This window comes from Schistocerca gregaria, chromosome 8, assembly GCF_023897955.1.
Source record: "Schistocerca gregaria isolate iqSchGreg1 chromosome 8, iqSchGreg1.2, whole genome shotgun sequence".
Classification (NCBI taxonomy): domain Eukaryota; kingdom Metazoa; phylum Arthropoda; class Insecta; order Orthoptera; family Acrididae; genus Schistocerca; species Schistocerca gregaria.
Window position 1 is genome coordinate 258,213,574 of NC_064927.1, and position 72,089 is coordinate 258,285,662.

A 72,089-nucleotide genomic window follows, 5' to 3' on the forward strand; every position below is an offset into this window, starting at 1 on the left:
CTAAATGTGACTGCCTCTGCAACACTGGAAAAGACAGTGCATGTCACTCACCGAGCAGTTGGTGTGCGCTGTGGTGTTCGTTATTACAGTACGGTCCGGGGACATGTGAATGACTACACGAAAAGACGAATATTCGGGAATCTGGAAGAAGGAGGAAGTGTGACGAGTAGAGCAGTTTTTTTATGCGCACAGCAATGTTTCACGTGCACGGGGAGAGTTCTGAACCACAAGCATTGCAACCGGAAAAAGTGGAGATGGTCGTCGACAATGGACAATTACAACGGCATATGACGGATACAATGCCCAACAGGCAACAAAGGGACTCACCCCAAACGTGGGGAGGGCGAGGAGGTGCAATTGCAACCACATTTAACTTGACTAAAAGGCTCGCAATCTTTCGCTCTCCATTGCGGTGATCTGTTTGTCCGACGACAAATGCCAAATACATTCTGTTCCGTTGACACCCGTCTATCGGTGCTAAGAGAGTAGCGAATCGACCAGAGAAAAATGGGGTCACGAACTCTTCTGACAGCAGATGCTGCCTGAGTGAAGGTTCTGGACGTACTCTCTTACGGCAAGAGGAGGAACACGTCATGCACCCAGAAACGTCGAACAAGACTGTTTCCTTGGTCCAGCTGTCATTATGTCGGAGCCATAATATTGCTTAGGCGTACTGGTGTTCAAAAGTTTGAACTCGATACATTAACCGGTCTACTTTATTGCGAAACTGTACTTCTTCCCCATGAGCATCTTCCCGGGCTTCCTTTCGGCTCAGATTTCATTTTTATGGATGACAATGCGCGACCAGATCGGACATCGCAGGCGGGGAAGCTCTTGGAACCTAATCCCTTTTGTGGTTTCGTTATGCATCACACAACAATGGATGGCGCAATGCTGCTAATACTTTTAGCGGCCCATGTTCGGAGTGCATTTGATAACACCATGTTCACTCCAGATGCTCTCGTGATTCCTGTAGTGACTCTACAGGGTTATTTAAAATGCTCTAGATGATTTCAGGTGATTGTAAAAGATTTTATTGCGGTAAGACGTTACGTGATTATACCGGGTGATCAAAAAGTCAGTTTAAATTTGAAAACTGAATAAATCACGGAATAATGTAGAAAGAGAGGTACAAATTGACACACATGCTTGGAATGAACAGGGGTTTTGTTAGAACCAAAAAAATACAAAAGTTCAAAAAATGTCCGACAGATGGCACTTCATCTGATCAGAATAGCAATAAATAGTGTAACATAATAGTACAAAGCGAAGATCATGTTCTTTACAGTAAATGCTCAATATTTCCACCATCATTCCTCAACAATAGCAATAGTCGAGGAATAATGTTATGAACAGCACTGTAAAGCATGTCCGAAGTTATGGTGAGGTACTGCGTCGGGTGTTATCTTTCAGCATCCCTTGAGATGTCGGTCGATCACGATACACTTGCGACTTCAGGTAACCCCAAAGCCAATAATCACAGGGAATGAGGTCTGGGGACCTTGGAGGCCAAGCATGACGAAAGTGGCGGCTGAGCACACGATCATCACCAAACTACGAGCTAAAGGCATCCTTCACGCGTCTAGCAACACTTTGTTTGTTTGTTTCTGTTTTAATAAAACTCCATGTCATTCCAATCATGTGTCAGTTTTATCTCTCTATCTACATTATTCCGTGGTTTATTAAGTTTTCAAATTTATACTGACTTTTTGATCACCCGGTATGTATGGAGACAGCAACTCGAAGTTTTTTGTGTCATGTTCACGAAAGTTCGATGTTTCAGTCGTTAGCACGGCACACGTCCGTTCTATAGTCCAATTCCAAATGTTTCCCTGATGTGCTTTGGCTGCTCCATAGATGCTGGTGGCAGCCCTCTGCTATTGCCTTTCTGCACTCACTCGTACATGGATTGTATAGTAGAAGGAACCTTGTTAAACCTGTATCTGAATTTCCGGCGCATTGCAGTTGTGGACTCGATTACATTAGATTAATTATATTAGATTAATACTTGTTCCATAGATCATGAATACGACACTTCGTAATGATGTGGAACGTGTCAGGTAATAAAAGATGTCTGTACAAGATATTACATTACACAAAATATTGCATAACACTAATGTTTAAGTTGGTTTTTTCCCCTTAATTTATATCTAAAAATTCAGCCAATGAGTAGAAGGAGTTTTCATCTAGAAATTCTTTTAATTTATTTTTAAATGTCACTTGGCTATCTGTCAGGTTTTTGATGCTGTTTGGTAGGTGACCAAAGACTTTTGTGGCAGCATGATTTACCCCTTTCTGTTCCAAAGTCAGATTTAACCCTGCATAGTGCAGATCATCCTTTCTCCTGGTGTTATAGCTATACACACTGCTATTACTTTTGAACTGGGTTGCTCTTGCAAAACTCCACCACGCGTCGTTAATTTACCAACAGTCTGGCAGACAAGTTGCTGAGGATCATTGTAACAAAAGAAACCTCTTGAGTTCCAGATGCACGCATCACAAACAATTTTATAGTCACTTTAAAGTGTCTATATCATTTTGAATAACCGTGTATTTCAAAACTGTACTGTGCCAACGGAACGATTCATCGTAATTGCTGCGAGAAGTGGGAGGCAACAGCATTGCACAATGTTGCCAGTCTCATTACTTTACTAACACACTGAGCCGTGCCAGGCTCGTGTTCGTGCCGTTTCTTGCTTCACAGCTTCTCTTTACTAAACTGTCGCTTCGTTTCTTATTCGGTTTACTGGCGTCACTAAGTTGCTGGCTTGTCTGCCCGCGAGTGGCGGCAGCAGCGTGTATCGATAAGAGCACAGTCGTATTATCTTTGAAGCGACCGCTAGTATTTCCGCCTCGTCGTGTGTCGGGGGTTGAGTCGGGACGCAGCGCCAGTGAGGTCCGGACAGCCAGTACTCGTCCGACCGCTGGCGACACACGTGCACTGTCCGACGGGAGGAGGCTGGAGCGGGAACGACCGTTGGTTGGTCGTGCAGCCTTCAGCGGTCTTAAGTTAAAACTTTGAAGATTGTTGTTTGCACAAGATTTTTTTAAAGAAAAAAAGGGGAATTTTGCTCTATTGCAGATCCTTGTTATCCCGGCCTTAAGCCGTGAGCTGTTTTATTTCCAATATGTGGCCTTCAGCCGAGCATTTATGTCAAATATTTTTAAGATAACGCCTTCAGCCGTCTTATATTAAAATTTGAAAATTGACTTATTTGAAAACCTTTTAAATGTACTTCTCTATTGGAAATTCTTGTTATCCAGGCCTTAAGCCTCAGTTCTTCTGTGTCTATTGTGTGGACTTCAGCCGCGTATTTACGTAAGATTTTCTTTTCCAAGTAAGGCCTTCAGCCGCGTATATTCCTTAAAGCAATTGTAATAACTTGTATTCGGGCGTTCAGCCGTATTGTTTTAAATACTTTTAAGGGCATGAGAGATTAAGTGATTTTAGGAACGTAAAGTTTGTGTGTTCTGTTTAACTGACAGTGAAACGTCCCCTTAGGAAAATTTATGAATGGTTCTGCTGGTAAACCCCTTACGTTATTTGATTTTCAAACAGCTGAGCAAAACTGAACGTACTCATACATTATCTCTCTTTACTTATTCTGATCATTACTAAAATGACACACAATATTTTTAGCGCAACGCAATCTGACTTTCAAAAATCCCTACAAAAGAATGGCCCTGACTAACCATAACCTATACCTTTCATCAATCACTTACCTCACAAAAATCTTCGTTCCTCTAACTACTGCAATACTGCGAGCGCCAATACTGTCTGCTAAATAAAAGATTCTAACTACTGAAGGCATTAACTACTGATAAGCATAGTTAGCAAATGAAAGATTTTGATAGGGAACAAACACTGTATTTTCCTTAATAGTGTTCAAAAGTCAATATATATATATCAGCTCATGACATCCAGTCTTACAAATTTACTCTTTCTGATGGACACACGTCCAGATCATCCGCTCTCAAAACTCCGCCATCTCTCTCCCCACATCCACCACTGCTGGCGGCTCACCTCCAACTGCGCAACGCTACAATTGCAAAAATTCCAACAATGCAAACCAGCCACAGACTGCGCACAGCACAGTGATTATCATATAGAGTGCTACATGGCGTTCCCAACATAAAAACCTAAACAGCCTACTTACAACAGTAGCTGATTTTCGCCCCTTTCCACGACCATAACCTAATCCACTCTGTCCTCCGAAACCAGATTCCACACACCTCGCATGGCATATGAAGAAATGGTTTCACTGTCGTAGTGGGTAGTGAGGTAGAACTGGTGGTGCAAGGGCGTGGACTGCGAAACGTGAAGAGGCGACGTAATGTTGGTCTCCACCCGGGGACGCACAACGTTGCGTTTGTTCCTGCTCCGTTATTTACTGGCGTCAGTTGCTTTAAGAGGCCAGGCAAACAGCGCGCTTCCAGGACGCTGTATCCAGCGTCGGCGCAGGTAAACAATTCCCCGAAGCCACGTGACTGGCAGCTGTGGCAGTCGCGAACGACTGGTGACCCAGAGGTCGCTGTTTCAGCACCGTCGCGAGACCTCGTGCGACACAAGTGAGCTGCGTTAACTTATGCTCATTTGTTCCTGCTTCAGCAGCGCGAACTTAAGACATTACCTCTCTCGTAAAAGAGGCAGTTTGCAAAGACCATTCCACGTCGTTCCCATCATCGATAGCTATATTTGCACACACCTAAGGACGAAGAAAATGAAGAACTTTGCACTTTCCGATTAAGGGGAAGATGAAGAGATTGATTCTAATACCATTTTGATACGGTGTTCATAAACACGGCAAATACGACAAAATTGCAAGAGTAAGAAAAGGAAATGTCATTAACTGAATTGGATATAGCCGCCAAAGTGAAGATTGGGTCAGCGGGTGTCACAGCGATATTTATCTACTGCACTTATGTTGGGCACACGTAAGTTTTGCGTAGCCAGTGGGATGATAGTTACACGTAATTAGTGAGAGGTGAGAAAAGAGACAAACGCACAAAACTGAAAGTATTTTCTTCTGAAGTAACCAAAGTAGACGTAAAAAAACTCTGTTATTTGGAATGGTACGAAGGGCATTCAATTTCGCTTGAAAAATGTGGAATCTGTTGTAGGACATTGTGTAATATTTCTGCTTCATCAACCATAGTTTCCTGAAGTTTCTAGAGGTGTCGGTGCTGTACGTAAGTCTTCAAAATGGCGTCTGTAACAGAGGTGCGTTCTAAGCAGAGGGCTGTCATTGAGTTTCCTTTAGCGGAAAACTAGAGAAACGCAAATATTCATAGGCACTCGTAGAATGTATACTGACACCTGGCAGTGAACAAAAGCTCGCTGAGTCGTTGGGTGAGAAATCTGTCATCATCGCAACAATGTCGTGCAAATCTGTGCGACCTCCTGCGTGCCGACCGGCCTCACACAGCCTTGCTACCATCAGGAAATTCAAGAAACGACTTTAGCGTGTTCGTAGCCACAAACATGCAAACGGGTTTCTTCTCCATAACAACGGAAGCCCTCACAAAAGTCTTCACATCCGAGAGGAGCTCACAAATCTTCATTTGACTGTTTTTCCTCATCCACCCTACAGGCCAGATCTCGCACTTCTGACTTCCACCTGTTTGGCACAAATAAGGATGACTCCGCGGGAAGCAGTACGTGAAGATTGCGGAGGCTATTGATCCTACAAGACTTTGGCTCCGACATCGACCAGTAGAGTGGTACCATACGGGCATACACGCGCTTCCTTGTAGCTGCGTAATTCTGTCGCATTGGTCGAGGATTGAGTTGAAAAGTAGGATTCTGTAGCCTAAAGAGTGGGGAATAACGTGGTGTTTTGTAGTCCTGGATAAAACCAACCTGCTTTCTGAAAATAAGGGTGAAAGACTGTTCTGTAATGTAGCCCCAGGTTTAGGTTAGGTTGCAAGATAATAGTTTAGTTGTGATTTCGTGACGCCAATGAATGTGATATTATGACATGAATTTGAGCAACATTTACCAAAATGTTGATGTAGGTATTCGGTCGACACTCATAGCAAATTACGTACGTCACACATTCCTAGATGGTATTATTTTGGCTCTATATTACATTTAATATAACTTTCTTAACTGCGACAAATATTTGTTTTGTGAATACCTCACCATTTTTTATTTCGAATAAAAATCGGATTTTGCATCTATATTGACATGAGAATGTGAATATATTCGTTCGTCTTTTGGTACGAAACACGTGGCGTGACAGATCTTGTTGCCTATGTAGCATGCCTATCGTAGCGCTAGAGAGAGCGCGTAAAATCAGCTGTGCCGAATCGTGCAGTTCTTTCAGTGCGGGTTGACACCAAGCCTGATTTCTTCCAGATCCTGAAGTGGTAAGTGAGGAGTTCATGGGTAGGTAACTCTATTCTAGTTTGGGTGGATGGGAAGCAAGTTCGAATTGCCGAGGTGATTAAGGCGACATGGTTCGTGCCCCGTCCCTGTTACCACTGATTCATTTCTATTTCCAGATGGGGCTAGTGTCAATGAAAACATTTTCTAACATTCTGCGTGGTGTCTGTTTGTTCTATATCGTATCTCCCTACCACTTTCGCGCAACGACGCCCTGAGCATGTTTTTTAGGGAACTGACTAGTTTGAACCTGGGACCTGTTGCTGATAAGGAGACGCCAGACCGCACATGACATGTAGAATTCAGAAGAGTTCAGTGAGACTACCGATGATATAACCAAATACTTAATGATTTCAGCGTCAGCTCCACTGCACTCCCTGTAAAAGAATCTTAATACTAACTGAAATTAGTGGAAGGGGTCCAAGGCTTTCCTATATTTAGTTAGCTGGTAAAATAACGTCGAAAAGAAGTTAAGTTTACCATTGGAAATTTTATTCTACTCACAGAACATTGTTTATAAATTGCTCTATTGATAAAAGGAAATGTTTTAATACAGGATGGTAAAAACCAACTGCGTTCAACAAAAATGTGAACGAATATTCCCTTAGTGGGCTTCAAAGTTCTACAATGGATCGAAGGATGATCTATGCCATATCACATCTATAATCTAGGTTTAAATTAAGTGGTACAAGAGAGAACACTATCAAAATGGTCTACAGTGACACTCAATTATCCTTAATTACTTATTTAACTTGTTGTAAATTACAGTGGCTGATGTGGCTTCTCAATAACTATATAACAGAAAAATCATCGCGTTTCAGATCTTTACTTCAGGTGGCAAATGTGAACACCATGAGCTTTAATAGACGATCGACACTAGGATTACCCAAAAAGGGGGTGTAACAGATGAGACTTCTGCAGTTCTGAGTGAAACTTTAGGCGCTGTTATACCGCATTGCGTGCGTTCATTACCTTGTCGGTGTTCGTCAGGGGGCGGCGAGCAGCACAGCTCCGCTCACCTCGCCGTCTCGCAAGCAACTCCCTGCTAAGATCTCCTTACTACAATTTACCGAATTTGATTAAAAAAAACGATCTGGCTGTGTTTTCATCTGACCAATCAGGGTCTCAATGTTAACATTAAGCTCCGCCTACAAAAATTCTGTATATCCAATGAGAAACGCTATACTTTTCGTGGTGGGGCAATGTTTTTAAAGTTTGCAACGTAACAGAGACGCGAAAAAGTCTCATGCTAAAACTTGCAGCTGGTGTGGTCCTTTTAGCGTTATCGTAAGATCTATACTGTTCTTCTGGAGGGCTCTATCTTTTAACATGGGCTGGGGGGTGGTCCTAATGTAACAGAGACCCGAAAAAGTCTCACGCTAAAACTCGCGACTGGAGTGCTCCTTTTTGTGTTATCGTAAGATCTATAATGTTCTTCTGGAGGGCTCTAGCTTTTAACATGGGCTGGGGGGTGGTCCGGACGTCACAGAGAGGCGAAAAAGTCCCACACAAAAACTTGCAGCTGGAGTTGTCCTAGTGGTTAGCTGGCAGCGTGGGTGTCCAGTCTGTCCCTTATCGTAGGGCCTTCCTGCTTAACACGGTTCTGCTCTCGGCTTCTGTTCAGGTTTCTCCTGTTGGAACTGTGTCTGTCTCACGGTGGGAAGGTATGACATGCATTTAGGCATTCTTGTGTTAGTCTGTGGTATACCATTTGCTCACTCGTTACTCGTATTACTTTGGTTAATTTAATGTCACGATTTATTCGGAGCTATGTGACATACTACTGGATTTGCTTATCATGTCAGGGTTTTCATGGAAGGTGTTGGATTTCCCTGACACCTTACAATTTCAGTAGTGTTATACGGAATGTCGTGGAACTGCAATGTTGTGAGACCTTGTACTGGCGGGCCGCATGGTCGACAAGCGCATGATGGATAGGACGTGCTCAGTAGCCTGGTGCGAGGCTTCCAGTAGGGAGCCGGTCGGTGGCTTGCGTCTCCCTAACCAGTCCCACTAATCCTACCACGGAAATGTGACCTACGGTTGACTTAGAATCTGAACAGCGTGGCGAATCTTCACATCACTGGTGATATGGAAGCTACTTAAGAGGCACACTGAAATATTTCGTGGTGTGACCTAGACTCGATTCCGTGATCTTTTGGCTCGTGCGCCCGTGCTTTACCACTACACTAATTACGCTAATGACACAAAAACATCGCTTTCTTAGGCTGGATGAAGTTCAGCCCACCATGTCTGAGGAAGAAACAAACACTTTTCCAGACGATGGAACACTATGTAACATACATGGTGTTGCAAGTAGGCACTCCTGCGCACGCGTAAATACTACGATGCGACTGCAGTGTACAATTGACATGCCAAGCCTTAGACGTTATCTTTCAGTGCTTTTATACTCTTTGTTACTGCGTATGGTGGTTAACAAAAACAATCGGTGAGAGGTGTGATCTCTCAGACTTCAAAGAAGGGCTCCTTGGTGGTGCGTGGTTAGCGGGAGAACCTGCTATGAAAACGGCTGAACTGTTTAACGTTTTTCAATCGATAGTATCCACGGTAATGACAGCATACACAAAACATTATAAAACATCGTCGGTGAGGAAAGAATAGTGAGCGAAAGCAGAATTTAAATGACTGAGATGTACGAGCATTAAAAAGGAATGTGGCCAGCCAACATAAAACTACTGCGGCAAAAGTGACTGAACACTTGCACATGTGAGGAAAGCCGTGTCGACAACAACAGCAAGGCAGTTGTTTCCCAAGGCTAGCAATTGCGAAACCCTTAGTAACTGAAGCCAACAGAAACCTGCATAATCAGTGGTGCGACTATAAAACCTGGGCACATGACGACTAGCAGAATGTTGAATGGTGCGATGAATCATCGTGTACATTGATTTCCTACAAACGGCCGGGTTTATGTATGGACAAACCGAAACTAAGCCTAAGATACGGCCTGCCTGCTTCCTGCTGTCAGACATGGGGCGGTTCTGTTGTGATTTGAGCTGCTATGTCACGGTACTCGGCTGTTACTATCACTACCCTCGCTGGCCGGATTACTGAGAATGAATATCTCGACAGTGAAGTGCTGACTGTGACTAGCACGCTGTTGCCAAACACTGCCGTATTCCAATATTACAACGTGCCCATACACTCAGCCAAAAAGGTTCAGGCGTGGTCTGTGGAGCATCGCAGTATCATCAAACGTCTCCCCTGGCCAACAATTACTAGACCTCAATACCAGTGAAGCGTTATGGCAAGTTTTAGACAAGAGATTGGGGGAAAGATTTCCAGATCCAACATCAATGAAGCAAATGGCGGTAAAGAATGAGAGAGCATTCGGTTGGAAACTATTCAGACACTCTAGAATCTATTCCGCGAAGAAATGCAGCTGTTCTCAAAGGCGATGTTGGCCCAACTCCATATTAATAAATGAATATTGTGTATACATCAGATGTTATATTATTTTGTCCACCCTCTGCGTAAGTTACACGAGACACTCAGCCGACACCGGCAACGTATGAGTGAGACCACCTGCCACACAGATGCGAGGAATACCCTCTTGGTGACTGAGCCTCCATAGTTTATCTGGGGTCGTAGCTAAGGGTCGTGAAAGACGCCACACAACCTCTGCTACACGTCTGGAGAGGGAAAATTCGAACGTGAATTCGACGCATGTTGTTGTGCAGGAAAAAAAGCAGGCACCTTCACGAACAAAGGTGTCTTTTGAAGATACGGAATATAACATCTCCACAAGACACCAGATATTTGCAGCTATCTCAGAATGAATGAATACCTTCGGAAATGACTTTCTTCGCGAATGTGTCAGGTACTTTTAGCCTGGAAAAAGGAGGAGATGAGGAAGAGTTATGCGAGCCTTCATGATGAAACGCGAAAGCTTGGAGGTCGCTCAGTGCTTTGGTTTAGAGTGCTACGAGCATCAGCAGGTAACAGCCAGTAGACGAAGGTAGACGACGCTTACCTCCAACAGACCAGCGACCAACAGATTGACACTGCTCGCTGCTGATCGTAAGTTCTGCCACCCGACTGTGGCGCTTGTGCAATCGGCCTGGTGACGACAGGCTCTAGCGTGCTATGTCGAAGGCTTCGTTTGTCTCTGAGTAACGTGGGTTAAAAACCCTGGTAACAACAACGAGTGTGGTCCCTTCGACCCCCACAAACCAACCGACTAGCAAAGAGGGACTTCCATTAACACGCTCTACGAAAGAAAAAAAATTTACACCCCAGGAAAGAATTATCTGGAAACTGGTAGATATGATGTATACAGACAAACCGATACAGTTTCAGAAAAATTGGATGATTATTCAAGAGAAAGAATTTAACTATTGAGCAAGTCAATAACCCTTTAGTCGACCTCTGGCCTTATACAAGCAGTTGTTCGGGTTGCTGGACGCCTTCCTGAGGGATATCGTGCCACATTCTGCCCAACTGACGCGTTAGATCGTCAAGATCCCCAGTTGGCTGGAGCGCCCTGCCCGTAATGTTCCAACCTTCTCAAGAGGGGAGAGATCTGGCTACCTTGCTGACCAAGATAGGGCTTGGTAAGCACAAGGACAACCAGTAGAAACTCTCGCCGTGCGCCGGCGAGCTTAATCGTGCTGAAATGTAAGCCCAGGCTGACTTGTTATGATGGGCGACAAAACGAGGAGTAGAATATCGTCGACATACGGCTCTGCTGAGAGAGTGGCGTGGATGACAAGAGGTTACCCTATGAAAGGGAATGGCACCCCAAGCGAACACTAACGGCTGTCGGGCCGTATGGCGGACAACTATCAGGTTGGTATGCCATAGACGTATGCGCCGGCTTCGGGGCTCAGTTTGGATGGGGCTCATCACTGAAGACAATTCTACTCCAGTCAATGAGAATCCAGGCGCATTCAGGTACGGCCTGGACAGCGATGGGATACCACCTGACCGTCGCCATATGGCCCGACAACCAATAATAATGGTCTGGGGTGCAATTTCCTTTCATAGGAAGACCCTTCATTTGGTTGCACCCTTACAGCGCATTGATACGTGGACTTCCACGCCCCGTTTTGCTGTCGTTCATGGCAAGCAATCCAGAGTTAACATTTCAGCAAAATAATTGACGACCACACACGTTGAGAGTTTCTACTACTTGTCTTCGTGTTTGACAAAGCATACCACTAGCAAGGTCGCCGCATCTCTCCCCAATTGATAAAGTTTGCACCGTTACGGACAGGGCTCTTCAACTAGCTGGGGACTTTGACGTTCCAGCGCACCAGTTACACATACACTACTGGCAATTAAAATTGTTACACCACGAAGATGACGTGCTACAGAGGCGAAATTTAACCGACAGGAAGAAGATGTTGTGATACGAAAATGATTAGCTTCTCAGAGCATTCACACAAGGTTGGCGCCGGTGGCGACACCTACAACGTGCTGACATGAGGAAAGTTTCCAACCGATTTCTCATACACAAACAGAAGTTGACCGGCGTTATCTGGTGAAACTCTGTTGTGATGCATCGTTTAAGGAGAAGAAATGCGTACCATCACGTTTCCGACTTTGATAAAGGTAGGATTGTAGCATGTCATGATTGCGGTTTATCGTATCGCGACACTGCTGCCCGCGTTGGTCGAGATGGTGGTGGTGGGGGTTAGTGTTTAACGTCCCGACAACCACGAGGTCATTAGAGACGGAGCGCAAGGATTGGGAAGGAAATCGGCCGTGCCCTGTCAAAGGAACCATCCTGGCATTTGCCTGAAACGATTTAGGGAAATGACGGAAAACCTAAATCAGGATGGATGGAGACGGGATTGAACCGTCGTCCTCCAGAATGCGAGTCCAGTGTGCTAACCACTGCGCCTCCTCGCTCGGTGGGTCTGCAACGGATCGTGCAGCCACGTCTCGATCCCTGAGTCAGCAGATGGGGACGTTTGCAAGACAACAACCATCTGCACGAACAGTTCGACGACGTATGCAGTAGCATGGACTGTCAGCTCGGAGACCATCGCTGCGGTTACCCTTAACGCTGCATCACAGACAGGAGCGCCTGCGGTGGTGTACTCAACGACGAACCTGGGTGCAGAAATGGCAAAACGTCATTTTTTCGGATGAATCCAGGTTCTGTTTACAGCATCATGATGGTCATATCCATGTTTGGCGACATCGCGGTGAACGCACATTGGAAGCGTGTATTCGTCATCGCCATACTGGCGTAACACGTGGCACGATGGTATGGGGTGCCATTGGTTACGCGTCTCGGTCACCTCCTGTTCGCATTGACGGCACTTTGAGCAGTGGACGTTATATTTCAGATGTGTTACGACCCGTGGCTCTACCCTTCATTCGATCCCTACGAAACCCTACATTTCAGCCGGATAATGCACGACCGCGTGTTGCAGGTCCTGCACGGGCCTTTCTGTATACAGAAAATGTTCGACTGCTGCCCTGGCCAGCACATTCTCCAGATCTCTATCCAATTGAAAACGTCTGATCAATGGTGGCCGAGCAATTGCCTCGTCACCGATACGCCAGTCACTACTCTTGATGAACCGTGGTATCGTGTTGAAGCTGCAAGGTCAGCTGTACCTGTACACGCCATCCAAGATCTGTCTGACTCAATGCCCAGGCGTATCAAGGCCGTTATTATGGTCAGTGGTGGTTTTTCTGGGTACTGATTTCTCAGAATCTATGCACCCAAATTGCGCAAAAATGTAATCACATGTTAGTCCTAGTATAATATATTTGCCCAATGAATACCCGTTTATCATCTGCATTTCTTCTTGGTGTAGCAATTTTAATGGCCAGTAGTGAAGGCTGGAACTTTGACGTTCCAGAGCACCAGTTAGACATATTTTGACACCACATCCTTCAGGAGGACATTCAACAACTCTGTCAATCAACGCCTATCGGAGTAACTGATTGCATAAAGGCCAGAGATGGACTAGCGCATTAGTGACTTGTTGAATCTGTGAAGCTCTGTGTCTTGAATAAATCGTCCTTTTTTTTTTTTTTGAAGCTATAATTTTTTTATTTTTTTATTTATTTATTTTATTTTTTATTTTTTTTATTTATTTATGTATTTATTTTTTTTGCCCGTACTTGGATATCACATCTACCGATTTCCGTCCCATTCCGATAATTCCTCCGTGGGGCGTCGTTTTCTGTCTTAGACTGTACAGCACCCACGTTATTGTTACATCATTTTAAATTCTGGTTATGGATAATCACGTACCGATGGACGGGGACCGTAGAGCTAAAGCCGTTATTACGAATGCAGGAAACTGGCGGAAGGAGTGTCTGTTGAGCTCTACAGTGCTACCAGCAGTCCAGCTAGCCCTATTATTGTGCGCATGAAGTTAAAAAGAATGAGGCACAATGTCGAGCATCTCGTCATCAACCACACATTTCCATAGTCAGTCCTAAGGAACGGTTGTGAGGATTTAAAGAGCGACACTGCTGGCCATTATTTAACTGGAAAAGAATGATTTGGAGCGATGCCTCACGCTCTGCCTTGTGTTAATCCGGTTGTAGGGTTTCGGTTTGCCGAATGTCTAAGAACGTTACCTCCCATCAAGTGTAGTGACAACAGTGAAATATGAAAGAGGTTGTGTTACGGTAAGAGAGTCTTTTCGTGGTCAGGGTGTCGTTCCCTTAATGCGCTTAAGAAAACGCTAAATGCCGAATTATATGAAGTGCATTAGGCACTGCAATCGCCAGAGAAGTAACTCGGAGGCGATCACAGTTTGTATCGGCTGTCATAAAGCAATATCCCGTGAGCCAATGATTTGTGGACAATAACAGTCGTGAAATGGACTGGCCTGTCCAGTCTCGAACTGAACCCAATAGCGTGAGTCAGTATGTCGATTTCGCTCCAACATCACCATCTTCTCTGCTTTCCGAAATTTAGGTACCTCACTGCAAGAGTCCCCAGAGTGGATCAATCCGTCACAAACGCAAAGGGTAGACATAGCACATATTAATTTCCAACAATAAATGTCCACATACCTTAGGTCGGATTCTGTATGTTCATTGTTTTGTAATAGTGATTCTAGAGGGTAACCAAATCCAATATCTGTGCTACAAAAACGTTTTGGAGAAAATGAATTATTGTAACGTTATTTATTCACACACCTGCAGCTGACGCACACAGTTCATTTAAGTGCACCTGAATTGTAATTAATAACCTACAATTATCTTAACCTCAACAAACGCCAGTCACATCATGCTACAGCCTATTCCATAGGAACAACTCGTCTACAATAAAAACTGGTGGGTAAACAGAAACTTAAAATCAGGTGATATCAGATGATGGGGAAGGTTGTGAGGATATGTTACCAACATGACAGCCATTTAGGAAGAAGACATCTTGAATGTAATTTGTAATTTTCAAATGAAAAGGGAGTCTGAAAAAAAATTCGAATGGGATGGAAATCAGTAGATGTGATATTAATGAGCAATCAAACAAATAATTACTCCATTAAATTTCTGGCATGCAGCCGCGCAAATAAAATTTCCTCCACTGACATTTCGACCGCGTATCGTCCAGCCATTCTCAGAGTGAGTCACAAAACTGACGACAAGATGCCAAGCGCGGCCTTAGGCCTCACATGCTCCACCGCGGCGGTACTGAGCATGCGGGTCACAGATGCTGGTCGGCGGCAAAGAAATACGCTTACACATGCGCCCCCTGTGGCGAAGGAGTACAGACATTCCATGGATAGAATTCAAATGCTCAACAAATCGATGTAATTGATCCATCCCGTGTGGCCATACCACAAATGTGTCTTCCAGGTACCTCCAGAAGACCGTTGGTTTAAAACTTGCTGAGTGCAGTGCCTTGTCCTCGAAGTCTTCCATGAATAAATTAGCTACCAGAGGGGAGAGGGAGCTTCCCCTAGCAACGCCAGCAATCTATTCATAAAAATCACCATTAAACTGAAAATAATATGATAAAAGCACATGTTGAAATAAGGCCGTAATGTTCTTATCAAAATGTTCGCCGATAAGAGATAAAGAGTCCTTTAAAGGTACCTTCGTGTATAATAATACCACGTCAAAACTAACAAGCGCATCCGTAATATTTGGCCTGACATTGCTACGTCTCTGAATAAAATCCATAGAATTACGAATATGGAGACTACCTTTTCCTACCAATGGTTTTAGTAAGGAAGCTAAATATTTGGCAGAAAAATGCCGTGGCGAACTAGTAGTGCTCGATATAGGTCTCATAGACAAGTCCTCTAGCGGTCCATCTTTATCCATCTTGTGAACTTTAGGAAGCCCATAAAATCTTGGTGGTACTGTATCTCGCACTTTTAATTTCTTATGACTTTCTTTGGTAGTAATGAAGCGTTCAGCAAGGCCGTAGTCCTTATTGTATGTGGTCTAGTGAGTTCTGGTGCTTACCGGAAGATTAACAAAGAACCTACTAACAAGGTGACAATAAGGACAGCGGCCTTTCTCAACGCTTCATCACTACCAAAGGAACTTATAAGAAATTAAAAGAAGCAAACCAGTAATGTTTATTTTCGCCTGGCTAACAGGTCAGGTGTTGAAGTATGGACGCATAGCGGCTGGTGTATACTGACAGGCGTAGCCCACTTCGCTGCGCAGTTACCACCATGCAGAAAATATCAAGTAGAAAATTATGTGAGGTCTTTGTGGAAACACTGTTAGACATAGACGAATAAATCTCACACATTGAAGAGGGTTCTTATTACGGTTCCAATTATCACAGCATCTGTACCTATCCTCTTAGCACCGTATATAAATACTATGAGTTTTCAATAAGTAATGCAACACATTTTTTTCTGAAAGCATGTTTCATTCATAATTCGAATGCACCATATTATTTCCCTATCTTATGGCTACAAAACCCTATTTTACAACATAATCTCAGTTCAACGTGATCGCCGTATGCCACCTTACTGGGAGTCCGCCCCCGGTAGCTGAGTGGTCAGCCGGCACGGCAGCTCAGCGTGTTCGGTCAGAGGGCTGTTCGTCCTCTGTAATAAAAAACTGAGTAAAGGAACCAACGGTCAGCTTAAACGGATGTCTTGTGACATCCGTCCAGACAAAAGGCAACGAACAATACCGAACAAAATGAAAAAAAGTGGTCAGCGATACAGACTGTCAATCCTAAGGGCCTGGGTTCGATTCCGGACTGGGTCGGAGATTTTCTCCGCTCAGGGACTGGATGTTGTGTTGTCCTAATCATCATCATTTCATCCCCATCGACGCGCAAGTCGCCGAAGTGGCGTCAAATCGAAAGACTTGCACACGGCGAACGGTGCACCCGACGGGAAGCCCTCGTCACACATTTATTTTACCTTATTGAGGGAGCCCGTATTCAGGGATGGTACTGCTTTACTGGTCAACGTCGGAGCCAACGTCTTGCTGCCGCAATAACCTCCTCACCACCCACGTACTGCTTCCCGCGGAGTGCATCCGTTGGGCCAAACAGATGGTCGTTTTAAGGTGCGAGATCCGGGTTGTGGGGTGGATGAAGAACAGTCCAATGAAGTTTTTTGAGCTCCTCTCAGTTGCGCTGACTTGGCGAGGCCTTGCGTTGTCATGGAGAAGGAGAAGTTCGTTTGCAGTGACACGATGAAGTCGCTTCTTCAATTTCCTGAAGGTAACAGAATGCGCTTCAGAGTTGATCGTTGCCCCATGAGAGAAGACATCAAACAGAACAACTCCTTCAGAGTTACAGAAGAGCGTCGCCATGACTTTACCGGTTGAGAGCGCAGCTTCTAATTTTTTCTTGGGAGTAGAGGTGGTGTGACACCACTCAATGCTTTGCCGGTTTGTTTCGCATTTGAAGTGATGAAATCATGTTTCATCGCCTGTGATAATTCTCCACAAAAAATTGTCACAATCAGCCTCGTAATGCGCAAGCAATTCCGCATAGATGGTCCTTCGTTGATCTTTATGATCTTCTGTTAGCCGGTGAGGAAGCCAGTGGGGACACAGCTTTGAGTACTCCAACTGGTGGACGAGCGTGTCAGCACTACCAACAGAGACGTCCAGTTAAGTATCGACGTGTTTATGAGCCGTCAGTCACGTCGAATGAGAGTGTCCTCACGTTCAGCATTGCAGGAGTCACAGCTGAGTGCGGCCTGCCGACACACGGGAGATCGAACAGGTTTGTTGCGATGACTACAGCAGTTTTGCCCAATGACTCACCGTGCTTTTGTTCAATGCAAGGTCTCCGTGGACATTCTGCAAGTGCCTGTGAATATCTGTGATGCTCTGGTGTTCCGCCGAAAGAGACTCAATGACAGCCCTCTGCTTGGAAGGCAACACCGTTACAGACGCCATTTTAAAAGCTACGTATAGCACCGCCTCGTACTGGTACTTTATGAAAAACCATACGTGCATAGGCACTGAATCGCGAATATTCAACAATGTCCGACAGCAAATTACATATTTTTTCAACCGAAATTGGTGAGAAAAAAAATTTGTTGCATTACTTACTGAACACCCTCGTGTATGTCGTTCATCTGACCATCCGACTTGCACGGAAGCCCACCGTCAGTGGTTCGTTCCCATACGTCGTCAACAACCTGAAAAGTTAAGGAAAGAAATGGCATTGTTACAGTGTGTACCTATAGACAGCTCAGACGTAAATAGTGAAACTATAGACGAAGGACCACATTACGTTACGGTTACAATTAGAAGGTGTTGTGAGTTTAGTAACGTTGTCTGGCACCGTTTAAGTACTCCAACATATTCTAAATGTTTTTTTTTTCTTGTACATTCTCTATTCTCTGCTACATAAAGCTCTTTGTCTTGTTGGGGCTTACTTCCGGAGGGCGTAACGTTTGAGGCCGATAGCAACGATCGCGGAATTGTCGTAGTTCACGTTACAACCCAGAAATGGCTCGTAGAGATATTCATATCTGCTTGAAAAATACAAATGTCACCGAATGGTATCCGTATTTTCAAATGAAAAATATTTTCCAGAGTTTGCGTATCCACATGTTTTACACTACACTGGCTAACTGAAGATTTTAATGGGAAGGGGCTCTATGCACTTGTCAGCATGTACGCGTTTCACTTCGTTCATGCACTGTTGATACACTATTTGTAATTTCCAGAGCTCTTAAAAACAAGAACATATCGGATCGTTTCCCCATCTAACAAACTATACTCTCCCTCATTCATACTTCCGTGCACATACGCGTCGTTACACACACACACACACACACACACACACACACACACAGGCACAAGCTCACGCCTGGTTTTCTGTTTCTTTTATAAGTGAGTCTAGAAACACTAGCGCTTGTCATATATCATTTTATCGCTAAGTATATCTGTATATTATGCAGACACGCAGAACATTGTTTATGCTACGTGCTGATGCAGCAATAAATTAGGAAGACAGAATTAACATTGGTGAAAATAAAGTGCGTGATTATTAATTACTCGCGATAACAAGGTAAGTGTTTGAAATTCTTAGCACGTTTCCTTCCTGCTCGTTAACTGGCGTCAGGTTCCCATTTATCACACCTGATATGTCAGACTGAAGGACGGATGCTTGGATGCTGTCCAGGTAACACAGGCGATATAACACGTGCAATGTGCGCTCTTCCCGCTAAAATGTCCAGAACTGATCAACAGAACGGTGCAGTCCATCAAAAGTGTCACAACTATTTCACAAATGCTTCTGACATTGGATTGTAAACGTCTCATAGCAGCAACAATTGGGAGGAAGCCACGTGACGAATTTTATCTTTTGCCAAAATAATTATCTGCGGAAACTGAACACCCTTACAGGCTAAAACTGGTTCCGAGTCTACAGAATTCTGGAATAGTTTCCTGTCAGCAGTGCTTTTATCAAACGAGCTTCCCAGTCACGTCTCTGTCGCAATCTGAAACTGCCTTTCTTTTCAGTTTCAAATCCATAAAATCTATCCCGTATGTGTTGTTGGACTAACGCTGAGAGGAGAAGAAATACGGTGGAGGGTATCTGAACCACAATCCAGTGCTCGTTGCCAGAGTAAGTAGTTCACGCTGCAGTCCTTTCGACTGGAAACTTCCGTGGTGTAATGATTAAGTCTGTTACACAAATGGATACTAAGCGCTGATTACTTACAACTTTTAAGCGTGGTTAATGATAGAAGCAATATGTATACAGGGTGGTCCATTGATAGTGACTGGGCCAAACATGTCACGAAATAAACATGAAACGGAAAAAACTACAAAGAAAGAAACTCGTCTAGCTTGAAGGCGGAAACCAGGTGTTGCTTTGGTTGGCCCGCTAGATGGCGCTGCCGTGCGTCAAACGGATATCAATTGCGTTTTTTAAAATAGGAACCCCATTTTTATTACATATTCGTGTTGTACGTAAATAAATATGAATGGTTTAGTTGGACCACTTTTTTCGTTTTGTAATAGATGGCCCTGTAATGGTCACAAAACGTATAAGTACGTGGTATCACGTAACATTCAGCCAATGCGGACGGTTTTTGCTTCGTGATACATTAACTGTATTAAAATGGACAGTACCTGCCCGCATTGTAGACCTCCAATCCCCTCCCTCCTGCAATACCTGCAATCTCCCCCATCCCACCTACTCCCAAAAGTGTAAAGCCCGACCTCAACATCCATAGTCGTTCCGCCGCCCATTTACGGAGGTGGCATTTGTTCCTCCCCTCCCTTCAAGGCGACCTCATTCCCATCCCCCAGCACACCCATCATGAATCCAATTCCACTCCTGATGTTATCCTTTCCTCCCCTAACGTCCTTGGCCGCATAACGGTGGATGTCCTGGAGTCCTGTCCTCCTCACCGTTTCAGACGGTCGTCGCCCCCGCCCCGAGCCTCGTAACGACCCTCCCACAAAGTATGTGTATGACTATTCCCGTGTCGACTGGAATGCCTACTGGGATACCCTCTCTACCGAGGTCGATAGCCACCACTTCACCTACCACCACCCTGATGATCTACATCTACATCTACATGACTACTCTGTAATCCACATTTAAGTGCTTGGCAGAGGGTTCATCGAACCACAATCATACTATCTCTCTACTATTCCACTCCCGAACAGCGAGCGGGAAAAACGAACACCTAAACCTTTCTGTTCGAGCTCTGATTTCTCTTATTTTATTTTGATGATCATTCCTACCTATGTAGGTTGGGCTCAACAAAATATTTTCGCATTCGGAAGAGAAAGTTGGTGACTGAAATTTCGTAAGAAGGTCTCGCCGCGACGAGAAACGTCTTTGCTGTAATGACTTCCATCCCAACTCGTGTATCATATCTGCCACACTCTCTCGCCTATAACGTGATAATACAAAACGAGCTGCCCTTTTTTGCACCCTTTCGATGTCCTCCGTCAATCCCACCTGGTAAGGATCCCACAACGCGCAGCAATATTCTAACAGAGGACGAACGAGTGTAGTGTAAGCTGTCTCTTTAGTAGACTTGTTGCATCTTCTAAGTGTCCTGCCAATGAAACGCAACCTTTGGCTCGCCTTCCCAACAATATTGTCTATGTGGTCCTTCTAACTGAAGTTATTCGTAATTTTAACACCCAGGTACTTAGTTGAATTGACAGCCTTGAGAATTGTACTATTTATCGAGTATTCGAATACCAACGGATTTCTTTCGGAACTCATGTGGATCATCTCACACTTTTCGTTATTTAGCGTCAACTGCCACCTGACACACCATACAGCAATCTTTTCTAAATCGCTTTGCAACTGATACTGGTCTTCGGATGACCTTACTAGACGGTAAATTACAGCATCATCTGCGAACAATCTAAGAGAACTGCTCAGATTGTCACCCAGATCATTTATATAGATCAGGAACAGCAGAGGCCCCAGGACGCTTCCCTGGGGAACACCTGATATCACTTCAGTTTTACTCGATGATTTGCCGTCTACGTAACCCATGCTGCCTCCTTTCTCCAGCAGACCTTGTCGGAGGCCGTAGAGGCCCATGTCCCTACTGTCGCCATCCACCCCCACAATCCTATCTTACCCCCACAGGCCTTCCTCCTCCTGCGTGAATCCCACCATCTCTACTGTGCCTTCCTCAACACGTATGACCTGGACACACTCCGACGCCACCGGCAACTACAGCGTAACATTCGAAATTCGCTCGAGGCTAAGAAACGCCGGGACTGGCGGCAGATATGCATCCATTTAAATGCTCCCTTGCCTATAAACTCGTCCAAGTTCTGGTCAACCTTCCGTCGCCTTACCGGAACTAAACCCTCCCCCTACTGTCCTCTTCTCCATGACGATCACGCCTTCCCTGACACCCTCAGTAAGGCAAATCACTTTGCTTCTTACCTCATCGATGTCTTTTCCATCCCTGATGATCCCCAGTTCGATTACTCTCTCTTCCCGGACGTCTGTGATCGAACTGACACCTCTGCCCCTCCACTCCCACCTGGTTTCCAGTACTTGGACAACATTGCACACACGGAACTCAATGCCCCTATCACTACACAGGATCTCATTGCTACACTCCGCATGAAACGCAACACTGCTCCTGGTCACGATCGTGTCTCCTAACATCACCTTCATGAAGCTCCTGTCCCTTTCCTCTCCACCCTGGCCAGACTCTACAATGTAGTCCTGTCCACCGGTTACTACCCCAACCTGTGGAAAACTTCCCATATCCGGATGTTCCTTAAACCTGGTTAACCGCCGTCCGCCGTCTCCTCCTACAGTCCCATCAACTTTACCTCGGTCTTCAGCAAGGTCCTGGAATCTATCCTCACCCGCCGCATCCACCAGCATCTCCGCCAGTACCGCCTCCTTCCCGTTAGCCAGTGTGGCTTTCGGCCATCCTTCTCTTCTGACGACCTTCTCCTTCACCTCACTCATCTCCTTACCAAACGGCTTAATTCCCGTCACTCCGCAATCTTCCTCTCCCTGGACTTCGAACGTGCTTATGACCGCGTATGGCATTCTGGTCTCCTCTTCAAGCTCCAAACCTTCGCCCTTCCCATTAGTTATGTCCGTCTGATTGGCTCCTTTCTCTCCCACCGTCCTTCCTACGTCAACATCCATAACACGGATTCCTACACCTTTTTTCCCTCTGCCGATGTGCCCCAAGGCTCTGTCCTCTCTCCCCTGCTGTACCTTTTATATACGGCGGACATGCCGCTGCCATCACCCCCTGTCCACCTTCTCCAGTTTGCCGATGACACTGCCTTCCTTGCCTTACCCCCACCCTGCAGCACTCCCAACACCTTCTCTTATCCCATCTTGACCGGTTCACCACTTGGTGCAACCAGTGGTTGCTCAAGGTCAATCCCTCCAAAACCCAGGCGATCGTTGTAGGCATAACTAGCCCTTCCTTCCTCCTCCTTGATTTCTATCTCACCGTCTATGGCCGTCCTATCGCCCTCACCCCCACCCTTAAGTACCTTGGCGTCACCCTCGACCGTCGACTCTCCTGGACCCCCCCATCTCTGGACAATCCAAGCCAAGGCACGCTCCCGACTCCATCTCTTCAAGCTCCTTTTGGGCCGTATGTGGGGTCTGGACCCCTCCACCAAACTCCACACCTATAAATCCCGCATCCGCCCTATCCTTTGTTACACCCATCCAGCCTGGATCTCCGCCCCCCCCCCCCCCTACCTTTTATAAATCCCTCCAATTCCTTGAACGCCATGCTCTCGGCCTCACCTAACACATCCGTCTCCCCTCCCCCACCCGGATCCTGTACGATCTCATACCATACCCCCACCTCCTCCTTTTCCTTGAGAGGATACGGATCCTGTACATCTCCCACAAACTCGATCCTCCTCACCCGCTTGTCTCGCCATCCTCTCCCGCCCCCGCCCACTGCCGCGCCTGTATTCCCACGTCCCACCCGGTCTCCATCTCTCCACCCTCCTTACCCTCTCCTAAGAAGGCTTCCGCCGGCTCCCGCTCGCTGATGATGTCCTCCTCCCATCCATATACCCCTCCTACCAACTTTGATCCTCCCTCCCTCTTCCTATGTCTGTTCCTTTGGCACCCTCCCTCCCTCCTCCCTTTCTCCCCACTCCTCCCCCGGGCTTCCCCTCCCCTGTCTCTCTACCCCTCCTCCCATCTCCTCAGCCATTGGCATCTTTGTACTCCCCTCTCGACCCTCTCTCCCCACTCACCTTTCTTCCCGTCTTGGCACACGCTACGTGGACTTTCGCGCGCCGGAGATCATCGCCATCTGTGTCTCGTGTGTGTGACGTCGTTTTGTGTGTTTAGTGTCCGCCGTCACGCTTCTACGTTGACTTGTGCCGTCGGATTCATCAGTGTCTGTGTGCCGTGTCAACATGTTTTCAGTGAAGTTATCGTCGAGTGTGAACGGCTCCGTGTTTGTTGTGTATCTGTGACCACTATTTTTTGCCCGTCACTATGTTCATTCTGATTCACCATTTCGTGTTCTGTTATTGTCAACACTATGGCTGAAAAGCGGCGTAGCATGCCGCTGACAGCCTACCTGATTGTTTAGGTATTAAAAAAAACAATAAAGGAAAAAAAGACCGTTTGCCAATTGCATAAAACGTCGATATCGTGTTGATGTATGGCTATTGTGATCAAAATGCCCAATGGGCGTGTGCTGTGTATGCTGCTCGGTGTCCGGACCGTTCGGCGGATAGTTACGTTATTTAAGGAAACAGGAAGTGTTCAGTCACATGTGAAACGTCAACCACGACCTGTAACAAATGATGATGCCCAAGTAGATATTTTAGCTACTGTCGCGGCTAATCGGTACATCAGTAGCAGAAAAATTGCGCGAGAATCGGGAATCTCAAAAACGTCGGTGATGAGAATGCTACAACAACATCGCTTGCACCCGTACCATACTTCTATGCACCAGGAATTGTATGGCGACGTCTTTGAACGTTTGTCCAGTTCTGCCACTGGGTACAGGAGAAATTACGGGAATATGACGGATTTTTTATACGTGTTCTGTTTAGCGATGAAGCGTCATTCACCAACAGCGGTAACGTAAACTGGCATAATATGCACTAGTGGGCAATCCACAATGGCTGCGACAAGTGGAACATCAGCGACCTTGGCGGGTTAATGTATGGTGCGGCATTGTGGAAGGAGGATAACTGGTCGACATTATATCGATGGCAATCTAAATGATGCAATGTATGCTGATTTCCTACGTAATGTTTTCCGATGTTACTATGTTTCACTGCATGACAGAATGGCGATGTACTTCCAACATGATGGATGTACGGCACATAGCTCGCGTGCGGATGAAGTGGTATTGAATAGCATATTTCATGACTGGTAGATTGGTCGTCGAAGCACCATACCACGGCCGGCACGTTCACCGGATCTGACGTCCCCGGATTTCTGTGGGGAAAGTTGAAGGATATTTGCTATCGTGATCCACCGACAACGCCTGACAACATGCGTCACTGCATTCTTAATGCATGGGCGAACATTACGTAAGGCAAACTACTCGCTGTTGAGAGGAATGTGGTCCAACTAAAACATTCATATTTCTTTACGTACTACACGAATATGTAATAAGAAATGGGGCTTCGTATATAAAAAAAGCGCAGTTGATATCTGTTTGACCTATGGCAGCGCCATCTAGCGGTCCAACCATAGCACCATCTGGTTTCCTCCTTCAAGCTAGACAAGTTGCGTTCTTTGTAGTTTTTTCGTTTGACCCTTATTTCATGAGATATTTGGCCCGGTCACGATCAATGGACCACCTTGTGTATTGCAGGCAGCAGCAAAACGCGTGGTAAATTCTGCGCTGCCACGCTCTTTCCACAATCCAAACAAATGCATATCAGTCGTTGCAAAGTCCGCAGCTCGTGGTCGTGCAGTAACGTTCTCGCTTCCCGCGCCCGGATTCCTGGGTTGGATTCCCCGCGGGGTCAGGGATTTTCTCTGTCTAGTGATGACTGGGTGTTGTGTGTCCTTAGGTTAGTTAGGTTTAAGTAGTTCTAAGTTCTAGGGGACTGATGACCATAGATGTCAGACCAAAGTGCTCAGAGCCAGCCACTCATTGCAAAGGAAAGGCGGATGAAATGAATGTACATGCTTCGAAAAAGGGGACTATATTTGAACATTACATTGCGAGACACTGCGTGCGCTCTGCTTGGCGGTCGCGGCCCGTCTCTCCTTGCCCCGGCCAGTTCGACCGTGCATTGTGTTCAAAAATGTTCAAATATGAAACTTCCTGGCAGATTAAAACTGTGCGCCGGACCGAGAATCGAATTCAGGGCATTTGCCTGTCGCGGGCAAGTGCTCTGAGGACGGGACGTGAGTCGTGGTTAGATAGCTCAGTTGGTAGAGCACTTGCCCGCGAAAGGCAAAGATCCCGAGTTCGAGTCTCGGTCAGGCACATAGTTTTAATCTGCCGGTAAGTTTCATATCAGCGCACACTCCCCTGCAGAGTGAAAATCTCATTCTGGAAACATCTCTCAGGCTGTGGCTAAGCCATGTCTCCGCAATATCCTTTCTTTCAGGAGTGCTAGTTTTGCAAGGTTCGCAGGAGAGCTTCTGTAAAGTTCGGAAGGTAGGAGACGAGGTACTGGCAGAAGTAAGGCTGTGAGCACGGGTGCTTGGGTAGCTCAGTTGGCTTGCCCGTGAAAGGCAAAGGTCCCGAGTTAGGGTCTCGGTCCGGCACACAGTTTTAATCTGCCAGGAAGTTTCATATCAGCGCACATTCCGCTGCAGAATGAAAATCTCATTATGTTAAAATATGTGTGAATTCCTGAGGGACCAAACTGCTAAGGTCATCGGTCCCTAGAATTACACTCACTTAAACTAAGACGCTAACAACAACACACATACCCATGCCCAAGGGAGGACTCGAACCTCCGACGGAAGGGGGTGCAACGGGTGAACTTGTGGGCAGAAAAACTTCTGACCTGCAGCAAGCCTCTGGTCGCTGCTGCGCACTTGTGGCACTGTACGCCAGTACAGAAAATACCGCCCACATAATTTATATAAATTACACAAATACTAATAATCACATGCAGCACAAGTTACTCCAGACAAACAAGAAATAAAATGACTGATGAAACTTCGTCCACTGTAAACAAAAGAAACACTTCAGTTAGTAATTTGATAGTTATGTGCAATAGAGTCTATATTTTCTGTGGAACAACGCAGTTCTTCGACAGTGGTCGTTTATATGGTTCAAATAGCTCTGAGGACTAGAGGGCGTAACTTCTGAGGTCATCAGTCCCCTAGAACTTAGAACTACATAAACCTAACTAAGGACATCACACACATCCATGCCCGAGGCAGGATTCGAACCTGCGACGGTAGCAGTCGCGCGGTTCCAGACTGTAGCGCCTAGAACCGCACGGCCACCCCGGCCGGCGGTCGTTTATAAGTTCCCGTTGCTGTGCACACTGAACACAACACGTACCATACCATCAGGACCAAGGTTTGTACCAACAATGACCCAAAACCGCCACACGAAGAGTGGCAAAATTGTCTTCCTTCAGTGGAACCAATGTACCTGGCTCTAGACTGTCCTTTGTTGATGACCACTTAGTTTTCTGTTGTAGTTGTGACAGGTAATCCCTTGACCACCGTTTCCAGATGTGCGGCTTGCTGTGCTGGATGAGCTGCCATCTTGACAACCTGGATGACAGCTCTGAAAGTAAATCTGACTCTCGGATAGTTGTTAAGGGTTCACCAATAATAAAATGGCCCGGAGTAAGGTATGTGAATTCATCTGGGTTGTCAGGAAGTTATGTAATGGGTCGGGAATTCAAACATGCTTCCATTGGTGTTAGAAGCTGGCATAATTCTTCAAACGTAAGAACTTGGTTTCCCACAACTCTCTTTAAATGTGTCTTGATGGATTTTATGCCTGCTTCCCACAGACTATCAAAATGTGGAGCATGAGGTGAGATAAAATTCCAGTGGATACTATTCTGCGATGCATAGTCCTGGATTTAGGTTGTGTGAAACTGACAGCTGAACAGTTTATGCAGTTCATTCAGCTCCTTCCTTCCCACAACAGTCTTCCCATTGTCACTGTAAACGTTTGCGCTAACTCCTAGTCCTGAAATGAACCTTCGAAGAGCAGCAATGAAAACTTGGGACGACAAATCAGTGACAAGCTCGATGTGTGCTACTTTTGTTGCCACGTAAACGAACAAGGAATTGTAGACCTTTGTCCTAGTTTTGTTCCTCTCTCCTACATTCCTTACGTGTAGTGGCACTTCTGTAGTCAACCCCACAATTAAGGAAAGGTCTGGCTTTGCTCTACATGCACTGACGGAAGATCTCCCATTAGCTGTTTTGCAGTGGCTGCATTTAAGCGGCAGCAAGGACGGCAGTTGTGGAGTATTTGTCTGATTACATACCCTCCATTGGATATCTAGTACCTTTGTCTTAGGCTTGCTAACAGTATTTGAGGTCCTGCATGCAACAAACGAAGATGTTCTCTCATGACTATTAATTTAGTGACATGGTGCTTAGGAGGACGAATCATGGGGTGCTTCTGACTTTAAGAAACTTTAGATCGTTCCAATCTGCCGCCCACCCTTAACGGCTGTTTCTCGTCCAGAAAGGGGTGAAGTAAGTTCAGCTTGGTTTTCTTGATCTTGTAGTTCTTCAATTTCCTCGTAATAACCTTGCTGTTGCACCATGCGAATGACTACCTTCGATGCTGTGTGAAGTCGTCCTGCTGTTGGGTTTCCATCATGCCACTCAGTGCGTTGTCACATAAGATTGTTTATATATCTCAGCGCATACGCCAAAACTCTTTGCAGTTTTGACCATGAAAAATAATGTTGGGCTACCTGATTCACAGTGCAAGTAGTTGCGAGTAAGCAAACATGTTGAATACGTTTCTCTTGTGTGATAGCTGATTCGTGTGCATACTTCATAATGTTAACAGGCCATGCTGAGGGTGGCTGATGGAACCAGCAAGGACCTGTCCACCATAGCTTACTGTCGCCTAGCTGTTATGGTGTAATTCCTCTCAAAATGATGTCAGCAGGATTACTCTTAGAGGATACGTGGTTCCAGTCTTCTACTGCAGAGAGTCGCTGAATATCACTGACATAATTTCCAAGAAACGTTTACATGGCATTGGTTCTTTCGCCAACCATGCTAAGACAACAGTAGAATCTGTCCTAAAGTAAGTGTTGGCGATCTTTAAGCGTAGCCCAGATTTGACCTTCTCTATTAATCTAGCCAGTAGTAGGGCTGCACACAACTCAAGTCTTGGCAGTGATATTTGCTTGATTGGTACTAATCTGGATTTCGAAGTTAAAAGCTTGATTGAGAAATTATTTTCTTCACAGACACTTCCAAGGTAAATGCAGGCTCCATATGCTTGCTCGGGGGTGTATGAAAATCCATGTAGCTCCAGCCACTTAACTCCGTTGCCGATCACTCTTCGTTCAATATGAGTGCTATTCAGTGACAGCAGATGATTATTCACCTGTTCCCAGTGTGTCTTCAGGTCATCTGGTAACGCGTGTCCCATTCTATATCTCTTTGCCAGAGATGTTGCAGAAACACCTTGCAAGTCACTACCACTGGTCCCAGAAGTCCCAACGGATCGAATATAGAGGCAACCCGAGAAAGTATACATCGTTTAGTGAAGCTTGCGTTACTGTTTCCTGCATCAGTGGCTAGTAATTAGAAGGTATTGCTGTGAGGATGCCACAGCTGACCCAAAGTCTTCACCGTTTCTTGCAGCTCGTTGCCCAGACTCATGATATTTGCTCTTCACTATGTTCAAGTGGGATGTTTTCCAGCAATATTGAATCGTTTGCACACCATTTACGAAGAGGAAACCCTCCACTGTGAAATAATCTAATAAGCTCTTCCTGCAGACTTAGTGCCTCCTCTAAGGTGTCAGCTCCGCTCAAAACATCGTCTACATAGAAATCCCTTTCTAACGTGGTTGCAGCTCTTGGATATGTTGTTCTCTCATCTTCTGCTAGTTGTAATAGACATCTTGTTGCAAAAAAGGGCGCTGCAGCTGTACCATAAGTAACTGTTGTTAAACGATAAGTCTTGATTGGTTCGTTGGGTGACTCATGCCATAGAATTCTTTGTAGGTCTTGATCTTCCTTTCCGACTTCAATCTGTCTGTACATTTTTGTAATGTCAGCAGTGAAAGCATTTCTGTGTCTTCAGAACCGCAGGACAATGGAATATAAGTCATCTTCTACTGTTTGTCCAACCATCAAGATCATTGACGGAAGTGTTCGGTGATGTCTTTGCTGAATCATTAAACAATACTCGAAGTTTAGTAGTACTGCTTGATTCTTTAAGTACTGCGTGATGTGGCATGTAATACGTCCATTTCTCCGTATCTGTGGTCACCAGTTGCATATGATCCAAATCTTCATATTCTCTCCTAAAACTGACACCCTGTGCCCTTAATTCTTTCTGTCGCTGAAGCCTTATCTCTAAGCCTTGTAAGCAGCATGTAGCATTATTTAGGACTCTCCTAGTCCTACACGATTATCTTTCACAGGTAGTTTCACCATGAATCTGCCATTTGCATTTCTCTGAATGGTTTTCGCAAAATGCTCCTCACATACTCGCTCTTATTTTGTGTGCACAGAAACAGACCTCACTTCTCTTTGCTGCCAGGACCTTTCGACCTTAATGTTAAGTCTGGTGTTGAATGACAGTACTCTTCGAGCATTGGAATTAACTGAACGAGGAGGTATCTTTCCTGACACAATCCAACCGAATGATTTTTCCTGTAAGTTTGGGTGGTTATCCCTTTTCAGTTGTCCAAGCTCAAAAAGCTCTAGCAGAAGGTCAATCTCATCAGGTTTGCTAAATGATGGGTCTGATAACCTTATGTGCTTCGGAAATTGCCACGTGGAAGTTTCAAGAGCTGCAGTTGGGCGTGGCCCTGTTATACCTGGTAGTAATACACAGACAGCATGTGTACCGTAGTCAGCAACACCTGAGGAAATGTACACACTGCAAATGTGCAACGATTCTACCGTTTGAAGATTGCTGATGTCACTTATTGGCATCGGATGCCGACTGAACTGTATTCCTATCCGATGTGCTAAGCTCCTAGACATAAAGATCATTTTTGAAGCACTGTCAAGAAGTGCCCTGCATTTGTACACCTTCCAATTTCTGTCGGCGATGTTAACAAGTGCAGTAGATAATAATACTTCTGCACGTTGGTAGTCTCCTTTCACTGTGCAGTATGTTTGCTGTTGTTGTACATCCGTTTTTTGGTTTCTACTGTCACTATTACTGGCTTGTTCCTTGTGCAATAATGTGTTGCGGTGCTCGTTACAAATACGGCAGTTGCCAGGATGACATTCCTTCTGCCTATGATTCGAGCCCAGACAGTTAAAACAAAATTTTTTTCTGTTCACGAAGTCTATTCTGCTAGCAGTGTCGCTCTCTTTGAACTTAGGTCACCTATTAGCTTATACATTGAGTTGCACGGTCGGGAGCAGTCGCGAGAAACGTACTTCGAGAACTGTACCCTTGTGCCTTAATATGCTTCGAGGCCGGCTGGTGGGACTGGGGCAGCATTTTGTCTGGATGAATGAGCTCTAACGTCTGACAGCTGGTTTCTAGAAAAGCCACCAGATCTTTCAGACGCGGAAATATGGTGTCAGCTGTTATACTTCTCACTGTTTCCTCAAAGTCACAAAATTGTCCAACAAAAGGTGCGAGAGCAATATTTCATGCAATGGAATGCCGTCCAGCATTACCTCGATCGTGTTCAGATGTCTCATTAGCTGATTAATTAACATACGTAAGTCCTTAGCAGATTCAACTTTGACAGTGGGCAGATTCAGAATTTCTTTTACGTGCAAATCAACAATTGACCATTCTCTCCTGGTACCTGAGTGGTCAGCGTGACAGAGTGTCAATCCCAAGGGGCCCGGGTTCGGTTGTCGTCTTGGTCGGAGATTTTTCTCCACTCAGGGACTGGGTGTTGTTCTACTCATCGTCATTTCATCCCATCGACGCGCAAGTCGTCGAAGTGGCGTCAAATCGAAAGACTTGCACCTAGTGGTCTACCCTACGAGAGGCCCTAGTCACACGACATTTACTTTTTTTTTAACAGTTAACTTAGTATTGTTATACCTTTGAACGATCGAATCCCACGCAATCTTGAAGTTACTTTCTGTAACCGGTACGTTTTCAACCAGATTACGAGGTTCACCAGACACACATGACTATAAATAATAATCCAGAATGAGATTTTTACTCTGCAGCGGAGTGTGCGCTGATATGAAAATTCCTGGCAGATTAAAACTGTGTGCTCGACCGAGACTCGAACTTGGGATCTTTGCCTTTCGCGAGCAAGCTCTACCACCTGAGCTACCGAAGCACGACTCAGGCGCGGTCCTCACAGCTGTACTTCTACCAGTATCTCGTCTCCTACCTTCCAAACTTTACAGAAGATCTCCTGCGAACCTGCAGAACTAGCACTCCTGAAAGAAAGGATACTGCGGAGACATGGCTTAGCCACAGCCTGGGGGATGTTTCCAGAATGAGATTTTCACTCTGCACTGGAGTGTGCGCTGATATGAAACTTTCTCTCAGGAGTGCTAGTTCTGCAGGTTCGCAGGAGAGCTTCTGTAAAGTTTGGAAGGTAGGATAGGAGATACTGGCAGAAGTAGAGCTGTGAGGACCGCGCGTGAGTCGTGCTTCGGTGGCTCAGATGGTTTGCCGGCACGGTAGCTCAGCGTGTTCGGTCGGAGGGTCAGCAGCCCTCTGTAATAAAAAAACTGAGTTAATCGATCAACAACGAACCTAAACGGATGTCCTACGACGTCCCCCCCGAGCAGATACAACGAACAAAAGCGAACAATGTGATTAAAAAAAAAAGAGATGGTAGAGCACTTGCTCGCGAAAGGCAAAGGTACCGAGTTCGAGTCTCGGTCGGGCACACAGTTTTAATCTGCCAGAAAGTTTCCATAAATGATAATATTGCTGGACATCAGTTGAGGCTTCATTGCTAATAATTAGTACCTTAAAGGCACCGAATAAGTGCACGAATTCTGCTATGTTACCATTTAATTTTGTTAATGAAATTGTTGGGAGGTTTTCTTCACGAGCGCTGCACGAACTTGCTGACTTAGGTGGTAACACAACGTTTGGCTGGAGCTCTGTCGCTATCCTTGATTCTAAATCTAAGCATAAGTCTTCAAAAGACGCATTGTCCACACCATGAGATTCGTCTACATCGTTAATCTCTAACTGAGTTTGGATGTCGCTGTATTCATCTTTGCTTAGCAGTGACTGCCTTACTCTGACGTCGTTGAGATTGGATCCTTCTTGAAAGCTATTAACAAATATGCAGAGTCTAGTCACTCGTGACTTGATTACTGCATTTTTCTTAACTAAACTTCGTTCCTCGACAGGATCCATGCTTCAGGAGATTAGCATGAAGGATAGCAGATTAAGGAAATACAGCCAGGCTGCTCACAGAGCAGGTCGACGGTACCTGTAGAGTGCTCAGTGGCCTGCAGATGCTGGTGGAGACGGCGACGGTCGGCCTCACTGGCGCACAGGTGTCGTGTTGTCGGAGCTGCTTGGCTGTGTTGCAACGTCTGCTGGCTTGAGGTGCACTTCACAACACGGTTCTCGCGGCGTTTGTACCTTGGAAAGCTCTAGTGCAGACGTCTGTCATTGCTGATGCTTGAGAGAAATGCGGAGCGTATGGTTATCTCGAAGAGTCATACAGAAAGCTACGATAATCGGATACTCGTATTTCGCGGTACGTGCAAATCAAGGCACATAACCTTTGTGCTGGAACATGTACGACTATTTATATCCGCGCCCGTAGGGCCAAAATTTAGACAGCTGCAAAACGCAAGCTAAATTCATATCACTTGTTACAAAGTAAAGGCGAGTGACATTAAAGTACATGATTCGCAAAAGTGTACTGTATTAGGACATTACACTGCTCGACACAGTTACAGATACAATGCGCGCTGCTTGGCGGTCACTGCCCGTTTCCCCTGACCCGGCCAGTTCAGACGTGCATTGCGTGGACGGGCGGGCAGAAAAAGTTCTCACCTGCAGCGAGCACCCGCTCGCTGCTGCGCCCTTTTGGCACGTTGCACCACTACAGAACTCTGTAACAATTGTGGACGTGCGGGGTGTCGCATTGTCCTGCTGGAATTGCCCAAGTCCTTCAGAATTCACAACGGACATGAACGAATGCAGGTGATCAAAAAGGGTATTTACAAGTCACCTGTCAGAGTCGTATCGAGACGTATTAGGGGTCCCATAGCACTCGCACTGCACACGTCCCACACCATTACAGAGCTTCCATCTGCTTGAACAATCCCCTGCTGACATATACGGTCCATTGATTCATGAGGTTGTCTCCATACCTGTACACGTCCATCCGAACGATACAATTTGAAACAAGACTTGTCCGACCAGGTAACATGTTTCCATTCGTCAACAGTCCATTGTCGGTGTTGATGAGACCAGGCGAGACGTAACGCTTTGTATCGTGCAGTCGTCAAGGATACAGAGTGGAGCTCCGGCTCCGAAACCCCATGTCGATGATGTTTCGTTGAAAGGTTCGCATGCTGGCACTTGTTGATGGCCCAGTACTGAAATCTGCAGTAATCTGCGGACGAATTGCACTTCTGTCGCGTTGAAGATTTTCAGTCGTCGTTGGTCCGGTTCTTCCTGAATCTTCCGATGTCGGAAATTTGATGTTTTACCGGATTCCTGATATTCACAGTCTTTCTTTCTTTCTTTCTCGGGGCCTTTCTCCCCCTCCAACGCGGTCTGGGCTTTGTTAGTACGGATCTGGCAGTATTAATGGCAGAGGGTGGCCGGAGGCCCTTCCTGACGCCACCCCGAAACCCCCGGGGCGGAAATAGTGTACCCCAGCTGTCTGCGTCTAGTGTAAGTCATAAAATAGTGCGAACGTTTTCAAATGTCTGTGAGTCTTGTAACTGAGGCGGAACTTGGGGACCAGCCCGTTATTCACCTAGGGGGATGTGGAAAACCGCCTAAAAACCACATCCAGGATGGCCGGCACATTTTCCCTCGTCGTTAATCCGCTGGGCGGATTCGATCCTGATATTCACAGTACACTCGTGAAATAGTCGTGCGGAAAAAAAACTCAATCCATCGCTACCTCGGAGATACTGTGTCCCATCGTTCGTGCGCCGACTGCAACACCATGCCCAAATTCAGTTAAGTCTTGATAACTTGCTTTTGTAGCAGCAGTAACCGATCTAACAACTATGCCAGACACTTGTCTTATGTAGGTGTTTGCATCGCCGTATTTTGCCTTCTTACATATCACTGTATTTGAATGCGCACGCCTTACCAGTTTATTAGTTCAAATGGCTCTGAGTACTATGGGACTCAACATCTGGGGTCATCAGTGCCCTAAAACTTTGAACTACTTAAACCTAACTAACGTAACGACATCACACACATCCATGCCCGAGGCAGGATTCGAACCCTCGACCCTTAGCGGTCGGGCGGTTCCCGACTACAGCGCCTAGAACCGTTCGGCCGCGGGGGCCGACACCAGTTTATTCATTCTATTATGGTCTATGTGCAATACAACACAAGTGCCTGTAGACAGTCCTCTGTTTTTCCAATGGCGAAATTTGCTGTTGTAGTAGAAGAGTGTATTAAAGCTTTTGTCTTTTGATTGGTTGTATACTTATTACTTCGTAATGACAGTATGTCACAAGATAGGATCTGAATGGTTCTCTTCTTGTACGACGTACCGAAGTGCAGTGTAACGTAATAATTCCAGTTATACTTAAACTAATTAGTTTCGACCTCATGTGCAAGTACAACTGCATGTATTTTTATATTTATTATGCATATAATTTGCACACAAAATTTGTTCGGCGCAATATTGTATGTCTGTCCTTAAAATAACACGTTATATAATGTATTCTTGTAGTTATGAAACTCTTAAAATATTACTTATTCGGTGCAAGGCATGTAGTCATTTTACATCAGTGTCGCCTGTTACATAAATTGTACATATGTCCTGTAACGAATGTTAGCCTCAATTGATGTCTTTCGTCCTTTAAACGTGAAAATACAAATAAGACATTGAATGTACATTGTAAGTTAGCGTTCTGGCATTAGTTAAATCTTAAATTACTTTTGTAACGGAAGAAAATGTATTAATTGCATCTTACAACAGACATGGACAGTAGCGAATTTTCCTTATGCGCCCCAACCAGTTGGCACTAATGATTCATGGAAGTAAATAGCTTGCAGAAATACCTTTTGTGCAGGTGTTAACGTCTGCTGCGTCCGCACAATACGCTTCTCGCTTTTCTCGATGTATGCTCTTAATATTTTATGCAATATCACTGCTTTGTTTCTCGTGTATGCCACTTCATTTTTAGATTCTTTGTAATTGGCATAACGCCAAAACGCAGGAGGACTAGTAAAATTTAGTAAATAACTTGGCCGCGCGGTCTAGGGCGCCCTGCCACGGTTCGCGTAGCTCCCCCCGTCGGTGACTCGAGTCCTCCCTTGGCCATGTGTGTGTGTGTGTGTGTGTGTGTGTGTGTGTGTGTGTGTGTGTGTGTGTGTCTTGTCCTTAGCGTAAGTTAAAGTTAGATTAAGTAGTGTGTAAGCCTTGGGACCTCTGACCTCAATAGTTTGGTCCAATAGGAACTTACCACAAATTTCCAATAAAGAACTGTAGTCAATGCTAATTTCTTATTAGAGTGTAAAAAATTCCCGCTCCATCTCACAACGCACTTACGCTGTGTGTCTCTAAGCAGTCATTTTTGTTTTAAAAGATCTCTGAAGAGAAAGCTCTATTTCTTCTGCCTCTACAGGGTTAGGTCTAAGACTTATTCTGGTCTCACCATCTCATCCTTGCTCTTCCCACACTTTTCTTGCCCTGTGATTTATAATTCATTGCTAGTTTAGTAAGTCTTTGTGGCGGCATACGAAGTACATGTTCTTTTCGCTTTCCTTTGTATTGGATTGCCTTTTGGTTTATTGGTTCAGTCAGTAATTATTCCCTTGTTACTTCGTTAGTAGTTTTGTCTTCATTAGTGCAATATTATAAAGATCTTAAAAATTTCACTTGTGGTGCTTTTAGCTGTTGTAAATCGTTATTTCTCAGCGTCCAGCTTTTCGCCGCATATGTTAAAATGGGAACTGTCATTATTAAATGATATTTCAGTTGTGTCTCTTTCCCTGTTTTATTCGTAAGTGTTCTCCTTATTGGTATACACAGAAGCTGGTAAGTATTAGTTTTTTCTGTGTATCCATATCTTAATCGCATGGTATATTACATCCTAAATACTTCAAATGGATTACCTGTTGTATCGGTTTATTATTGAGGACTATCTTCGTTCGTACTGGGTGAGTACTAAATGACGCCATGGTTTATGGTTTTACTCTTATTTACAGATATAGTCTCCCCCATGAACCATGAACCTTGCCGTTGGTGGGGAGGCTTGCGTGCCTCAGCGATACAGATAGCCGTACCGTAGGTGCAATCACAACGGAGGGGTATCTGTTGAGAGGCCAGACAAACGTGTGGTTCCTGAAGAGGGGCAGCAGCCTTTTCAGCAGTTGCAGGGGCAACAGTCAGGATGATTGACTGATCTGGCCATGTAACACTGCTGTGCAGGTACTGCGAACGGCTGAAAGCAAGGGGAAACTACGGCCGTAATTTTTCCCGAGGGCATGCAGCTTTACTGTATGGTTAAATGATGTTGGCGTCCTCTTGGGTAAAACATTCCGGAGGTAAAATAGTCCTCCATTCGGATCTCCGGGCGGGGACTACTCAAGAGGATGTCGTTATAAGGAGAAAGAAAACTGGCGTTCTACAGATCGGAGAGTGGAATGTCAGATTCCTTAATCGGGTAGATAGGTTAGAAAATTTAAAAAGGGATATGGATATGTTAAAGTTAGATATAGTGGGAATCAGTGAAGTTCGGTGGCAGGAGGAAGAAGACTTTTGGTCAGGTGAATACAGGGTTATAAACACAAAATCAAATATGGGTAATGCAGGAGTAGGTTTAATAATGAATAGGAAAATAGGAATGCGGCTAAGCTACTACAAACAGCATAGTGAACGCATTGTTGTGGCCAAGATAGATACGAAGCCCACACCTACTACAGTAGTACAAGTTTATATGCCAACTAGCTCTGCAGATGATGAAGAAATTGAAGAAATGTATGATCAAATAAAAGAAATTATTCGGATAGTGAAGGGAGACGAAAATTTAATAATCATGGGTGACTGGAATTCGGTGGTAGGAAAAGGGAGAGAAGGAAACGTAGTAGGTGAATATGGATTGGGGCTAAGAAATAAAAGAGGAAGCCGGCTGATAGAATTTTGCACAGATCACAACTTAATAATAGCTAACACTTGGTTAAAGAATAATAAAAGAAGACTGTATACAATGAAGAAGCCTGGAGACACTGACAGGTTTCAGATAGATTATATAATGCTATGACAGAGATTTAGGAACCAGGTTTTAAATTGTAAGACATTTCCAGGGGCACATGTGAACTCTGACCACAATCTACTGGTTATGAACTGTAGATTAAAACTCAAGAAACTGCAAAAAGGTGGTAATTTAAGGAGATGGGACTTGGATAACCTGAAAGAACCAGAGTTTGTACAGAGTTTCAGGGAGAGCATAAGGGAACAATTGACAAGAATGGGGGAAAGAAATACAGTAGAAGAAGAATGGGCAGCTTTGAGGGATGAAGTAGTGAAGGTAGCAGACGATCAAGTAGGTAAAAAGACGAGGGCTAATAGAAATCCTTGGGTAAGAGAAGAAGTATTGAATTTAATTGATGAAAGGAGAAAATATAAAAACGCAGTAAACGAAGCAGGCAAAAAGGAATACAAACGTCTCGAAAATGAGATCGACAGGAAGTGCAAAATGGCTAAGCACGGATGGCTTGAGGACAAATGTAAGGAAGTACCCACTAGGGTAAGATAGATACTGCCTACAGGAAAATTAAAGAGACCTTTGGAGAAAGAGAGCCACTTGTACGAACATCAAGAGCTCAAATGGAAATCCAGTTCTAAGCAAAGAAGGGAAAGCAGAAAGTATATAGAGGGTATATACATGGGCGATGTTCTTGAGGATAATATTATGGAAATGGAAGAGGATGTAGATGAAGATGAAATGGGAGATACTATACTGCGTGAAGAGTTTGACAGAGCTCTGAAAGACCTGAGTCGAAACAAGGCCCCCGGGGTAGACAACATTCCATTGGAACTACTGACGGCATTGGGAGAGCCAGTCCTGCCAAAGTCTACCATCCTGTGAGCAAGATGTATGAGACAGGCGAAATACCCTCAGACTTCAAGAAGAATATAATAATTCCAATCCCAAAGGAAGCAGGTGTTGCCAGATGTGAAAATTAGTAAACTATCAGTTTAACAAGTCACACCTGCAAAATGATAACGCGAATTCGTTACAGAAGAATGGAAACACCAGTAGAAGCCGACCTCGGGGAAGATCAGTTTGGATTCCGTAGAAATACCGGAATACGTAAGGCAATACTGACCCCACGACTTATCCTAGAAGCTAGATTAAGGAAAGGCAAACCTAAGTTATAGACTTAGAGAATGCGTTTGACAATATTGACTGGAATACTCTCTTTCAAATTCTGAAGGTGGCAGGGGTAAAATACAGGGAGCGAAAAGCCATTTACAATTTGTACAGAAACTAGATGGCAGTTATAAGAGTTGAGGGACATGAAAGGGAAGCAGTGGTTTGGAAGGGAGTGAGACAGGGTTTTAGCCTCTCCCCGATGTTATTCAATCTCTATATTGAGCAAGCAGTAAAGGAAACAAAAGAAAAATTCGGAGTAGGTATTAAAATCCATGGAGAAGAAATAAAAACTTTGAAGTTCGCCGATGACATTGTAATTCTGTCAGAGACAGCAAAGGACTTGGAAGAGCAGCTGAACGGAATGGACACTGTCTTGAAAGGAGGGTATAAGATGAACATCAACAAAAGCAAAACGAGGATAATGGAATGTAGTCGAATTAAGTCGGGTGATGCTATGGGAATTAGATTAGGAAATGAGACACTTAAAGTAGTAAAGGAATTTTGTTCCCTAAAGGGAGCAAAATACTGATTATGGTCGAAGTAGAGAGAATATATGATGTAGACTGGAAATGGCAAGGAAAGCGTTTCTAAAGAAGAAAAATTTGTTGACATCGAGTATAGATTTAAGTGTCAGGAAGTCGTTTCTGAAAATATTTGTATGGAGTGTGGCCATGTATTGAAGTGAAACATGGACGATAAACATTTTGGACAAGAAGAGAATAGAAGCTTTCGAAATGTGGTGCTACAGAAGAATGCTGAAGATTAGATGGGTAGATCACATAACTAATGAGGAGGTATTGAATAGGATTGGGGAGAAGAGAAATTTGTGGCACAACTTGACTAGAAGAAGGGGTCGATTGGAAGGACATGTTCTGAGGCACCGACGGATCACCGGTTTAGTATTGGAGGGCAGCGTGGAGTGTAAAAATTGTAGAGGGAACCAAGAGTTGAATACACTAAGCATATTCAGAAGGATTTAGGTTGCAGTAGGTACTGGGAGATGAAGTAGCTTGCACTGGATAGAGTAGCGTGGAGAGCTGCATCAGACCATTCTCAAGACTGAAGACCACAACAACAACATAGATATAGTCAGGGTATAGTTTGCACCTATTTAATTCTTCATTTGTATGGTCCTAGTGTCGGTACTTGTTTTATAATCCTTGAGGGTATTTTTGTTTCTGTAGTTGCAACTACAAAAATGAGTGATTTTTTTCACCAGCCGCGTTTCGCTTTATTGAGGTAAAGTATCTTCAGTGGTCTACAATTAAGTTATTTACGTTTTGATTTGCTTTTAGATCGAAAAAAAGTTTGTTAAGAATAGGTTGATTTGTACTTAAGGTGATTTTTTGGCTGATTTCTCGCTTACATCGCGAAATGTCGAATGCTAGCACATCAGACAAGGAGTGACCATTGTATTACAATGTTTTTATAGACCACCAGCATCCGCAGCAAACGTCGCAGAACGTTTCAGTGAAAGTCTTGAGTACATAGGAAATAAATTACAAACCACTGATGATGCTGTACCTGAATAAAGCGAAGCGCGTTAGGTGAAAAAATCACGCAGTTTTGTAATGGCAACGTCTGAAACAAAAATCCCCCAAAGAATGCACTTATTTAGTTTATCTTCGCTGTTTTTCTGATAACTTGAACATTCACAAATAGCACAGTGTTAATATGTTTGTTCTCCTCTTTGAAAGATTTAACTGGCGGAAGAGGTATCTTCAAACCAACCTCAAATCACTACTGTCCTGCAGATAGGCATTGACTTGTCAAAGGCTAGAGGAAGAAAACTTCGGACAAAAGTTACCTGGCTCCCCCTGAATGGTGGGTTTGCTATGGAATGTTAACGCATATACATGAAAATTTAAACTCACGAAGGTCTCCAAAGATCGGACAAAATATTGGGAATAAAAAGGCACAGCCAACAAATAAAGAATATAAAATAAAGAATATAAATAAGGAATATAAAATTATATATACTTTATTTCAGCGCATAAACACATCGTACAAACTAATTGGGCCAACAGAATAAATATTTTCGCTCTCTGGCATTAAGCAAAATGCAGTATGATTTAGAGACTAACCTCTTCAAAATATCCACCCTTTGCCTTCAGAACAGGTCCACAAACACTTGACATTCTAATGTTTTTGCAGATATTGTGGCGCAGTGCAACGTTTTCGGCACTGGAAAACCTCAGTTTCCTATCCTCACTGTCAAATTCACCACGTAACAGTTCAATGGTATTGGAGTCAGGTGACTGGTTTCCCCAAATCATTTTATAGAGTCCCTCACATTTCTCTTTGGTATTGACATACCTTCCGCACTAGTTAGAAGCATGTTTAGATCATTGTCCTATTGCACAACAAACACACGACCAATAAGTCTATAGTCAAATGTACATTGTTGGTCAGTATCCTATGATATCCTTTCTTTTTTAATGTTCAATTAATTTTCGCTAGACCATCGACTTTATCACTCTCAAAATATCTCCATATCATGACAGACCATTCAGCATGCTTCAGCGTTGGCGTCCCACATTGACTTTTTATACTTTCTCTACGAGTTCGACGAACAAACATTCTACGATGGCTTCTAAAACTTCAAACTTAAGATTCGTCTGTTGATAACAGCCTGGACCATTGCCGCACGCTCAATTTTTTTCCGTGCTCATTTCAATCTTTTCACCTTAATTTGTTCACATAATAATGGTTTTTTGTTCACGAAGACTTGTTGAGATAGAGATAGGGCCTGCTCGCATGCTGTTAATTCCTCGCGAATTTCAGGTACGGAGTGTGTACTCTGACATTTAATCTGTTCGCATACTAACTGACCTTTCCTATGCGATGGTACTCGGCCTCTTCCAGAGCGCGAAACATTTGCATTGTTATCAGTTTACTTGATCCGCTGCAAAGTAAACGCCACTACATTAGTCTACGCCAAATTTGTTGCTATTGTGGTATTAAAATTGCTTCCCTGATGCAAAGCACAGTTATAGTAAGCTTTTCAATTCCAGTCTCGCCCTACCATCCCATTAAGAGATAATTTGGAACGAATGTGATCAGGCAGGCAGACAAACACACTTCTAGATGCACAGAATGTACTGCAAACTCATGTGAAGTGATTGCTACACAGACAACTGAAGCAATTTGGCCTATTCGAATGGAACAGTCTTGCGTAAAGGCAAACCAGTGTCGATGTGGGCACTCATCAGTGGCCCTTTATGTGAATAACTATGTGCTTCGTCTTCACATGCTTGCCGGCCGGGGTGGCCGAGCGGTTCTAGGCGCTACAGTCTGGAACAGCGCGAACGCTACGGTGGCAGGTTCGAATCCTGCCTTGGGCACGGTGGTGTGTGCTGTCCTTAGGTTCGTTATATTTAAGTATTTCTACGTTGTAGAGGACTGATGACCTCAGTAGGTAAGTCCCATAGTGCTCAGAGCCATTTGAACCATTTTACATGCTTATACTTATTTATTATCAGCATAGATATATTATAGAGTATTCAAAACAAAATCCTTATTTAACCACAAATCCATAGTTGTGATATGTGATAGAAAAATTTTACACGTAGTGCACACACATCATTACTGAGCAACTGCTGCCCAAGAATACAGCTTTAATATACTAAAATGTTGAAAAAGTGATTGACACAGTCACATACGTTGACACGACATGTTAGTTGCTTCAAATGGCTCTGAGCACTATGCGACTTAACTTCTGAGGTCATCAGTCGCCTAGAACCTAGAACAGATTAAACCTAACTAACCTAAGGACATCACAAACATCCATGCCCGAGGCAGAATTCGAACCTGCGAGCGTAGCGGTCGCTCGGTTCCAGACTATAGCGCCTAGAACCGCACGGCCACTCCTGCGGGCCGACATTTAGTGCAATGCCACTTGACACATGGGTATCCAGGCTTGTAATATTCATTATCAGCATTTGGCGAACTGATTATCAGAGCGTGCGACATGGAGCGAGAACACGTCATTGTCATCTCTCACACCGCTGTCGGTGATGTGTCGGTAGAATTGCTGTGTTAAGCTCTGCAGTCCCCTTGGTTTTACTGGACAAAATTAGACCACGTGCCAATTGTACAATTGAGCCTCTCTCATTATGAAGCTCATATTCATTCAGAATAACCGAGTTGGGTGGCGCAGTGGTTAGCACACTAGACTCGCATTCGGTAGGACGATGGTTCAAAGCCACCTCCGGCCATCATGATTTAGGTTTTGCGTGTTTTCGCAAAATCACTTCAGGCAAATGCGTGGATGGTTCCTTTCAGAGGGCACAGCCAACTTCCTTCCCAAATTCGATGAGACCGATGACCTCGCTGTCTGGTCCTCTCTCCAGAACCAACCAACCAACCATCCACAGTAACAGAGAACGAACCTGCACACCACTCGTGGCTCATCAGCATGTTGCGACACACATTCGGCAGTGCTTAACAGATAAGCACAGCCACGGAAAACGCACAGGTGCGAGTTTTCACAGTGTTTCCAACACTAACATAGGCTGTGGGTTGACTTTGACATTTTATCTAGATATGGTAACTCCACTACACAAATCCTTTTCTTACTTATGCGCAATAAAGGATTATACAATAGTTTTCTGCTTCAAAATCACCTTCGATGTGAAGATGGTGTCGGCCGCTGTGGCCGAGTGGTCCTAGGCGCTTCAGTCCGGAATCGCGCTGCTGCTGAGGTCGCAGGTTCGAATCCTGCCTCGGGCATGGATGTGTGTGATGTCCTTAGGTTAGTTTGGTTTAAGTAGTTCTAAGTCTAGGGGACTGATGACCTCAGATGTTAAGTTCCATAGTACTCAGAGCAATTTGAACAATTTTTTTGTTAAGACGACAATCTTTCTTTTGCTCTGACTAAAGACGAACTTCAACATGCACTCCTGGAAATGGAAAAAAGAACACATTGACACCGGCGTGTCAGACCCACCATACTTGCTCCGGACACTGCGAGAGGGCTGTACAAGCAATGATCACACGCACGGCACAGCGGACACACCAGGAACCGCGCTGTTGGCCGTCGAATGGCGCTAGCTGCGCACCATTTGTGCACCGCCGCCGTCAGTGTCAGCCAGTTTGCCGTGGCATACGGAGCTCCGTCGCAGTCTTTTACACTGGTAGCATGCCGCGACAGCGTGGACGTGAACCGTATGTGCAGTTGACGGACTTTGAGCGAGGGCGTATAGTGGGCATGCGGGAGGCCGGGTGGACGTATCGCCGAATTGCTCAACACGTGGGGCGTGAGGTCTCCACAGTAAATCGATGTTGTCGCCAGTGGTCGGCGGAAGGTGCACGTGCCCGTCTACCTGGGACCGGACCACAGCGACGCACGGATGCACGCCAAGACCGTAGGATCCTACGCAGTGCCGTAGGGGACCGCACCGCCACTTCCCAGCAAATTAGGGACACTGTTGCTCCTGGGGTATCGGCGAGGACCATTCGCAACCGTCTCCATGAAGCTGGGTTACGGTCCCGCACACCGTTAGGCCGTCTTCCGCTCACGCCCCAACATCGTGCAGCCCGCCTCCAGTGGTGTCGCGACAGGCGTGAATGGAGGGACGAATGGAGACGTGTCGTCTTCAGCGATGAGAGTCGCTTGTGCCTTGGTGCCAATGATGGTCGTATGCGTGTTTGGCGCCGTGCAGGTGAGCGCCACAATCAGGACTGCATACGACCGAGGCACACTGGGCCAACACCCGACATCATGGTGTGGGGAGCGATGTCCTACACTGGCCGTACACCTCTGGTGATCGTCGAGGGGACACTGAATAGTGCACGGTACATCCAAAGCGTCATCGAACCCATCGTTCTACCATTCCTAGACCGGCAAGGGAACTTGCTGTTCCAACAGGACAAGGTACGTCCGCATGTATCCCGTGCCACCCAACGTGCTCTAGAAGGTGTAAGTCAACTACCCTGGCCAGCAAGATTTCCGGATCTGTCCCCCATTGAGCATATTTGGGACTGGATGAAGCGTCGTCTCACGCGGTCTGTACGTTCAGCACGAACGCTGGTCCAACTGAGGCGCCAGGTGGAAATGGCATGGCAAGCCGTTCCACAGGACTACATCCAGCATCTCTACGATCGTCTCCATGGGAGAATAGCAGCCTGCATTGCTACGAAAGGTGGATATACACTGTACTAGTGCCGACATTGTGCATGCTCTGTTGCCTGTGTCTATGTGCCCGTGGTTCTGTCAGTGTGATCATGTGATGTATCTGACCCCAGGAATGTGTCAATAAAGTTTCCCCTTCCTGGGACAATGAATTCACGGTGTTGTTATTTCAATTTCCAGGAGTGTATAATGGACGAAATAAACAGTGTAAGCGTGAGAGTAAGGCTGTAATGTGACTGCAGCGGTACTAAAATTATGTTGAACGGTAGTAAGTTAAGATTAAGAATGGCGTAACTGAACCAATAGTCGAATTTTTGTTCATGAAACGAGTGCAAACGAAGAGTGGATGGACATCAGAATAGAAGAAGCACAGAACAATGATAACCGTATCGATTTCGTTCCCCAGTTTGAGTGCTGCAAAGGTTAACCGTTTACTTCCTGAAAAGTGAAGTTTGTATCACGAATTTCGTAGGGCATCATTGCAAAGTAAAAAGGTGAGGAATATCGCGGAGTGGCAAGCAGATCTGTAAACGAGCAATTGAAAAGGGAGGAGTTTAAAATGACCCAATGAGTGTTATATAGAGATGGAGAACAGACAAAAGGAAGATAGACTAAGTATTTTTTCTGCACAAGCTCATGGGTTAGATGTGGGATGTTGGCCACTCGTCTAATATAGGGTACCTATGAAGCTGGTTTCTCGGATAGCTACACAATATACAAGCAAATCATATTAATGGAGTTTATTACAGAATTGAATTGACAATACTTAACTTTGCTTTTTTTTACAATGAAGCAACTGGCGACATGAAAATAATCAATGTCGTTCGATGTAAACAATTTCCTTGCAAGCAACTGATGTAGATGACAAGTCTCTTCGCATAGGTGGCGCTCCTGTCGTGGTGTCGTCCTCATCAGCGTTCAATTGGCTGATGTCGTCTCACAGCCTCCTCCGCTGTTTCGTTCAGGCCGACGTGCCGGCGCTGCTTGCTCATATCGCTCCCTGCTGTCGGTGAGCGGGATGCTTCTACTTGGGGTCTTCTGGGATGCTTGTGAAGGATTAATTATTCTCTTCTGTTATTAATTGCATCACGAAGAATTTTTACGAGAGGCGGAATTCTTCCGGAAAAAATTCACCCATTCGATTGCCCGGGAACGATAATGATGTGACTGTGTCTTAATAGACTCGTGTTCACCTTCGTTTCCCAAAGGAGGTAGCGGCCTACCCGACTCAAGCGGAGCGTTAATGTTCACCGAGGCAGTGGTGTACTGAAGAACTGTGGACATTGTCTCAACTCATGGGTTAGATACGCTGCTTGACTTGTGTTTCTGGTGCGTTTCCTGCAGTCCTGGTGAATCGTTATTCCAGGACTGTAACAGATGAAAACTGTTTTGAGATAACCTCACATTAAACACTACTCTTTCGAAAGAAACTCACTGCAGATTGGCATTGTTCTTTATCTTATTATCTTACTGCTGTCAACCATGATGGATGTCTTGAGCTCGTATTCAAATGGTTCAAATGGCTCTGAGCACTATGGGACTTAACATCTAAGGTCATCAGTCACCTAGAACTTAGAACTACATAAACTAGCCTAAGGACATCACATACATCGATGCCAGAGGCAGGATTCGAACCTGCGATCGTAGCGGTAGCGCGACTCCAGACTGAAGCGACAAGAACCGCTCGGCCACAACGGCTTGTGTTCACCAGGGTCATTTATTCAGAGGGATAATAGGTCTTGATATTCCTCTGAATCGCATGATAAAGGTCGAAAATTGTCTTCTTTCTATTACTACCTCAGCTGTGGAATCTTTTTAACATAGCTGTTGTTAGTTGTTCTTAAACTATAGAAATAGTTAACAGCACTCAACCACGAGAGTCTTTATTTGTATTCCTCCATAATTTTAACTGTTTTAAAACTCTTAACCAAACATGTTTGTCCACCTACCGCGCTTTCAGTGGTCACATTTGATTTGTGTTTAAACCATTATTTTTATCGTTTACCCTCTTTGTTTTAAAATTCTGTTGCTTTCCATCTGTTACAGTAATCCGTTATTTCTATCATGTCAATTTGTCATTACCATTCCAGGGCACCATTTAGCTAATTATGCGAACGCCAGTGAACTAGAAGTATACTTAATTAGCCCGTCCAGTTAGCCGAGCGGTCTAATGCACGGCTTTCCGGGTTGGGAAGGAGCGCCTGGTCCCTGGCACGAATCCTCTCGGAATGCCTGCTGGTTCCCCTTATTTCGCCTCAGCTATGTCGCCGACTGCTGCGCAAACAAGTTCTCCACGTACGCGTACACCAGCATTTATCTACCACGCAAACATAGGAATTACACTCGTCTGGTGTGAGACGTTCCCTGGGGGGGGGGGGGGGGGGGGGGTCCACCGGGGGCCGAACCGCGTAATAACCCTGGGTTCGGTGTGGGGCATCAGAGGGGTGAAGTGGACTGCGGAAGTCGTCGTGAGGTTGTGGACCACTGCGGCTGCGGCAGGGCCGGAGCCTCTCTGTCGTTTCTAGAACGCTGGTTAATATACAATACAATACAATACATAATTAACTGTTTCAAAATTACATCTGATTTAAGTCTTTTATTGTTTTTATTGTTTAATCATCTCACTTAGCCCCAATCACAAACGATTTTCTATAGTATCGTCATAGTAAGAAACTTTCATCGAGGTTGAAAACCGCCTATTATCAAACAATAAAACACTTTAATTAGATTTATTAATTAATGACTGATCTTTCGAAATAGTTCATGAGTATACTTTCGTTTCACTGGCGTTGGCATATTCAGCCAATTGTCACCCTTGGATGGTAATAACTAGAGACCGGATTATATGCATTTGCATGTTGCATATGCATTTGCACATTCAGCTTCTCTTCGCCGGTTATTGCATATTTTAACTATAAACAAGAGACGAAGCATATTTTCGCTCTCTGCTTCCAATATTTTAAAAATTTAGACGGGTGGTGCTTAGCACAATCTAGTTTTCATTTCTCACACATTGACCGCGACTTAGAACTGCGTGCAATCGCCACTGCCTAGCGAAAGAATTACAGAAGAAGAATAGGAACAGACAGTTCTATTTACTTGTACACAGCTGAACGTGTTTACGACGTGTAGTGTGTAAAGTGTTATGCGGCTAGCCGTCCGAAGAAAGAAACGCCGTTTCGTGGAGAGCTGACCATCCTGGAACATTTAGGTTCGAGGAAATTGTTTTATATTGTCGAGTTTGCGAGAAAAACATTTCGGAAAAAAAAAGTTGTAAATTGACTACCATGTCAACACAAGTCTTCATATCGCAGGAATCCAGAAGAAAGTACCACGACAGCAACTTCTCACAACAGGAAGTTGCGGTAGCAGGGGTTTGTCCAAAGGTAACCAAAAAAATCGGTTTAACATGGGTCTATCAAGCATTCCTTGCAAGCAATATTCCTCTTCAAAAATTTACAAACCCTGTCCTCATCCTGCGCAAGTATTGCTTAAATCAAAATATCCCAGACGAATCAACATCGCGAAAAAATTACATACAGACAATTTGTAAGGTGTCAGGCAAATCCAACACCTTCCATGAAAACTCTGAGAAGGAAATCCAGTAGTATGTCACATAGCTCGGAATAAATCGTGACATTAAATTAACCAAAGTAATACGAGTAACGAGTGAGCAAATGGAATACCACAGACTAACACAAGAATGCCTAAATGCATGTCATACCTTCCCACCGTGAGACAGACGCAGTTCCGAGGGGAGAAACGAGAACAGAAGCCGAGAGCAGAACCGTGTTAAGCTAGAAGGCCCTACGATAAGGGTCGGACTGCACACCCACGTCGCCAGCTAACCACTAGGGCCAACCACCAGCAAGTCTTAGCGTCAGACTTTCTCGCATCTCTGTTATGTCAAGGACCACCCCCCAGCCCATGTTAAAAGCAAGAGCCCTCCAGAAAAACAGTATAGGTCTTACTATAACACAAAAAGGGCCACTACCACCAGCAAGTTTTAGCGTGAGACTTTTTCGCGTCTCTGTTACGTTATGACCACCCCCCAGCCCATGTTAAAAGATAGAGCCCTCCAGAAGAACAGTATACATCTTACGATAACGCTAAAAGGACCACACCAGCTGGAAGATTTAGCGTGAGACTTTTTCACGTCTCTGTTACGTTGCAAACTTTAAAAATATTGCTCCACCACGACAATAATAACGTTTCTCATTGGATAGACAGTCTTTTTGTAGGCGGAGATTAAGGTTAACATTGAGACCCTGTTGGTCAGATGAAAACACAGCCAGATATTTTTTAAAACCAACTTCGGTAAATTGTAGCAAGGAGAAGTTAGAGTTAGTTAGTTCCGAAACGGAGAGCTGGATGGCTGCTGCGGCGGCCGCTGCCGCCCTGACGCTGCCTAAACACCAACAAGGTAATGAACGCACGCGATACCGCATTTTTGAGCGCATAAGGCTTCACTCACAACTGCAGAAGTCTCATCTGTTACACCTACTTTTTGCGTAATACTAGTGTCGATCGTCTATTAAAGCTCATGGTGTTCAAATTTTCCACTTGAAGTAAAAATCTGAAACGCGACAATTTTTCTGTTATATAGTTATTGAGAAGCCACATCAGCCACTGTAATTTGCGACAAGTTAGATAAGTAATTAAAGATAATTGAGGGTCACTATACACCATTTTTATAGTTTTCTCTTTTGTGAAACTTAATTTAAACCTAGATTATAGATTTGATATGGCATAGGTCATCCTTCGATCCATTGTAGAACTTGGAAACACATTCAGAGAATATTCGTTCACATTTTTGTTGAACGCAGATTGTTTTTACCATCCTGTATTAAAACATTTCCTTTTATCAACAGTGCAACTTATAAACAATGTTTTGTGAGTAGAATAAAATTTCCAATGGTAAACTTAACTGCTTTTCGACGTTATTTTACCAGCTAACTAAAAATAGGAAAGCTTTGAAACCCTTCCACTAAATTTAGTTAGTATTAAGATTTTTTTACAGGGAGTGCAGTGGAGCTGACGCTGAAATCATTAAGTATTTGGTTATATCATCGCTAGTCTCACTGAACTCTTCTGAATTCTACATGTCATGTGTGGTCTGGCGTCTCCTTACCAGCAACAGGTCCCAGGTTGAAACTAGTCAATTCCCTAAAAAACACGCTCACAGCGTCGTTGCGTGAAAGTGGTAGGGAGACACGATATAGAACAAACAGACACCACCATGAATGTGGCGACCCTACCAGGATGGTAAAATACCATGATTGAAGGTCGACCACATGGCTAACTAGGTCAGAAAAATACCTGCTGAAAAATTTTCGTAATAAAAATTGTTTTTCTAAAGTTATACATAGTCGAAAACAGTAGCTGCAGCGATAGATAGTAAGAAAGTATTCAACAAATAGTGAGACATTGTAGCAGAGGCAATAGCATAATTAAGTTACGAATTTTAATATTGTTAGAATTAAGTTTTCTCTCCAATGCAAGCGCGAAGGTGGCGAATACATCGATGACAAGTTGGTTCTGACCCAACAAGTAAGTGAACTGTTTGTCAAATGAGCTCATGTTGACGCGAAGTAGGGCGAAATAAGGGATTCGGAAAGATTAGCAATGGCAGATCGAGACCTTGACCGAATTGAGGTAGAGACCCAGCATGAAAATGGACAGAGAATAGTGGACAGTACAACAGACGATGCAGTATCGCGAGAAATAGGGCAGATAACGCACCATAACGAGGATAATGTACGTGAATGCACAGAAAACCTAGGTCAGCATACGACAGAGGAGCAGGAAAGTAGAGAGACAGTCGATGAGGATTCTAACTTGCGTCTTGAATACGTAGAATCCATAGTACAAGTAATCAGAGCTCCCTCACCACAGAGTACAAGAAATACGAGCAGAAACATGTCACCGCACAGTTCAATGCAATCGGTTCAACACACAGCGTAGGACGTCGGAAGAAAACGCAATAGGACCCACCAATCTGGCAGAATTATTACAATTAATGACGGAAACCATGACAAGACAAAATAAAGAAATTGCGAACCAAAATAAAATTCAGATTGCAGAAATGACGAAACAAAATGCAAAAACCACGAGACAAATGCGTGCGATTAAAGAACAAAACAAAAAAATTCAGTTACATCTAAGTCATATTGAAGACGAGGCAAAAGAATCTCAAGAAAAGATAGGAACTTTAATAACAGGTTACAATCAGTTGAGAACAGATATTGACAAGGTACAAGTAGACGTACAAACATTGCGTAATGACACACAGGACGAGATCAAAACATTACGTAGCAACAGCCAGGGAGAAGTCAAGAAACTAAAGAAACAGATAAACGTAATTACTAGACAAGACCCTACGACTTATCTTAGAAGTTAGGTTAAGGAAGGGCAAACCTACGTTTCTAGCATTTGTAGACTTAGAGATAGCTTTTGAAAATGTTGACTGGAGTACTCTCTTTCAAATTCTGAAGGTGGCAGGGGTAAAATACAGGGAGCAGAAGGCTATTTACAATTTGTATAGAAACCAGATGGCAGTTATAAGAGTCGAGGGACATGAAACGGAAGTAGTGGTTGGGAATGGAGTGAGACAGGGTTGTAGTCTCTCCCCTATGTTATTCAATCTTTATATTGAGCAAGCAGTGAAGGAAACAAAAGAATAATTCGGAGTAGGTATTAAAATCAATGGAGAAGAAATAAAAACTTTGAAGTTAGCCGATGACATTGTAATTCTGTCAGAGACAGCAAAGGACTTGGAAGAGCAGTTGGACGGAATGGATAGTGTCTTGAAAGGAGGATATAAGATGAACATCAACAAAAGCAAAACGAGGATTATGGAATGTAGTCGAATTAAGTCGGGTGATGCTGAGGGAATTAGATTAGGAAATGAGACACTTAAAGTAGTAAAGGAGTTTTGCTATTTGGGGAGCAAAATAACTGATGATGGTCGAAGTAGATAGGATATAAAATGTAGACTGGCAATGGCAAGGAAAGCGTTTCTGAAGAAGAGAAATTTGTTAACATCGAGTATAGATTTAGGTGTCAGGAAGTCATTTCTGAAAGTATTTGTATGGCGTGTAGCCATGTATGGAAGTGAAACATGGACGACAAATAGTTTGGACAAGAAAAGAATAGAAGCCTTTGAAATGTGGTGCTACAGAAGAATGCTGAAGATTATATGGGTAGATCACATAACTAATGAGGAAGTATTGAATAGGATTGGTGAGAAGAGAAGTTTGTGGCACAACATGACCAGAAGAAGGGATCGGTTGGTAGGACATGTTCTGAGGCATGAAGGGATCACCAATTTAGTATTGGAGGGCAACGTGGAGGGTAAAAATCGTAGAGGGAGACCAAGAGATGACTACACTAAGCAGATTCAGAAGTATGTAGGTTGCAGTAGGTACTGGGAGATGAAGAAGCTTGCACAGGATAGAGTAGCATGGATAGCTGCATTAAACCAGTCTCAGGACTGAAGACCATAACAACAACAACTAGACAAGCAGCAGGTACAGAGCGTGAAATGGTTGAAAACAGTGTGTTACACAAACGTATCACAAAAGCAGCGCTGAAAAGATATGATAACCGCATAGTCAAAATAGAAGCGCAAACGAAGCGACAATTTCAGAAATTGCGAACAGAGTTGTTCAAAAATGGTTCAAATGGCTCTGAGCACTGTGGCACTTAACATCTATGGTCATCAGTCCCCTAGAATTTAGGACTACTTAAACCTAACTAACCTGAGGACATCACATAACACCCATTCATCACAAGGCAGAGGAAATCCCTGAGCCCGCCGGGAATCGAACCCGGGAACCCGAGCGTGGGAAGCGAGAACGCTACCGCACGACCACGAGATGAGGGCCAGGGTTGTTGCAAACCATTGAAGAGCGTAGTGAACAGGATCGAACAAGCACAGAGTCTGCAACCACATCCGTATCTGTAACAGCATGGGAAAACAAGCAATTAACGAAGATATTACGCATTTGCGATTCCAATCACAGGCGGAAAGTAACACGCATGAAAGCAGACAGCCTGTACAGCAACAAACACGTTTCGAAATTCTTGATGAACAAACGTCACCACAAACACATGCGGAACCACAAATGTATGTTTCAAGACAGTTTGGATCGTGCAATGAAGCAGCAAGGTTAGCCAGACAAGATACCCAACCAATACGTGGCAATGGAAAGCCAGGTAGCAAAGAGTACAGTACGATGCATTCTGCTACTCCTTCACATCTGATGGAAGAAAATTATTGCGTACCACTCCAACGATACTACGCAAGGGCAGACGAAAGTTACAGTGGACAATATCCAATGGATCTACCACAACCGGAAAGAACGACGGGAGAAATGATCAGAAACATAAGTGGCGAAGAATCGCGAATTTCATATGGAACTATGACGAAGTACGACGACGATCATTTCCTAACAGTCAGAAAATTTCAACACTTTCGATAAGGAAACTCATTACATCCACGAACTTTTATTGATCAATTCCGAGTAGGATTACCAGAACACTGGACGTTAGGACACAAATTAGACTTTATATGTGCACACATGTCAGGAACAGTCGCAGAAACCATGCAGAATGTTGCAGCAACTTGCCGATCGTACGAAGATTTCAGAGAGAAGTTTCTCTAACGATATTTGTCCAGCGAAGCACAGAACAGAGTGAAGTACGAATTATTACAGAACCCTTATTTTGAAAAATTCAGGAGAGAAGAGTCCCGTGAAATTTTTCGAATGAATGGCAAAGAAAAATAAATGCTTAGACGTACCATATAGTGACGGAGAGATGATTAAATTATGCGCGATGAAGCTACCATTGAAATAGCAGCAATCATTAGTATGTCGCGGAGGCAATGACGTCGAATCATTTAAAGGTATTTTAAGGGAACTAGAGTTCATATTTTCGGAAGATGACGCAAGAGAAAGACGAAGCGCACGTGAAAACGAAAGCAAAAAGCAGTGGAATCCACAAGAACAGTACGAAGAAACAATAATTACGAACCACGTGATAACTTCGCACCAAGAAACGACAATAGATTTCAACAAAGAACCGGTTATGGATTTAGAAGAGAATATGGGAATAATTATAATTCGCCGAGGAACGGCAAGAACTATTACAGAGGGAATAACGACAACTGGAACGGGTACTGGAGAACCAGTAGACCGACAAATTATCAACAAAGAAACCACTATCAACAAGCTAAACAAGAAAAGAGAATACAGATAGAAGAGATGGAGGTAAGACCACCAAACCCCGATAAACGTTCGAATTGACAGCTAAGTGCCCATGCCAAAGAGAATGACGCACCGACCCAGGACAATTGCATCACCTTGAACAGAGAAGTAAAACTCTTATCACGAGAAGAGAAGAAGGAAGAAACAAATCCGTAGGGACCAGATGAAAACGAAGACAAGAAAATAACAATATCGTGTTGGGACGAAATTAATTGGGAGAATACTGACGAGGAAGATGAATTACCAGAGGCATGCACAACGAATGTAGGAGGAAAGGACGAAGTAATGAGTATTGCAGAGCTATTTGAGATGGAAACCAGGGAAAGCGAATTCAATGAGGATAATGCGCAGTTGACAGAAGTTGAAAATAATTTACGAGTGGGCACACAACCCAACGTATATAATGAAGGAAGTTATGAAGCGATAATAAGAGCATTTAGATGCGATTATGTGGAAGTAGCGACGAAGAAGGAGAAGATAGGCGAGGACGAGGAAAAAGTGGAGGATGTAGAAGAAAGCGTAAATGAAGGAAGAAATAGAGAAGAAGAAATAAAAGAGAGAGAAGTAGCAGTTGAAGCTTATCCTACAGAAAGTTCGAATTCACAAGGGAAATTCCTAAAAAGACTCATGTATTATTCAGTGGAGGATTCGTTGATGCAAGAAGAAGAAGAAGAACAGAACCAACCCTTTCAAATTCAACCAATTGTGAATGCCACGGTAAAGCATATCCCAGTCAATATTGTAATTGATAGCGGAAGTGAACTGACTGCGATCTCAGAAAATTTATTCATGCAGTATAATGCCAATGAGGAATTGCCAGTTCTGAAAATACGTAAGATTAAAGTAAGAGGTCCTATTAGAAACAATGCTGCGGACGTTACGAGACAAACAAGGTTAACTCTTTCGTGCCAAGGTCAAACGATCGAAGCCAACTTCGTGATTATACCTAAACTAACTGTAGATTTGATTATAGGTGCAGATTTTTTAAATGAGAGACGAGCGATAATAGATATGGGGAAAGGTAGTGTAACATTCAAGGATGTCACACTTCTCTTTGAGCAAAAGCTAAAATTAGAAGAAATACTAGTTATAAACAAAAATTAAGAATGATGCGAGATAAAGAGGATGAAGAATTAGAAGAATTGCAAGAAGTTCAAGATATTTCGGAACACAGTAAAATGGAATTGGAGGGTATTTTAGGAGGTAAGCAGAGGTATTTTTACCTAAGGCTGGCAGTATTAAACACTTTCAGTACAAGTTTGAAGATTAATTTTATTACTGGTAAATAATCAGCACAATATTTCAAGAATATGTTGCAGATAAGATCGTCAGGAGAAAGAAAGTAGTTTCAGTAATAACATCAATAGTACCATAGATTAAGGTGAAGGGATAAAGCGTAGATAGTCTAACAGCACGAAATACTAAAATGCTGAACACCACGACACTACACAATAATAAAAAACGAATTTGAGGATTCTTGAGTAGACGTTAAGACTCCAAATATCTTACAATTGTAACATGGAAAGGGCGCCGAAATTTGTAAAGCTTTTTAAGAAGGCGCAAAACAATGTTCGTACTAGACATATGTTAGATGATTATAAGTAAAACTTTTTGTAAGAAGCATTGTAAAAACTCCAGCAAGGAAGAGATGCAACGACCCACAAGTTGCAACGCGAGAAGTATCAAGAAAGAAAATGACGTAATTAGCAAGACACGATTCCTACAAGGTAGAAACGAGACCAACAGAGGGCCATTGCAGTAAATCAGCCCGCTACACGGAACCCTGCAGCGACACGCCATAAGGGACCGGTGCAGGGACACCGGACTTCCGCTCGTAAACCCCAGGGCGCCCCCGACTCAGCGGAGCGAGCATAAAACGGCCCGACGAGAAGACCGCTTGGGCAAGGCACCGCTGGCAAAAAATATGTGTAAAAGTCACACTACTGCTATTAAACAGTACGCTGATTCACGAAACTGATGAAAACTTCCACAAAGTAAAAATGTGACGCCCAAACAATTTATCAAACTGTTACTAGGGGGAGAACTTCAAAGCGACTAGTTATCAATAAATATTTCCATATTCTGCCCAGAGAAGAACCAACAAGCAAGTAAGAAGCAGAGAAAAAGCAGAATGAACAGAACTTGAAGATTCGCAAGATTGAGACCAAGAAAGAAGATGGGTGAAGAATAGACGACATACCTTCCCAAATCCCTATCCTATTGTAAACTAGTCGTCTGCGAAGTATTACAACGAAAAACGACCGCTTTCAGCGACACATAACGATGACTTTCACGCATACAAAGCCAGTAAACCACGAGATTCTGCACTCACAGCTCCATTCCATTATGGGACCTCCGCAACAGCAACACACACTTGCAAAGCCAACAAGGAACGACGAACGAAGCTGTACATCAAATACTTGCCCACATCCATCTCGTTCAAGTCCATCACCTTCGTGCAAAAACAATCGGCAACCTCATGCTTAAAAATTCATAGGATTGTGCGAATGTGTGAAATCAAATGTAGGAATTGTGCAAAAGAAACGTGTGAAAAACTAAATAAGTTAAGCACACCAGACAGCTAATAAACTACAAAATAACAGTCATTGGCTATGGACTTAAGTAAAAAATAGACTATCGATAAAAATAAGTCATTAGTTCTGAAATTGACACTATATAAAGACCAAAAGTAAGGCATAATAAACACTAAAACAATATGTCAATTATTTTCTCCTCATAAAAATAAAAGAATAACTATATTTTAATTATTTTCTCCTTATAAAAAAAAGAATAAAACATTATCTTGTTGGATGTTTTCCTTTTTTACATTTGTACCATTTGTTAGGATAATATCTCAATACTTGTGTATGTATATTTCTTTGTCAAAGCAATTCTTGGAAATAATTCTTATTTGTTAGTGTAACAATGTTGAAATGAGTGTCTAGAAACAAAAACATTTTACTTGTACATGATATTTAGAAAATGTGTTAGGAATAGATATTTAATTACTACATTTATAAAAACAATATTTCTAAGAAAATCGATGTGCAAGACTCCTCACTTTCGAAAAAAACTTCTTAAAAAACAAACTTCAGACTTAAATAAAGAAAGAAAATAATTAAAAATTAATAATAGCATAAAAATATTCTTTTCTTGTCATTTTTAATTATAATGTGGAAGAACATAAAAATATAAATTAGTAATACAACAGAATAGCGTGGCTGAACAGTATGCAACAAAGTTTAGAAAATTTTTGACTGACTTAGACAACGATTCAATCATTGCTTAAACTCAGAGCAAAAATTAAGTTCGAAGGGTGGTGATATGTAAGGTGTCAGGCAAATCCAACACCTTCCATGAAAACCCTGACAAGGAAATCCAGTAATATGTCACACATCTCCGAATAAATCGTGACATTAAATACGAGTAACGAGTGAGCAAATGGAATACCACAGACTAACACAAGAATGCCTAAATGCATGTCATACCTTCCCACTGTGAGACAGACGCAGTTCCGAGGGGAGAAACGAGAACAGAAGCCGAGAGCAGAACCGTGTTAAGCTAGAAGGCCTACAATAAGGGTCGGACTGGACACCCACGTCGCCAGCTAACCACTAGCGCCACACCACCCGCTAGTCTTAGCGTGAGACTTTCTCGCATCTCTGTTATGTCAAGGACCACCCCCCAGCCCATGTTAAAAGATAGAGCCCTCCAGAAGAACAGTATAGATCTTACGATAACCCTAAAAGGACCACACCAGCTGAAAGTTTTAGCGTGAGACTTTTTCACGTCTCTGTTACGCTGCAAACTTTAAAAACATTGCCCCACCACGAAAAGTATAACGTCTCTCATTGGATAGACAGAAATTTGTAGGCGGAGATTAAGGTTAACGTTGAGACCCTGATTGGTCAGATGAAAACACAGCCAGATAGTTTTTTTTAAACCAACTTCGGTAAATTGTAGTAAGGAGAAGTTAGAGTTAGTTAGTTCCGAAACGGCGAGCTGGATGGCTGCTGCGGCGGCCGCTGCCGCCCTGACGCTGCCTAAACACCAACAAGGTAATGAACGCACGCGATGCTGCATTTTTGAGCGCATAAGGCTTCACTCAGAATTGCAGAAGTCTCATCTGTTACACCTCCTTTTTCCGTAATACTAGTGACGATCGTCAATTAAAGCTCATGGTGTTCACATTTGCCACTTGAAGTAAAAATCTGAAACGCGATGATTTCTCTGTTATATAATTATTGAGAAGCCATATCAGCCACTGTAATTTGTGATAAGTTAGATAAGTAATTAAAGATAATTGAAGGTCACTGTAGACCATTTCGATAGTTTTCTCTTTTGTGAAACTTAAATTAAACCTAGATTATAGATGTGATATGGCATAGGTCATCCTTCGATCCGTTGTAGAACTTGGAAACCCATTCAGGGAATATTCGTTCACATTTTTGTTGAACGCAGTTTGTTTTTACCATCCTGTATTAAAACACTTGCTTTTATCAATAGTGGAATTTATAAACAATGTTTTGTGAGCAGAATAAAATTTCCAATGGTAAACTTAACTGCTTTTTCGACGTTATTTCACCAGCTAACTAAAAATAGGAAAGCCTTGAACCCTTTCCTCTAAATTTAGTTAATATTGAGATTCTTTTACAGGGAGTGCAGTGGAGCTGATGCTGAGATCATTTAGTGTTTGGTTATATCATCGCTAGTCTCACTGAACTCTTCTGAATTCTACATGTCATGTGTGGTCTGGCGTCTCCTTACCAGCAACAGGTCCCAGGTTGAAACTAGTCAATTCCCTAAAAAACACGCTCACATCGTCGTTGCGCGAATGTGGTAGGGAGACACGATGTAGAACAAACAGACACCACCATGAATGTTAGAAATTTAAGTAATTGTGCTGTAAGAAATACACAATGAACTCAAGGACAGCATTATCTGAATTTCAGTTGACGAGACTACAGACACTTGTGGCCGTTAAAATGGTTCAAATGGTTCTGAGCACTATGGGACTTAATATCTGAGGTCATCAGTCCACTAGAACTTAAACCTACTGAAACCTAATTAAACTAAGGACATCTCACACCATCATGCGCGAGGCAGGATTCGAACCTGCGACCGTAGCGGTCACGCGGTTCCCGATTGAAGCGCCTAGAACCGGTCGGCCACACTGGCTTGTGGCCCTTACATTCCAAATTTAATTGTTGGTGCTTTGAATGAAGAGCCTTCTTCCTATTTAACGGACTGCAAAGACCTTGAATAAGTAAATCATTCTACGATCGTAAGATTTGTGACTGACGGTATTAGAAAAATGTTTCCAGAATATTTTGCAGATGAAAGGGTGTTTGTGTTTATTTCAGATGGTGCTCCCTATTTGATCAAACCAAGAAAAGCCTTCCGATTATTTGATCCGAATTTGATTTATGTGACGTACTTTGTTCATGGAGTACATCGCCTTGCTGAAGAAGTACGTTCCACGTTTGTCAATGTAAATAAACTGATTTCATCCACGAAGGAAGTGTTTCTAAAGGCTCCTGCTCGCATCAAGACCTACATAAAAGCTACCAAATGTGCTCTTACCTCCCGAACCAGTGGTAACTCGTTGGGGTACGTGGTTCGAAGCTATGTTGTTTTACAATGAAGATTTAGAGAGGCTTTGGCATTTTGCCAGTGCAAGGAAGCTTTTAATGATTCCGGTATTAAAAAAGACACTGCTGTGATTATCATTCATTTTTCCCATATAACTGCAAGTATTAAAAAGCTTGAAACTCAAGGTTTGACTTGAATGAAGCTATTCAGTTAATGAATAAAATCATTCTAGTGAAATCCTCATTGCTGGCTGTATTCCCAAGAAAATGTAAAAAAAGAATTGATAACATTTTAAACAATAAGCTAGGCTTTGAACCCTTGTGCTAAATTGATAGTCTTCTTAATGGGTCAGGTGAAATTTTACCAGGAACAATAGCACCCAAATTCAAATACTGTCCAGTTACCTCAGTTGACGTAGAACAGTCCTTTTGTAATAATGTTCTGAGTGATCGAAAACTCAATCTGACAACGGAACATTAAGAACAGTGCTTGGTCGTTTATTTTTACAATAGAAAAATGTAAAATAAATGATGCTTTGGTCCAATAGTATTAATTAAAAGTTAATGTTCCATAAATTCATAGTTTTATGTAGTTTTTTAAACAAAATATTACCGAGTTTTTGAGCGTGCTCCTCTGCGTGCGATACATCTCGAAGTTGGTCCTGTACATATCTATTGTTTGTCTACTATTCACTCGCATCGCATCCGCTTGTTACTGACAACAATAGCAAAGAAGGAACAGTTCTGGAGACATGTTATGCGTTACCATTTTGCAAACTTTTAGAAAATAATCCCAAAAAGTCCCCTTCCTAACCTCTACCACAAAGTATTCAGAAAATATCAGCATTCTAAATGTACCGATTTTTCGATGGCCGGCGCACTTCCTCGTAACTGACATGCACAGTTTCTACTTTTGAGATATACTGCGCGCAGTGACTACCAAGTTTTTTGTTATTTGATCTCGTATATTTCGACACTTTTCATGCATTTTAAACATTGTTCATACATATTTGCATGCGTATTTTGAAGATTTTATGATCCGTATAATCCGATCTCTAGTGATAACAAATGGACAGGGTAAACAATAACGAATTATTACAGCAAACAGAAAGCAGCAGAATTAAAAACACATTTAAACTGTTGAACGCACCAGTATAAACACAAGTCAAATGCGGCCACTAAAAGTACAGGAGATAAAGAAACATACTTAGCTCGAACTGTTAAAACATTTGAAATTACAGCAGAACACAAATCTTTATACATGGACTGTCGGCCGGCCGCGGTGGTCTCGCGGTTCTAGGCGCGCAGTCCGGAACCGTGCGACTGCTACGGTCGCAGGTTCGAATCCTGCCTCGGTCATGGATGTGTGTGGTGCCCTTAGGTTAGTTGGGTTTAAGTAGTTCTAAGTTCTAGGGGACTAATGACCACAGCAATTGAGTCCCATAGTGCTCAGAGCCATTTGAACCATTTGAACATGGACTGTCACAGAGAAAAATTATTTGAGAGAGCCGTACATTAAACATTGGCCTTTCGGAACTCACCGGTGATTGGCACTGCATTTTAAGTTACCGCTGTTAGCCATGATGGACATCTTGTGTTTGCGCTCACCAGGGTCATTTATACAGTGGGATAAAACATATTGATATTCATCTGAGTTACATGGTAAGTGTTGAAAATTGTCCTTTTTTATTATTACCTCAACTGTGGAATCCCTTTAATGTAATTAGTGTTTGTTTTTCTTAAATTATGTTGATTTTGTGAGTGCCAGAGGAACTATAGTTAACAACACTCACCCATCATCTTCTTTGTTTGTGTCCTACAGCTTTATCTTACCTTTAATATAACGCCTTTATGGCAGCTTGATCTCGAATGGAGACACGTTCAATGAATTATTACAGAGCCGGTAGAGCACTTGCCCGCGAAAGGCAAAGGTCCGGAGTTCGAGTCTCGGTCCAGCACACAGTTTTAATCTGCCAGGAAGTTTCACTTCCAACGAAGTGTCTGAGAAGGAATAGCACCGAATTCTTCCTCAAGAGGCGAAGCCAGAGAAAGTAGTTATGTTGCACGCTGCAATGTGGAGCGAAGTGAACGGTCCAACACGTCGTGAAAGTGCTCCTTTGGGTTCAGGTTGGGACTCCGGGCAAGTAGTCCATTCCAGAAATGTTACTGTCAGCGAGCTGTTGCCTCATGGACGCCGCTTTGAGGCTAGGTGCGTTGTCAAGCTGATAGTCGTATCTCCGTGCTGCTCTACTGTGTGCAGCCACAATGCTGTGCAATGTGTTCATACTGTTGCGCACTTACCGTTTTCTTAAGCACAGTAAAGGGACCACACAAGAAACAACCCCTACACTCCTCCGTACTTGACTGTTGCAGTACACATGACGGCAGATAACGTCCTCAATGCCTTCGCCATATCCAGACCCTTCGATTACTACCATAGAGTATAGCATGATTCGTTATTCGAAATCACTCGTTTTCGCTCGTCAGCTACCCAATAGCGAAGGTCCTTACATCCTCTAGAGTGTCGTTCAGCTCTGACCACCGAAATGTGTGACTTATGAAGAGATGCTCGACCGCTGTCCCCCAGTTCCCTTACCTTCCTGCTGATAACACTTCGGAACCCACAACACACTCCTTCCGCAGATTCCTTGCTTGACTTTACAGCCACCCTTCCCAAATTTGGACGGTTCCTCTCCGTCAGTACACGTGGTCTGCCTGGTCTTGCTTTAGTTATGGGTGTTCCTCCGCTTTTCCACTCTACAAACACATCGCCTACAGTCCACTTGGGAACTTTTGGAAAGGTTGAAATGTCCCTGATGGATTTGTTGTGCAGTCCACATTCGAAGACACTCATTATGCAGCTAATACTTCTCTACTGACAACGCAGGTCCACCCCGCCTCTTATAGAGAAGTCACTTCCGCATCGCATAGGGGCATCAGTTTACTTTTGGTTAGATAATGCATACGTAAACGGCTTGAGCGATGACTCGCAACTTCCATCAAACAATCAGTTGCATATAGGAAACAGCAACGCTAGATTATTGTGAGGCAAGGCTGGAATGTTTTTAAAAATTATAAATTTACTGTAGCGCCTGGCAGTTCGCTCTCATTATGTTCAAATTTATCGCATTACGTGTTATCAGATGTAATGTTCATTATTGTTTCAGAAGGGAACATGCTACCAATAACTGGAAACATGAGACCTAAATACCTAATATGGTTTGACGGGGTGATCGAAAGGGGAACGACGTTCCAAACTAGTTGAAGGTGTAGTAGAGGCCATATTATGTTTATTGGTGGAGTTATAAGGGTATATAATTCACTAACTTCTCGACGCACCAAATCCTCGATACACTGACCAAATGTCGCTCGGCGATATGGTTCTGTTATGGTTAAATTTAATGAAATCAGCGTGTCTTCAGTTTTTCGTTTAGGAGCGCAAGTGCTTTCCGGAAATGTTCTCCAAACTCCAACGGTAGATGGTGAAAAGAAGGTCTAGTACATAATAAACAGGTATACTGCAAAAATTCTGAGAATATGCATGTCATGAATTGTCCACGAATATATGTATTCCGATTTTGCCATAATAGCAAAATCAAGTTAACTCGAGCTAATACGTATGCTTACAACTACTTCATGCAAGGCTCAAATCGCACGTGTGGCAGGAAACTGGTGTTTGGTAATAGACTACGAACTACCTTCCGCTACGCATGATGTAGTATACGTGGGACATGACTGTGAAAGTCCCATATTTCACGTCAAGAGACGTAGGGAATGATGCCCGCTCAAATATAAGGTCGTAGAAGACTGCCCTGCTCTCTCGAGGTAAAATAAATTCACGAATAACTAAGCGAAACGCACAGATTGGCAAATCATACGTCTTTCATTGACAGACAAAATAACATACATTATTTAAGATGGAAGTCGTTAGTTGCCATTTTCGTCTGACGTATCTCTTGTGACTTTTCCGTCGGTGATTCCCGGCAGAAAGATGAGAACTATAACTACTCCCACTAACGAGTTAATCTTTACACAAGTGCCTTGCAGCTGATTTATGTTCGGCATGAGCAGTGCCGGATGTGCAGCGAGAGTAAAAAGAAAGACAAGGTAGAGCTGGCCGTGTTCCTGCAGCCTATAAACAAGCGTATATGACGTCACATTGTGCAGCCGTGGAAAAGTACAATGGCGTCCAAAACTTTGCGAGGAAATAACTTTCGCGTGATGTGCCACTCAGAAGTAACGTAGATGGAAAAAACTTGGGCCTTAGATAAAAGGCACTGATACAGTATAGTACAGTACACTACAGTACAAAAAGTAACGGAATGAAATAGACGATGAGGCGGACAGAAATGACGTTTATTCAGGGACAATAATTACACTGAAGTCATAGCAATCTATGGTGTTACTCTGGACATTACAATAGCCGGACATGGTTCTAAATAGGGTGTGTGGTCACCACGAATGGAAATGCATGATCTGCAACGTCTCCTATGTCATCCACAAAGCTGACGAGGAGTTTTTTTTAAGGTAGGGCGTTCCATTCGTCCATCAGCGCTGTTCACACCTGCTGGATGGCTGTTGGTGCACACGGATGTGCTGCACTTGTGCTCGATCGGATTTAAATCGGAAAAACAGGAAGGAAAGTCCATTCGCCAAATATCTTCTTGTTCTCCTACACCTGCGCTGTTCGATGCGCTCACCCACAAAAATAAAGCCAGAACCCAGTGCACCCCTGAAAAGACGCACGTGAGGAAGGAGCACAATAACCTCCACTGATGGGTGTGCCACGTTCAAACATTCCGAGGTTAGAGCGCCCACCCATTCCCACACCGTAGCACCGGGCTCGCCAAAACGGTCATACTCGACAATGCTCCTGTGTGCATTACGTGTTCCCACTGCCCTGCGTATGAGGGTACGTCTAGTTTTGTGGAACATCACCGTTTTCGTAGTGTAGTGTATCTAGGAACACGTGGTACTTTTTTGTCCGTACTTCAGTATAGAGATTAATTCTAGAACCACGATAAGATATACGCACTAGAACTGTTCCCGCGATTTTCTGCAGTTTTTGTTGTTAGACACGAGGTTGCGCTTTGCGCAGCGTTTGAAAATCTTTCGCGTTCCACACATTTAAGTGCTGTACAATATATTACATGTAATTGGAATATACCGTTAATTCTTGAGGTACAAAATTTTATGGTGGGTAAACTGCTGCACAAAGTTGTCAGAAATAATCTGAAAATCTTGTAAGAGATCTTGTAAGGGTCTTTCAGGGTAGGTTGTGCTGGCAAATAACGTTTAAGAAAAAAAAATCGATGGTTGCACCGTTTCCGTTTTAATTAGCAATGGAGGCAGCCAATCAGGTCGATACGCTCGCAAATTTAGGCCAAAAGCCAGATACAACTGGTGTCAGTTTTAAGGGAAATTAATAATTTTTCTTATTGATAGATAGATAGATATTTATTCGAGTCTCATACCAAAGATTAATGTGAAAAGTGTTAAACACTGATGGACAAAAGAAGCTTTACGCTCTTCGTTTGTTAGTTTTAGTATTAGTTTCCTTTCGCTGTTCTCCCGTCCTGGTGATAAGACGTGTTGTGTAATTTTAAAGTGAAATGGTGTTATACAACTAAAGCAGTTCGTGGTCAATATGATTTTCTAATTTACGATAACAAGGATCCCAGCTCCTGTAACTCTCGGAGATTATTATTATTTTGATTTTATATGCAGAATTTAGATGGAGCCGACGATCTTCCCGACGACGCTGTTCAACAACAGAGGTACGTGAATGTGTTCATTTCTTTGCCTTCGTGGCTGCCAACGTCAATTTCGATGTATTTGCCGCGACATTCAGAACCTGCAGTATTTCTTTTTATTTAATTTGGAAGTCCGATTATATTCCTTCTTGGATGAATAAATGCAATTTAATCACAATTTTTTTATCTACACCACGGGGAATGATAGTACTTAGAAAGTACATGCGTCTGTCCCGATCGTAGGTTCGGATAGAACTGAGTGTGTGCTGACGGAAGTAAAGTTCTATGTACTGACTTGCCAGAAAATCCTAAGAAATTTTGGTCCTATGTCAAAGCAATAGGTGGATCAAAACAAAATGTCCAGACACTCTGTGACCAAAATGGTACTGAAACAGAGGATGACAGATTAAAGGCCGAAATACTAAATGTCTTCTTCCAAAACTGTTTCACAGAGGAAGACTGCACTGTGCTTCCTTCTCTAGATTGTCGCACAGTTGACAAAATCATAGATATCGAAATAGACGACAGAGGGATGGAGAAACAAAATCGCTCAAAAGAGGAAAGGCCGCTGATCCTGATGGGATACAAGTTCGACTTTACACAGAGTACGCGAAGGAACTTGCCCCCTTCTTGCAGCGGTGTACCGTAGGTCTCTAGAAGAGCGAAGCGTTCCAAAGGATTGGAAAAGGGCACAGGTCATCCCCGTTTTCAAGAAGGGACGTCGAACAGATGTGCAGAACTATAGACCTATATCTCTAACGTCGATCAGTTGTAGAATTTTCGAACACGTATTATGTTCGAGTATAATGTCTTTTCTGGAGACTAGAAATCTACTATGTAGGAATCAGCATGGGTTTCGAAAAAGACGGTCGTGTGAAACCCAGCTCGCGCTATTCGTCCACGAGACTCAGAGGGCCTTAGACACTGGTTCACAGGTAGATGCCGTGTTTCTTGACTTCCGCAAGGTGTTTGACACAGTTACCCACAGTCGTTTAATGAACAAAGTAAGAGCATACGGACTATCAGATCAATTGTGTGATTGGATTGAGGAGTTCCTAGATAACAGAACGCAGCATGTCATTCTCAATGGAGAGAAGTCTTCCAAAGTAAGAGTGATTTCAGGTGTACCGCAGGGGAGTGTCATAGGACCGTTGCTATTCACAATATACATAAATGACCTGGTGGATGACATCGGAAGTTCACTGAGGCTTTTTGCAGATGATGCTGTGGTGTATCGAGAGGTTTCAACCATGTAAAAATGTACTGAAATGCAGGAGGATCTGCAGCGAATTGACGCATGGTGCACGGAATGGCAATTGAATCCCAATGTAGACAAGTGTAGTGTGATACGAATACATAGAAAGATAGGTCCCTTATCATTTAGCTACAAAATAGCAGGTCAGCAACTGGAAGCAGTTAATTCCATTAATTATCTGGGAGTACGCATTAGGAGTGATTTAAAATGGAATGATCATATAAAGTTGAACGTCGCTAAAGTAGATGCCAGACTGAGATTCATTGGAAGAATCCTAAGGAAATGCAATCCGACAACAAAGGAAGTAGGTTACAGTACGCTTGTTCGCCCACTGCTTGAATACTGCTCAGCAGTGTGGGATCCGCACCAGATAGGGTTGGTAGAAGAGATAGAGAAGATCCAACAGAGAGCAGCGCGCTTCGTTACAGGATCATTTAGTAATCGCGAAAGCGTTACGGAGATGATAGATAAACTCCAGTGGAAGTCTCTGCAGGAGAGACGCTCAGTAGCTCGGTACGGGCTTTTATTAAAGTTCCGAGAACATACCTTCGCCGAAGAGTCAAGCAGTATATTGCTCCCTCCTACGTATATCTCGCGAAGAAACCATGAGGATAAAATCAGAGAGATTAGAGCCCACACAGAAGCATACCGACAATCCTTCTTTCCGCGTTCAATACGAGACTGGAATAGAAGGGAGAACCGATAGAAGTACTCAGGGTACCCTCCGCCACACACCGTCAGGTGGCTTGCGGAGTATGGATGTAGATGTAGATGTAGATGACCAATTTCTTTTACGGTATTAATTCTTATTTTGAACCACTCACTCGCGAGTGTACGTGCCCTCTTATTTTGTGGGGTCAGGCGGGCGTATTCTATAATAAAGTTACTTCTAATATCCAGTGGATTAGTTTCCACAATTGACCTGTGTCGCAACGGTGCTTCACGTGAAGTACTTACTACGCGACAACAATAAAAACTCTCATTTCAAAATTACGACACCGCCTGACTAAGTTTCCACCATTTGAACAGGGCGGTTACAAGTTGTTCTCATAGCGTAGATGATAGCACACGAGACTGCTCAGTCTTTGGCTCGAGGTCGATCCTTACTGCCGTCTCAAGCCCAATTGTGGTAATACTTTCTTGTTCGGTTGTAGGACACCAAATGAAGAACACGTTTGCCCACATCGTCTCTGGTGGGCCAATGGAATTTGCGCATGCAATGGCCTGATTAGCAAACTCCAGTGTCAGTTAACTTGGAAACGGGGCAACGTATCGAACTTTTCATTAACAATTATTTGTCAGCACAATCTACCCAGCAACACCCTTTCATGCTTTTCAAACTGTTTTTGACCAACCTGTATATTTTTAGAATTACAAAGATCATTCAGTGTGAAATGCAAGACTTTTGTTTTCTCCTTCAGTTTCGGCAGAAAAAATGCGGAATTCGATATGTGATATCGTGCAATCTTCCCACTCCAGCCCCTATAGTTTCAAGAAATACGGATAGGTGGTAGAGCATTCGTAGCCATCAAAATGCCGTCGTAACGGAGGTGCGTTTCAAGCAGAGTTTCTTTAGGAGGAAAACCAGAGAATCGTAGATATTCTTAGAGGCTTGCGGAATATCAACGGACACGTGGCAGTGAACAAAAGCGCCGCGAGTCGTTGGGCTAGGCGTCAGTCATCATAGTGACAAGCCGGCCGCACGCGGCAGCAGTGTTGTAACATGCGCTCACTTTCATACTCTCATTCAAAGTGCTCGACGAACCACAATCAAACACCTCGCCATTCAGCTGGAAGTCTGTTAGTAGTGCTAACAGTTCGCAAAACTCCACTGAACGGTTCTTCCTCATCCCTCCTACAGCCCTGATCTCGCACATTCTGACTTCCACCTGTTTGACCCAATGAAGGATTCGCACTCTGGGAAACAGTACTTGGATGATTGGGAGGTTATTGATGCAATAAGACGTCGGCTCTAACACGGACCAGTAGATTGGTACCATGTGTGCTTACAGGCCCTTCGATTAAGGTTTTGTAACCACGTCTCATTGAATGGAGATTATGTTGAAAAACAGGGATTTGTAGCCTAGAGAGTGGGGAATAATATAGTGTACTGGAATGCTGAATGAAAACAATCTGCTTTCAGAAAAAAGTGTTGCGTCATTTATTTTACGCCCCTCGTATTTATATAACACCTTGAGAGTTAAGCCATACGTCATTAGTCGTGCCTTATCTACATCTGCATCTACATTTATACTCCGAAAGCCACCCAACGGTGTGTAGCGGAGGGCACTTACGTGCCACTGTCATTACCTCCCTTTCCTGTTCCAGTCGAGTATGATTCGCGGGAAGAACGACTGTCTGAAAGCCTCCGTGCGCCCTCGAATCTCCCTAATTTTACATTCTTGATCTCCTCGGGAGGTATAAGTAGGAGGAAGCAATATATTCGATACCTCATCCAGAAACGCACCCTCTCGGAACCTGGCGAGCAAGATACACCGCGATGCAGAGCGCCTCTCTTGCAGAGTCTGCCACTTGAGTTTGCTAAACATCTCCGCAACGCTATCACGGTTACCAAATAACCCTGTGACGAAACGCGCTGCTCTTCTTTGGATCTTCTCTATCTCCTCCGTCAACCCGATCTGGTACGGATCCCACACTGATGAGCAATACTCAAGTATAGGTCGAACGAGTGTTTTGTAAGCCACCTCCTTTGTTGATGGACTACATTTTCTAAGGACTCTCCCAATGAATCTCAACCTGGTACCCGCCTTACCAACAATTAATTTTATATGATCATTCCACTTCAAATCGTTCCGCACGTATACTCCCAGATATTTTACAGAAGTAACTGCTACCAGTGTTTGTTCCGCTATCATATAATCATACAATAAAGGATCCTTCTTTCTATGTATTCGCAATACATTACATTTGTCTATGTTAAGGATCCTTTGCCACTCCGTGCACCAAGTGCCTATCCGCTGCAGATCTTCTTGCATTTCGCTACAATTTTCTAATGCTGCAACTTCTCTGTATACTACAGCATCATCCGCGAAAAGCCGCATGGAACTTCCAACACTATCTACTAGGTCATTTATATATATTGTGGAAAGCAATGGTCCCATAACACTCCCCTGTGTCACGCCAGAGGTTACTTTAACGTCTGTAGACGCCTCTCCATTGATAACAACATGCTGTAAACGTTTGCTAAAAACTCTTCAATCCATCCACACAGCTGGTCTTATATTCCGTAGGCTCTTACTTTGTTTATCAGGCGACAGTGCGGAACTGTATCGAACGCCTTCCGAAAGTCAAGGAAAATAGCATCTACCTGGGAGCCTGTATCTAATATTTTCTGGGCCTCATGAACAAACCTTGTACCTTGGAACAGAAAAAGTTCTGTTACCACGGAAAATGTGATATTTGTAGATAAATTGAGTTTCCTTAATGTATTATTAATTTTGCCTACCTGTAAAAAGGAAATTGGATTTATATTCAAATAATTTCAATTCAAAAATATATTGAACTTGTAACAGGTTTTTGATTACATTTCCGCTTGATTTTATTTCACTTATTGATTGTTAGTGTGTAATAAGGGAATGCGACGACACGAGTGTCTGGGTTGCAACGATTTTACATTGTTGGAGGAATATTTGTATTACCACTACCATGTTGTAACTTGAAACATGTTTTCACATCTGTAAAAATCTTAATTTTCCAAAGTAGTTTCTATAATCGCAGTAAAAGGGACCAGTACGTAAAAAGTGAATGCCATCATTTAAGAATATAATAACAGTCAACTTCTATTATAGGGCTGGCCCAGATAACAGCCTGACAAAGTTACGAAGGTACAACATTCTCGCCCACTTCAGTCGATTGTCGACTCAGAGTTTGAATACCCCTTCTGTCCTTAATCTATTATAGCGTTTGATCTACTGTACTGTGACTGTGAGGCCAAGATAGATTCGTGACTATAGCGAGAGATGAATACGATGCTTTCGGCATGGCCAGGGCAATAGGTAGGTCACTGAATGCTCATTTGCAAGTCACACAGCGAGGAACGCGTTTTCAGCTTTTCATAAACACTTCACAGTCTATGAAGAATATGATGATGATGATGAGGAGGAGGAAGAGCTTGAGGATGAGTTGAAGGAGGGGCAGTAGGAGGAGCAGGAGGAGGACAGGAGGAGGAGGAAGAGGATGATCTGGGGGAAGAGCAAGAGGAGGAGAACATGAAAAGCACGAGTAGTAGGAAGAGCAGGAAGATCAGCAGGAGGAGCGGTATGAGGATATGCAAGATGATGATCAGGAGGAGACCCAGGTGGAGGAGGAGGAGGAAGACTGTGAGGAAGAGCAGAAGAAGCATGAGGAGGCCGAGGTGGAGGAGCAGGAGGGAGGAGCATGAGGAAGAGCATGAGGAGGCCCAGGTGGAGGAGCAGGAGGAGGAGGATGAGCAAGAGCATGCAAAAGAGCAGGAGGAGGAGATTAGGAGGCCCAGGTGGAGGAGGAGAAGGAGGAGGAAGAGGAGCAGGAGCAGAAGCATGAGGAAGCCCAGGTGGAGGAGCAGGAGGGAGGAGCATGTGGAAGAGTATTAGGAGGCCAAGGTGGAGGAGCAGGAGGAGGAGGAGAACTGCATGAGGAAGAGTACGAGGAGGAGCAGGAGGAGAGTCAGGAGGGGCTGCACGAGTAGGAAGTGGAGGAGGAGTAGGAGGTGGAATATGATTTATTTTTAACGATATCATGATTTTTGGGAACTATGCTTTCATGGCCTGCTGAAATGTAATGCATTATCTGAACAAGCCTAGCAACTGAGATCCAACAGGTATCCACTGGCTGACCACTAACGTGTATCTCATCTGAAAACTACCATGATCTATAAATACAAAGCAAGTACTAAATCTTAATTCTATAAATCCCTTGAAATCCCACGAAATCTCTCCACTCCACCTCCCTTCCACATCTTGCTAGTCCGGCCTTTCGTGGTGAACTCAAATAACAATAAAGAAAAAAGACCATACCAGAGTTTGTCGGCTCACTAAGAGGACTGCCGAAATGTATTAGTGCGAAATATAAGGTGAAGAAACGGAGTTTCTGCCGTTGCAAGTCCGGAATGTAATGAACTGTGGCAATGCCACATATCAGTGGCAGGAACAGCAAACAACTGAACTAAGGTCGGCCGCTGTGACCGAGAGGTT